Source organism: Medicago truncatula, chromosome 2 (assembly GCF_003473485.1).
Source record: "Medicago truncatula cultivar Jemalong A17 chromosome 2, MtrunA17r5.0-ANR, whole genome shotgun sequence".
Classification (NCBI taxonomy): domain Eukaryota; kingdom Viridiplantae; phylum Streptophyta; class Magnoliopsida; order Fabales; family Fabaceae; genus Medicago; species Medicago truncatula.
In genome coordinates this window covers 40,631,472-40,701,357 of record NC_053043.1, presented here as the reverse complement: position 1 = coordinate 40,701,357, position 69,886 = coordinate 40,631,472, and the positions used below count along the sequence as shown (strand labels likewise).

Here is a 69,886-nt window from a genome sequence, read left to right as displayed (position 1 = left end):
GTAACGATCTTTTCAGGGCCGGCCCATAGCCCGTCGAGGCTGGGCGACGACACCGGGCCTCCAATTTTTTGGGGCCCAATTTTTTTTTATTATATGTAAGCCACGAAAATAATGGTTATATATCTATTAAAAGCAAATTAATTCAATTTGTACAGCTTGTTTTAGTGGTGTGGCCACTTTTTGTTGAGTGTGAGGTTATGTGTTCAAGACCCACCAAAGTGTGATTTTTAATATTTTTTTTTTTAAATGACTTATTTATTTTTTTGGGGCCCATATATTTTTTTTTTTTGCATCCCTTATATAATTAAAACCGGGCCTATGAATTTGTTAAGACGGCCCTGGATCTTTTTTACATTATGTGTCATGAGTTTTATTTTAACTTTTTTATGACTCAGTCGTTCGATTCAATTCGATTTAATACTTATACATCTGTTTATGAAGTTGAGTCATTCAATTCAGTCGTGAGGTTCAATCAATGACCTAGTTATTCAATCAATATCTTGTACTTTGTTTGAGTTGATAATCAGTTCAAATTTTAAAATACTGGTTTGAACTAACAAATAACAAGTCCACAGTCATTCGAACTAACAAATGATAAAATGCACTTATAAGAAAATTAAGCTTCATCATTATTTATGGCCCACCCTAGATTTTTTTTCCTGGCTCCGCCACTGTCCGCAACGTTGACGCCCAAATCTTTGATTGAATAATCGATCTTTCAATATGAATCAAATGAACACCGCACGAAGATGGAAAATCAAACAACGCCGCACAAGACGATGAACAACAAACCACCACACTTAGATGATGAAATCACAAAAAAAAAAACTAGATCTATGTGAAAATCACTTATTTAGATTGAAATAGAGAGAAAAAGATGAAGATGAGTTGATTTGAGGTCAAGAATTGATCCAAAACCACCCCTCAACGAAGAAACGGTAAGAGAAAACCTAGAGAGAGAAAATTAGGGCCGGCTTGTTGGAGAGGGAGAAGAAAACAGGATTGAAAACTTGATGATGTAAGAATTATTAACTAAAAGGATATTATCAATCCGTTTTAAAAACCAAGACATGTAAAATATGAATCAATTCCTTCGAACAAAATTTATTAAAACACTTGATCATACGAAAGTAAAAAAATGTATTTATTCTCATTTAGTCATAAAGACTTTATGTGTAGAAAACACTTGTACCAACACTTCAAGAAGCTACAATTATGCTTCACAACAACACATATTATTTGATTCACATTTACCACCACCAGGAAACCTAATCTTTAAACAATAATCATTACAAGCTTTATCGTTATTTGGACATTTCACTTCTGTAATGCAATATTTTGTAGTAGGTCGTGCATCAATTGATCCTCCTACAATAAATATAATATTGTCAGAAACCGTGAGCAACACTAAATTTTAAATTTTGATGATTATTTAAAAGAAATAAAATTGGGGAGATGAAATCATTACAATTGATAATTATGATTATTTTACAACTGTTTCAGATGAGCTTTAAACGTTCATTGAAGTTAGAAAATCATGCTCCTACCACTGAAGTGACACCTCTCAAACCAAATCATTACGTAAACGATCATAATCATTCTACATATGCCATGTTTCCCATTGCAATAGAAAATTTTCTTAGAAGTTTTGTCCAATAATATTTTATTTACTGATTGACTATAAATGCTTAAAATAATTAAAAAAATATTGAATCCATTGTAGATATTTTTTTGGCAGAAAATTATTATGAGAATTAATATTCCACATTGTAAATATATTTTGAAAACATATTTTGCATAGTTAGAAAATAATTTTTATTTCAATCTCCCTATGGATAAACAATTATATTTTATAAATCATTCAACAAAAATTTAAAAAGTTAGGAATAGAATAAACGAAATTTTTACCTTGAGTAAAAACAAAAGCAATGCATAGAATTGCAATGAGAAAATGCACGCGGTTAATGCCGGTTGCCATTTTATTTTTTGTTTTGTTTTGAAGAAGTTAAAATATTCTCTTGAAAGATATGAAAAAAACAATACCTACAAGAAGCTATTTATTGAGTTTTCTAGTCAAATCCCCATATTGATTTTTATGATTGTAATCAATTTAAAGTAGAAAAGTTGTTCAAATGAAATCCCGTATTAATAGTTTTACTTATCTAATATTTTGAATAGAAACTAATTTAGGAAAAAAAAAGTGTGAAAGTGATCCTAATTGAAAAATAAAATAACATGTTATAAATTAAAGTATTTCTTTTTACGATGAAATAGAAAATGCTAAGATATAATCTCGTTTAAATTAAATTTATGATTTTTAAACTAAAAAACATACATTTTCAATCAAAAATAAAAAATTGCTTTTCTAATACAAACAATATTGATAAATATAATATTTTTAGAATATTTTACACGAATATTGATTTCATAAAAAATGTGTAAAAATCATCATATTGATTTTTACAATTGTAATCAATTTAAAGTAGGATAGTTGTTAAAATGAAATCCTGTATTAATAGTTTTACTTGTCTAATATTTTAAATAGAAACTAATTTAGGAAAAAAAGTGTGTGAAAGTGATCATAATTCAAAAATAAAATAACATGTTATAAATTAAAGTATTTCTTTTTTAGAATACTTTTTTTTGGGAAAAGGAGCTAACAAAAGGAAAAGAAAAAAAAAGAGTTAAAAACTAGTCTCGGTAATGCATCTCTCGCCGAGCATCAGTCTGCTGCAGCGGAAGCAAACCCTCTGGTGGCTCCAAAAACTCACGCCAAATATCAGAACTTGCAGCTCCTAGTTTAGCAATGAAATCCACGGACGGATTCGTCTCCCTAACAGAATGCTTTAACTGAACAATCCAACTCCTTTGCAATAAATCCTGCACATTTCTAATAATTGACGCATAATGATGCCAGGGATTCACCATGGTTGAAATTAACTGAACAGCCAGAGTTGAGTCAGAGTAGAAAATCACATCATATCTTTATATCCTCTTTCTCAAGCTGCTTTCAATCCATAATACAGAGCTAACAACTCTACATGTATGACTCTGGAAATACCAACATTTCCAGCAAACCCATGTAGCCAACTACCATCATTCCTGCGAAGAACGCCACAAAAACTAGATATTTCGGGATTTCCAAAGCTGCTACCATCAACATTCAAGACAACGGCCATACTCTCCTCTGGATGCCAAGTCACATAACGACCTCCTATATCCGTGGATAATGCCGGAGAGAAAACAAAACGAAGAAGGGTTGCCAAATTGTAAATTTTTACCTTTACCTTCAAGGAGAAAATAGAAATTATCTCATTCTCCATACAAAGTGAGTTTCGAGCGCACCAAATCCACCAAAGAGCAGCAGAGAATAAATAATTATTTGCGCTAAATGCGCCTTGTCTGAGCCAAGTGACCAGAGAATTCCCCAAGTAGAAGTTAATATTGTCAAATCCAAGAGCAAACCAAAGATGCTTAACAAACGGACAGTCTCGAAGACAATGCATGATACTTTCACTACTATTGAGACACCTCGGGCAGTTATTAGTGTCTAGCATACCTCTGTTATGCAACAACGACCTCATAGGAGCAGCATCGTGACAAACCATCCAATAGAATATGCTAAGATTAATCTCGTTTAAATCAAATTTAAAATTTTTAAACTTATAAAAAAAATACATTTTCAATAAAAAATAAAAAAGATTGCTTGTTACAAACAATATATATATAATATATTTTTAGAATATTTTATACAAATATTTATTTGATAAGAAATGTATAAGCGCTGTCTTAACCTATATATACGTGGATTCTAGAGTGAGGGTTCAACTAAATCCCTCACCGGTGTACCACTAATTTTGACCTTTAAATTAAAAAGACTCACTAAGTGTATCGCACTGAATATTATGTTCTGCTCTCTCTTCCCCACCAAACTTCATACCTCTCTCACTGATGTTTATGGTTGTATTTTCTGCAAATGAGAATAGGCCATTTTTTTTTTTTCTCTTTAAAAGGTTTTGTGTTTCTCATTGTTTGCAAGTTGAGATTGACTTAACCAATTGAATTAAAGAAAAACAATAAGAAGAACTTACGCAGTTTCATAATAGAGAGAATAAATTAGAATGTTGTGTGACATCTTAAGGGCCATGAAGCCCGCCTCTTATATAATAATTGTTTGATTTATCATTTAGTATGATTCGAATTTTTTTATGTTTGAAACTTTGGCTAGAAAATTAGAATACAGAAAGAAAAAAATAGCTTGGTGGAAAATAATGAAACAATCCTTGAATCTTAGCCATTTAATTTGAATATGAACAACATCCTTCAGCCTTGGTTTTTGACATTTACTGCGGTTGCCAGGATTTTGAATACGCGAATCTGAAAAAATCGAGAGAGACAAGAGGGGAGAGAGAAGCTTGGGAAATGGATTGTGTGAGGAAAGATCTACGTGTTCTCATTTTATTTTCTATTTCATCTAGACCTTTAAATATATCTTGATGGTATACATAAGTAGTCCACTGATGAACCACTTAATTGATGGTTCACCTAGACATCACCTATATATATTAATAAAGAATTTTTCAAAATGAAATACATTATGAAGAAATTAACACTACTTGAAGAATGAAGAAATACTAGAAAAATTTCAAATAGAGATGGGAGATATCTGTCTCTAAATTGCAAAATTTCCATCGCCAATCTTATTAGAGACGGATATGTTCCGTTGTTAATTTCGTCGTCTCTAAGCTTGTTAGCGACGGAAATTATTCGTCTCTGATTAGACACAGAAAATTCCGCCACTAACTATAAAAAACCGTCGCTCAAAGATGAAGCTGATCAATATAAATCCGTCTCTAAGATATATAATTCCGTCTCTAAATATAGAAAGTTATATGGTGAAGCTTGTTTTAAGGTTTGGATGCATAAAGATAAACAAGTTTCAACACTCTTAGTCTAGAGACCTTAGACAACATGACAAACTCTCATTGATGTAGTTGTTTAGTACATATGTAGAAAAGGAAACGATGACAAAAATTTCATATTCGAATATTGGTTGCAACGTCATGTATAGAGTGGTATACAATTGACCTGACTTAGCTTGTGTTTTGAGTTTGGTTAGTAGATTTATGGAGAATCAAAGACTATGTCATAAGACATCATTGAAGTGGATCTCAAGGTATCTTAATGGTTCTTTATCTATTTGTTTAAATTTTATGATAAAGTTTCATTAACGAGAGGCAAACACAGGTTATGTGGACTTTGACTTTGCTCAGAGTTTTTATACTTGGAAATCCTTAACAAGTTACCGTGTTTACACTTGGAGATCTACTTTGTAGTTTGTAGTAGCTTTGTCAACAACTCGAGCTGAGTTTATGTAACTCGATTTTTTTTTGTATATAATATTTATTCGAGCGTTAAAACTAGTATTTGATACATTAAATTACAATACAATTCATGTCTGAATGATAAACAACATACATATGTCTCATACAATACCATAACAGTAAAATCAGAGAACACAAAATACATAATCTGTCTGAATACACATACATGACTAACGGGTACATGACATAATATAACATAGTCTGGTCTAGATAACATGGCATATAGTACATCACAAAATAAGAGACACGTTAGCAATATCATACATGTTGTTAATTCATCTATACAGTACTGTTGGCAAAAAATATTCTAACTGAACTATGTTGTTATTCTGTTTCAGTTAGAGGCTTGTTTCGGAGGTATAAATAAGTCTCATATGATATCTCTATAAGGAAGGGCTAAGGAGAAAAATTTGGAATCACATTGCAGTGTGAAGTTAGAAATCCATGTAACACTCTACTTGTCAAAATGAAATAATAAGATTGAGGCGAAGTGAATTTCTATGACCTGAATTTTATCTTGTAACTGTTCAACAATATAGTGAAATTTATTCCACGCTCTCTCTACAGTGGAGTATGTCATTAAGACTCAACACATATGATTTGTGGTATGTGAAGAACATTATGAGAAGAATGGGTTTCCGTGATAGATGGATGAACTGAATGAGTACGTGTATGGAGATGGTTAACCTTGAGCTAATTGAAGGAGGGTTGGAGGGTGAATGTTGATTTTTAAAGCCTTGAGGATAGTGAACTCTGTCATAGTGATTGTAGAACAAAGGTTGGTAATGTTACCTGTCATAGAGTTTTCTTGTCTTAGAAATCTTGCCAAGTTTCTAGCTAGCCAAATAATATTAAGAATATTAACGACACAGACTTTGATGGCTAACTTACATTGAGGGGAATAAGAGCTTCCAAGCTTCCATAAATCAAAAAACAAATACTACAGATAGATGCAAGGCTACTCCCTCTTTCCCGAAGCTTGTTATCCAAGGGTAATATATGTGTTATTTATATTGAAAATCGAGGGTATTTTTGAAAAAGAAAATTTCAGTCCAAAAGCGCTGAAAAATGGATAATTTTGTGTGTGTGTCTATATATATATATATATATATATATATATATATATATATATATATATATATATATATATATATATATATATTGTTGGAAAGGCGAGGAAAACATTTTTCCTAAAAAAAGAGAAGAGGAAAGTATCTATCCAAATGTAAAAAAGAAAGAAACAAGATCTCTCTAATTAAAAATAAATCAGCCACGTTGTAAATCCTTAACACCACAAAGCAACCAATAGCAAACAATCACTGTTTTTTAAAAGAACTTTTAGTGAATTGTTAATGGATTAATGAATTGTTTTGATCTATCTATATCGTTCAAATTCATCTAATCCATCCATTTTTCACTATTTTTTGTTTAAAAGAAGAGAAAAGTATTTTTAAAAAATAAAAGACTAAATATACTCCCTTCTCCTGAAATATGTTTGAATTACACTCACATTCCCTTTAATCAAAATCTCATTTCCTATTTCCTCTCATTTAAACTCTTCTTATTTAAACACACTCTTTCTTAATCCTCAATTATCCCCCTTCTTTCAATTCCATATCCAGAGACACAACATAATAAAACAAAGGAAGGAAAAAAAACTTCAATCAAGAAAAATATGAAGGATGTTGAGAAGAAATCCAAAACCCAAATCTTCTTCTTTTAAGCGCAATTTTAATTTCGTCAATGTGAACAAGAACACAAGCCCAAAACAAACAAACCTACGACTATGATAAGTGTTTTTTTATGGCTGCAAGAACTTTGCAATGTTTCAAATAAGCATCTTTTGAAAAATCATACCTTTGAAATTTGCTCAAATGAATTTTTAGCCGCTAATTTATTGTGGTATTATGTGTTGTTCGAAAGAAAAAATGTATCTGGTGTGTGGTTTAATGGGTTTTTGTTGTGTGGTTTCATGTGGAATTTTGAACGTTTCTGCCGAATTTAATTCAAGTTATGTGTTTTTGTTGTTTGAAGATTTATGAGTACAATTAGTTTTGGGTGATGATGAATCGATAGAAGGAAATAGAAGAATAACAAACACAATGATACATGAAGTTTTCATTATACTATATGGTATAAGTATATATATTATATAAATAAAAGGGATGCGATTTGGGGGTAGTTATGGAGATTTTAGGGTTTGAGTATGATTTGGATTTGGAATTGGGAATAAATTGAATCGTGTGACGAAGAAGATTTTGACGGAAATAGAAAATGAGATTTTGATTAAAGAGTTTGAATGTTTAATTTATGTTTTCCGGTTATAATGAAGGTGAGGTTGAAGATGATGAAAAAAAGGAAGGAAGAAGATGAAAAAGGAAAACAAGATTTTTAATTTGAAATTTTCTTAAATCGTGTTTTTGAATTTTGTCCCTCTATAAATTTTTGTTTTTGAATTTAGTCCTAATAACCTTGTCACTTACTACACATAACCTCACTTGGCATGTCACACGTCAGCCGCCCTTAAACACATAAACATTTTTGTAATATATGAGGACGACAGGGACCAAAAGCAAAACGTTTATAACTTAAATAGTTTGTTTTAGAACAAAAAAGATACAAGGACGAAAACAAAAAATACACAAACTTACATGGACGATTTACATATTTAAGCCTAAAATATTTATTTATTTTAAATTAGATTAAAGTGTAATGCATATTTAATTATTAAGGGAGAATGTTTTAATTAAAGCATCTCATAAGAGAGGGGAGTGTAAATTTTACTTTTCAAAGAAGGAAGGTGTATATTTCATAAGAAGGAAATGGAGTGTAATTAAGATTCTATTAAAAGAAGGAGTGTAATTTACTCACAAAAGAAACACAAATCACCTCTAAAAAACACAAATCACCTTAGAAAACAAATCCGCCACTTTGGCAATCCTATAAATATTATTCTTCATAATGGCACACCATCTTCTTCATAAAATAGTTTTCCTCACATTATTCATTCGATTAGTTAACTCCTCCTTACTTTCTCATTACCTAACGTCCGAATAAATACGAATAATTAAATTAATACCATCTTAAAAACAAATACTAATAATATCAATAATACTAATATTAATAAACTAATATTAAAAATTGAGGTGTTACGATTTTCTCCTTGTCCACAATAGAAAAAAAAACCATAAAACGCTGTTTTTTCTCGCTCAACACATGCAAAGCTCATAAGGAAGTGGCCAATTGGCCTTTACAGTGTAGCAATATGTGGGGTGTGTAGGTCCTGCATGGGGCATGTGGCCCTGGAGGATTTTTCCAATTTTCTTCATTCTTTAAGTGCTTTTCTTCCTCGACATGCTGTTAGGACTTGGGACATAATTTCCCCAACTTGTCTGGTCTTTCAAACCTTCATTGATTTTCATTATTTAGCATCCATAACTTTCATGAGGTGTTTTGCTTTACCAAATTACATAATGTAATCATAAAAGACTCAAAATACATATGGAGTAGTCTAGAAGGGAAGAAATAAAATTACAATGACGTAAATCAAAACATTACTAAACGTTCCCAAAAACCATGATCATCTCACTCTAAAATTCTCTAAATTGTCTCCAAATACATAGTAACATAGATGGGTGAACTGAATGACGATGTGTATGGAGAGTGTTAATTATCAAGGGTTTATAAATGGAGAGAAAGTGGGACAAATAATACCAAATAGAGGTCTTAGGGAGGTGATCAATTGTCTCCTTACCTCTTCATAATATGTGTGAATTTATCTGCATTACTAAAAAAAGAAAAAGTGAGATGAGACATTCATGGAGTTGAGGTGTGTACCGGAGCCTGACTACTGTTAGCGCAGCTTAGAAACTCTTTACACAAGCAATGTTCTACGGTTTTTTGGATTTGTGAAATTTGTGGATTAGAGAGAATGAGAAGAAAGAATAGATGGTTAGAATTGAGAAAGTGAAATTGTATTATTGATATATGAACAAATGTACAAGAGTTTAGTTTATATACTAGAACTAATTAGGTTGCTTAAAGCACAAGCTATATAACAAACCCTAACTCTATATGCTAATCTCTAACAAACTTGTAACAAATTCATAACAAACTAAAAACAATATAATGTGATTAACCACTAAGTCTGATTATATCACTAAGTAAATTTGAATTAACAACTAAACTAACATCCTCCCTAAACAACTAAACTTGAATTAACACAAATCACACTTGAAAAAAACAAATCAGCCACATTGGCAATCCTCGAAACCACAAAACAACCAATAGGAAACAAGCACGTAGATCAGAATTAATATTTCTAATTAAAAAATCATCACCACCGTTGAAGCCTTAGGCGCATGGTTCATGTCTTACACTACTAGAAAAATTCAATACAGAGACGGGCTAAATCTGTCTCGAAAAAGTTAAAAATCCGTCTCTAACCACTTTGGTGACGGAATTAGAGACGGAAATAGATCCGTGGCTGTTTTACTCGTCTCTAAAGCAATTAGAGACGGATTTAGTGATTCCGTCTCTAATAGAGACAGAAACATTCCGTCACAACATTATTAATTCCGTCTCTAAAGTTGGATTATGAGAAACAAAATTCCGTCTCTGTGGCTTGGATTATTCCGTGACAATAGAGACAGATTATAAATTCCGTCTCTAATTTAATTATTTTAAAAAAAAGACTGAATTTAGTATTTTATGCTATTCACTATTTGAAAAGACACAAATTTTGATCTACATATTAATGTTAGTTAACAGTCATGAGAAAAGTTCTCGAAAAAAAATACACGCAGTTTGCAACTAACCATTACCTAATAATAATATTAATACGATAATAAATCTAAAACTTTCCAAACTCCAAATTTGTGTTATTGTGTCCCCTCCTTCATTGTCATTATCATTATCTCAAGCTCTTGACATATGCTTCAGAATAACACCTAAGCTGAAAAGGTATAACTTCCACCAACCTGCAAAATTTAAAATATATGTTGGTCTCATACCACAATAATAGAGTTAATATCATACACTAAAAAGCATAAATTACAAAATTATATAGTTATACCTAGAAGCATAAATTAGAAAGACAAAGGTACAAAATTATACTTAAACACTAAACCTATACTTGTAACCTCAATTCCTTCTATTTGTATGTTAGCTTTTTATCCTCCTTCAACATTTATAACTTAAAAGATGGTTGAGGGGGACCATTCTTAAAATCTGTGGGTTGAATCAATCCTCCATATTCAAGAGGAATATTCTCTGGCCTTATAAATCTGAACAAAAAAAGCCTGCACCAATTAAGGTAGTTTAGAGGGAACAAATATATAGAGAAAAAAATAAGGAAATTCAAAGAATTGAACAAAGACAACTAGCACACGTATGAATATGGTAAGGCTCTAGAAGTTAGGTTGCTGATGCATGCACCAACATCATCATTATGCATCCATTCACTTTAAAAATTTAAAATTGAACTAGAAAAATAAGACAGAAAAATCTGATAATTGAACTAGAAAAATCTCATTCCCTTACTTGAAACATAAAATGTTCTTCCTTCAGTTTTCTCCTAATATTTGCAATCTCTTTCCTTAGCTATTCAATTATCAAAGAATGTGCTTCTTGATTTTTTATAAGTCTAAACCGTTAAAAAAAAAAATTAATCCTTCAATACACATTGCCAACAGGCCACAGCTACCGGTTGATATAAGCTTGGTGTGTTATTAGAGGGAACATAGACAATAATGTTGAACTTCAAGGGTCTGTACCTCTCTAGCCTATAAACACCAACATGACAAGACAATCTCCCTATTAAACAACATGCCTTATTTCTTCTAACTATGTTGATCCAACTAACCAAATTAACTAACTCTCTCATTAACAATAATTATTTAATGGTAATTCTAGTAGAGACTTAAGAGTAATGGTTTCCCCCTTGCATCATATTCACAAATGGTAAGTAAAGTGTGTCTAAACCACTGTACAAGAAAGGAAGCAAATATATGTAATTTTAACTGATATCTTTCTCAACTATAACATTAAATTTTCTTTGATAAAGACAATATTGGTTTGATGAAGTAAGATCCCCATCAGAGATTCAGTGTAAGTAGACACATAAAAAGTATCAAGCCTATTTAAAGTGGAAAAATAACTATGTTGATCTAAAATAGAGGAGCAAACCATTACATTTATGAGTTTTAGCTTACCCCGTGAACCTTCATAAGGAGGCAGAGTGTGTCTCTATTTATTTTACCACTAATTGCCCTGAATGAAAAAATAAACCAAAACCAGAACATTTTCAGATTAAATTATGATAACATGTAAGATAGAAATGTGGTAAACAAAATATTAGAATCACAAAATTTTTACCCTCCCTAATATTATTTGGTAACCAAGTAAAAACCAAAAAATGAGGAGACTATGAGAAAAAGGTAGAACATATAACTACAGAGAAAGAAGAGTTACACAAATGAGAATCATAAAATATCACAGCCTTAGAAAAGACACATAGTGCAAAGCTATGTCTACTCTGTCGAACTTGTAGGGATGCGAAATAATGTCGTTAATATAGCCATTGCTGAAGCAATAGTCTGCAACATGTAAATATGAAATACCAATTTATAGTAAGTACTAGTACTAAGGAAAAAAACCATAAGAGTAACATAGTGATTTGTACAATGAATATTAATTTGAGTTAAACTTAGAAGTTATATGAAAAATGGGATTATATGAAAACAGTAGATTCCATAGAAAGAACTTAATCTTAGGATAGATATTACCTTCAAAAAAATTTATCTCCTTGCTAGAACAAAGCCATGCCTTTTCTATCTCCTTGGGAGAATGAAGTCAATGTCAATTGCCAACAATTCCATTGAAACATAAAAAGAAATACCTACAAGATGTGAAAGAATCACAAATAAAAATGGAACCATTACTAAAAATTTCAGAGCATATCACAAAGGAGAACTCATATATGGAACATTATAGCAGCCACTTACCTCAAAAAATCAATATGCAAGGAAAGTTTCTCAAATTTACCAAACATGACTAAAAGATTGTAACTTCGCGGCAAATGCAAGAGGCAAAGATGCAATCTTGAAGTCATTCCCTTACCCGCTTCATGTAAAAGGCAAGTAATCAATATATGTAATTTGCAATATAAAAAAGATTGGAATTAAGTATGAAATTAAATTATAACAATGCATAATAATTACAAAAGAATAATGATTAAACTAAATCTTAAGAGGTGGTCTGAATGCCTAGTTCAGCCATGTATCCACTCTTCTCTTGTTCACCAATTTAAGTCACAAGACGCATTTACTCTTTTACAATAAGCAAGTATAGAAAACTTTGAATTAACAATCATTGACCAACTTCCGCAATCAAATATGAATCATTTTCACTGCATAAATGTAGGTTTGTTCAAACTACGAATTATAGTTCTAATCTTGCAATAACAAAGATTCATCCTAAAGGGGTGTATCTATCAATCGATCTGTGTTCAACAAACAACAAATCAAATAATCACTTAGAGAACATTTATCAAACAGTTTGTGTTCAACCAACAACAAATCAAATAAATGTAAACCAGATAACAGAATATGAGAATGGTGAAACCATGTGTCGTGAGACGAAACAGAATATGAGATCTAGTTGATTTAGAGAGATAGACTTTGACAATCAATCAATAACAAACAAGATCCATTTGTTCTTAGTCACCAATCTAGTTAACAATTAGTCAACAATCTAGTTAAGCTTAGGGTTTCTTTTCCTCAAAACCCACAAAAGGGACTCCTCAAGCTTGATTGCTGAAATGATTATCTAGGTTATATGAATGAAAATCATATAAAAATAGGGATAATCGATGAAAAGAAATTGAGTGAAATTTTTAAGAAACTAACCTCAACCACAAGAACTTCAGAACGATATAAAGGGATTGAAATGAGCAGAACTAAGATGAACACGAACCAGGATTTGAACTTAGATGTGCGGATCTATTGCAGGGCGTGTAATTGGAGATGAAGGGATTCGAAATTGCCATTTTAGGGCTTTTGTGAAATTGGTGATGAAGTGATTCTAATTTTTAGTTTGATTATTTTAAGGCTTTGCAGAAATTTGAAGTTGAGGGATGAAAAAATTGGGGGTTTTGGGTTGGAGCCAAGTGAAATTCGATTTTGGAGCCTGTGAAAATGAGATATGGCCCCTGTGAAAATGAGATATGGCCCCAGCGAATGGATAAAAAGTTATTTTTAATTAATTAAAAAAAGAAATTTGACCTGTTTGAGACGGAATTGGAGACAGAATAATTTTGTGACGGTACAATCCGTCTCTAAAGTCCGTCTCTGATGTTAAAAATATAATTCCGTCTCTGTTCATTATATTCGGTCTCAACTTCCGTCTCTATCAGAGACGGAATAAAATCTGTCTCTAAATTCCGTCAGTATATGAAACTTTTCTAGTAGTGGATTAGGCTCATGTGAGTGTGTTCCGAGCCCTAAATCTCTGTTTTTCCGTCCTTTTGGGTGTTTGCTTCCATATAAGATGTTTTGGGATGTGGGACCAAATTTTTTCCCGTTGTAAAGTCTTATGATGCATCTTGAATCTTCATTCTTAATCTTCCCAAGGTCTTCACTAATCTTCGGATGTTCTTGCTTTGCCGATTTGCATGATTTCTTCGTGAATTACATAAAAAACACCCTAAAATTGCTATGTATTGGGACTAATAGAATTACATAATGAAATATAAAAAAAATTATAAATATCCCGAAATCATAGGCAATTGTTCTAATACTCCTTTGCTCTGCTGGTAAATTCTACTGAAATTGATAAAAAAATATGCTAAGAATAACGTACAATCATCAAGGTAATATTTAATTACTAAAGGATGAAGTTTTGTTTCAAGCATCTCATAGAGAGGGGGGTATAAGTTTTACTTTTCAAAATAAGTAGTGTATATTTTAACATAAAAGAGGAGAATAATGTAATTTAAGATATCTTTTAAAGGAAGGAATTGTAATTTACCGAAAATAAAAAGATAAGTCTCCTCACAAAAGAAACACAAATCACCTCTAAGAAAACACAAATCACCTAAAAAAAACAAATGAGCCACGTTGGCAATCCTCAACACCACAAAACAACCAACAAGAGACAAGCACATGGATCACAATTAATATTTCTAATTAAAAAAATAATCATAACCGTTGAAGCAAGCAACGTCCAAGATCTCTCTAATCTCAATTAAACCGACCTAATCCTATTTTCTCCACTCCTATATAAACACTTCCTTTCATACACAATCTTCAATCCTTTCTTCTTTCAAAATAGTCTTCTTCTTTTTTCGATTCAATGGCGCGTACAAAGCAAACTGCTCGCAGATCCACCCTTGGTAAGGCACCAAGGAAGCAACTCGCCACAAAGGCTGCTCGAAAATCTGTGCCAACAACCGGCGGAATCAAGAAGCCTCATCGTTATCGTCCTGGAACAGTTGCTCTTCGTGAGATACGTAAGTATCAGAAGGGTACCGAACTTTTGATTCGTAAACTTCCATTCCAGCGTCTTGTTCGTGAAATTGCTCAGAATTTCAAGACAGATTTGAGATTCCAGAGCCATGCAGTTCTCGCACTTCAGGAAGCAGTGGAAGCTTATTTGGTTGGTTTGTTTGAGGATACCAATTTGTGTGCAATTCATGCTAAGAGGATCACCGTTATGGTGAAGGATATTCAACTTGCTCGTCGTATCCGTGGTGAACGAGCTTAGGGTTATAGACTAGTTACTATTCTGGTATTGGAATGACCTAGGGTTTTGTTTTATCAGTTCGTCTTTCTTTTATGCGTTTTTAGGATTTTAATTTTGGTTTTTTTTTATCAGTTATCTTTCTTTTATGCTGCCGTAACTGTTGTGAACATCATCTGCTAATTTTTCCTCTTCTATTTCTTACTGTGTATTTCCTTTCTCTGCACATTATTTACTTATTTTTCTCTTCTTCTCTTTATGCAACCTTCTTTATGCATCAAAGTAAAGAAGTCATTTGAAAATTAAAAAAAGAAAAAGCTATTACATAGCTATAATAAATATAAAGTTTGAGAAAACTACGATCAAGATGAGATAATAGAATTAAATCCGATTTCCAATACAATCACTAGATGGATAAGCTTCACCCATAAAAACATACCTTTTTCACGAGAGAATAAAATTCCTCATTTTCTTTGTATTCAATATTTTGATGTTATCTTGGCCTTTATTTAAAAAAGTAGCTCAGCATCATACTGCAAATGTCAAAAACATATATGCTAACAAAAAGGAGATCAATGAAAAACGAATATAAGACAATGCCTTTGCAAAATTAATATATGAGAATAAACCTAAATTGATTTCATTTAACATATAAAACGTTGTTGCAATTAAAGAGTCCAGACAATGGCTTTGCAAATAGCAAGACTTAAAATTATTGTTTTTGCATAACTTGACTCAAAGTTACACCATTTTGGACACATGATTGGGATTTTTTATATCTCTGGTCAAGGGGAAAATAGGTATCATCACCATTCATTCATTCTTCAAAGCTATTACTCCTGTCTCCATCTTGAATTTCAGAACTCGGTGCCTTTCAACACGTCAATTTTGAGAATGAGGCAAAAATTTCAAATTTTCATTATCTTGTTTTAGAATATTTACACTAAATTTCTAGATCTGAAACTTCCATCAAGAAAACACAAAAATAAAAATAGAAATCAAGCACCATGAAATCCAACTTTCTAGGCTTTTGGTTCCATTATCTATGGTAGCATCGGTAGGACAGAGGATAAATATGTTCTAAGAAACCTTGGAGAATGTGAATTAATTGATAACGAGGTCAACTGTAGGGATATCCAAACTGCTGCCGGCAATATCAATTGTTCCCCCCTCTTCTCTACTCATCACATGCTCTGTCTTCAAGTTTATCTCGTGCTTGAAGATCTTAGTAAACCTGTCCAATATGAGTTTCACTGTATCTCCAACTTTAACATGAAATTTGGGTAACACTGGAAGGCTGTTTGGTTTACATTCCTTTCGCTCCCAGCTTGCAGAGAAACGAACAAATCCGCAGCAAAAGATTATATTACCTGCAAATGTTCCTGCGGTCATAGAATCCGCAGGAAACTTCTTTAAAGTAAATTCGTTACGAATTATTTCCGTTGGAAATTCCGCAGGAAATACGACGATTTCTACCATTCTTTAGACAATATATTTAAAAGTAGACTTGTATCCAAAAAAAAATGTTTTTTTTATGTTGTTTTACAATATTGAATTTTTGCACTTTAAACTTCTAACACATTTACATTTCATGCACTTTACGTTCAACACTTTATATCTTTTTGCATATTAATTAGGGATGACAATAACTAAATAATCTCGAAAATAATTTCGGACTCGATTCGTTAATTAATAATTTTAAATTGATTTATGAATCAAATCAGTAGAACTTGACCTTAAAATTAAACTCGTTAAATAAATGAATTGGACTTGAGTTATATATAGTTCCACTCATTTAGTTCATAGGTCCAACATTATTAAGAAAAAAGATGAAGTCAAAAAATTATAGATAAGTTGTTTTTAAGTAAATGGTCACGTTAGTCCCTGACTCTGCACCTTGCTGTTACAAAGGTCATTGACTCGGGATTAAATACAAAGTAGTCCCTGAATGTGCACTTCCGTTATCACTTTAGTCCCTGACGTTAAATAATTATATCAACTGATCATGTGGCAAAGGTTTTATGCTGACAAGAGGTATGAGGTGTCACATGAACTAAAGTAAAAGTAGAAAATGTCCACTTTAGTCCCTGAATAAAAAATCAATATCCCCGAAAATCAATATCCTTGAACCATAAATCAATATCCTCAAACTCATTCCAACAAAGTGTTGCTCTTCGTCAATAACTGGGTCATATTCCCCAATGAAGCTGTTTAGTGGTTGCGGCTGACTTGCTGGTAGGTCCATGACTATGCATACTTACTATCAGTTAGGTCCCTGATAGTAAACACTTACTGTCACTTAGGTCCCTGCCAGTAAACACTCGCAAGCACACACCATTTGTCATGCTTCCATGCAAGGCTGCTATTCCACTCATACAACATTTATCATGCTTTCGTGCAATGGTTGCTATTCTATGAAACACACAACATGCCAAAAAAGGGACAACAAATGTTAAAAATAAGCTAACAATTCACATAACAGGTTTGGCTTTATATCATGATTATTATAATAGCTAATATAAAAACAAATAATTAATCAAGTGGCTTAAGTTTCTGTTCTACAATCATACTGCAGAAATGCACATGCTCAGATAAATATACTAGGACAATATAAAATCCTCCTCATTTGGTAAGATCTAACGCCTCATACATCAAAACACCCAAAAAAACACCATCCAACTGATGTCTATCACCAAACACAATAGAAACTAACCACCAAAATCAACTCCAAATAAATCAACGACAAACCTCATTCAACTGTATAACTCAAGTTGAGTCGAAAACTCGACCTCCAATGTGACTACCCACCAAAATTAGTTCCAAACACCTGATGCCCGCTACTTGCATGACAACCTCCAAAAAACTATCAAACATCATTTCTTCCTACAGCTGAGCCGAAATAAACAACCTGAAAAAAAATCCTTCGCTAATACATATTTCACTACCAATCAACCATGATCTGCCAAAGAGGACACCATACACAGTCCAAAAAACAAATTTCTAAAAATTGTCTTCCGATCTCGAAGCAAAAGCAATCGGCCCACCAGAGTCCAAATGACAAATTCCTAAGACAGTCAACAAATGGAATAATAGTGCAAAACATAATCAGGTTGGACAACGCCCAAAATTGGCAAGAGCCAACCGCCACAAAGATGGACCCAAATTAGATAATCACCATGAACATACAGCAGAAAACTCACCACCACCTAAAACTTACCACCATGCAAGAAAACACGATAAATTTCAACTCCAACTCAACACCAACAACCAATGAAATCATCATTAACCCAATAAAACATGGTGTCGCCTAACTTAAAAATCCCAACTCTCCATAAAAAAGACAGATTTTTGCGCCGACACCGACAACCAAAACCAAATCCATGCCCACACATCTCTTCCATCACCACCAAGCCACACTCTTTGCAAAATTATACGAAAACTCTTTTGATTTGGCATCATGTACTTCCTGCTACTTTTCATCAGCAACATAGAATACCCCTACCACACCAATCCCAACTATCACAGATTCACCAAAATATCCTTGTATGTCATGAAAAAGACATAAGGTCACCAATCTTTGAGAAAGGTAACGTGAACAAACCCTTACATCAGCAACATGAACATACCCAAAATAGCTCTTTTGCGTCAGAAGCATGAACAGTCCCATAATAGAGCCCAAACCTGTGATCAAGAACCCAGATCCAACGAGCAATCACATGGAAAACTGATGATTGGTGAAGAGGTAATGTGGTAGATTGAGGAGATGAATAGAAGGATTGTAAATCCAGTGATGGACAACCAAAACAACCCAAAACAACACACAGAACCACCGGAAAAGAGCCCTACTAGCAGATCTGGCATTTAGAGGTGATGCGGAGGACATGTGTAACTCGTCCCACCACCACTTTGAACATCTACATCATGGTTGGGAATATGTTGGACATGGAGGGAAGCGGTTGTGAAGGGAGGTTAGAGAGTGGTCATAGAAAAGAGTCTTTTAGAGAGAGAAAGTGTTTTTAAGTATGGTTAATTAAAAATGAATTTTATACTCTAAATAATAAAATTAACAACAAAATATTTAAATTTAATTATCAATGACGTTTAAATCTAAAAAAATGAAATTAGTTTTCATAATTGGTGGTTCAAAATTAGTATATATCATAAAATAATTATTTATATTATAATAAATTAAAGTGTAGTGCATATTTAATTATTATGGGAGGTGATTTTAATTCAAGCATCCTATAGAAAAAAGGAATATAAATTTTACTTTTCAAAATAGGGGATGTATATTTCAACATGAGGGAAGAAGAGTGAAATTTAGGGGGTGTTTGTTTCAAGGTTAAGAATGACATTCCCGGGAATACATGGTTAGGGAATGATTATACCCATGTTTGTTATGAGATTGAGAAAAAAATATTCCTAGGTATAAAGGTTCCTGGGAATAGAGTAACTTCCCATAACTTCCATTATTCTCATGAGTTTATTCCCATGTAAAGAGATGGGAATGTGCATTCCCATGATATTATGCATAGATTTAAAAAAAAAAAAATTGTAACTTCCAATTTTTCCAGGAATGTCAAGTTATTTGCCAAACACTTTTTTTAACAAATACCCAAGAATCAAATTTTCATATTTTCATTCCCGGGTATGTTATTCCTGAGAATAATTTGTGTTTCCCAAAAACAAACGCCCCCTTAAAATTCTATTAAGCGAAGGAAGTGTAATTTACTCAACATAAAAAGATAAGTCTACTTACAAAAGAAACACAAATCAAACTCTAAAAAAACACAAATCACCTCTAAAAAAACAAATCACCCACGTTGGCAATCCTCAATACCACAAAACAACCAATAAGAAACAAGCACATGGATCACAATTAATATTTCTAATTAAAAAATAATCATAACCGTTGAAGCATGCAACGTCCAAGATCTCTCTAATCCCAATTAAACCGACCTAATCCTCTTTTTTCCACTCCTATATAAACACTTCCTTTCATACACAATCTTCATCAACTTTCTTCCTTCTAAATATTTTCTTCTTTTTTCGATTCAATGGCGCGTACAAAGCAAACTGCTCGCAGATCCACCCTTGGTAAGGCACCAAGGAAGCAACTCGCCACAAAGGCTGCTCGAAAATCTGTGCCAACAACCGGCGGAATCAAGAAGCCTCATCGTTATCGTCCTGGAACAGTTGCTCTTCGTGAGATACGTAAGTATCAGAAGGGTACCGAACTTTTGATTCGTAAACTTCCATTCCAGCGTCTTGTTCGTGAAATTGCTCAGAATTTCAAGACAGATTTGAGATTCCAGAGCCATGCAGTTCTCGCACTTCAGGAAGCAGTGGAAGCTTATTTGGTTGGTTTGTTTGAGGATACCAATTTGTGTGCAATTCATGCTAAGAGGATCACCGTTATGGTGAAGGATATTCAACTTGCTCGTCGTATCCGTGGTGAACGAGCTTAGGGTTATAGACTAGTTACTATTCTGGTATTGGAATGATTTCAGGGTTTTGATTTAGTTTTTTTTTTTTATCAGTTATCTTTTATGCTTCCGTAACCATGGTGATCATGTTTAGGGTTACATATTCTTATCAGTTTTTCCTTTCTCTGCAAATTATTCCACTTAAATAATTTTACTATGTTTTTCCTTTCTCTGCAAATTATTTACTTATTTTTCTCTTCTTCTCTAGCATTTTCAGTTTCTGTTTTTAGGATTTTGTGCTCTCCCCTCAAAGCCATCATATTTCTTTATGTAACCTTCTTAGCATTGAAAACTACAAACAAGAAGAGACAATAGAATTAAATCCGATTTGCAATTCAATCACTAGATGGATAAGCTTCACCCATAAAACTCCTCATTTTCTTTCTATTCAATATTTTCATGTCAAAAACATAATTTCTAACAAAAGAGGTAATCAATGAAAATCAAATATCAGAATCCTAAATCATTTCATTTAATATATGATACATCGTCACCATTAAAGAGTCCAAACTATGCCTTTGCAAAATAGCAAGAATCAAATTATTGTTTTTGCATAACTTGACTCAAAGTTACACAATTTTGGACACATGATTGGGATTTTAGGGAAAATATGTATCATCACCGTTCGTTCATTCTTCAAAGCTATTACTACAAGGGAAAGGGAGTAGCAAAATCGGGACTCATAAAATCGCAATCAAAATTGAAGGATTTTACTCATGGACTTTTGTAGAATCGATGTAGGATAGCAAAATCGGGACTCGTAAAATCGCAATCAAAATCGAGGATTCTACCAAAACAAAAATAATGTTAAATATATGTTATAAATTGCATAGTCATAAATGACTAAAGTTCAAAGTCCACAAAATACATATACATAAATGTGGGGGAAGTGAATGAATGAATTTTTTTGGCCTTTCGGGTATTTATAGAACGGGTCATGGATTCAAATCGGGTCAATTTACGAACCATGTCAAAAATTGACCCATATAAAAAAAATGAACAAAATCCATCAAAATCCTGCGATTTTGAATGAATTCCACGATTTTGTGCGATTTTGATAGGATTTTGCCTGTTTTTGAAACTTTGCTATGGATTTGAGTCGTTGATGCTACACAAAGTCGCAAAAACCAGGATTTTAAGACTTAAGTCGGGTTTTTGATAACAACGATTACTACTGTCTTCATCTTAAATATCAGAACTCGGTGCCTTTCAAGTTTCAACACGTCAATTTTGAGAATAAATTTCAATTTTTCATCATCTTGTTTTAGTATATTTACAATAAATTTCTAGATCCGCAACTTCCGTCAACAGCATACAACAAAAAATAGAAATCAAGCACCATGAAATCCATTTTTTTTGGATTTTGGTTCCATTATCTATGTTAGCATTGGTAGGACAGATAATAAATGTTCAAGAAACCATTGGTAGCAATGGTGTAAAAACCAGTCAAAATGAGAATTAATAGAAAAAATCAATGCATGAAAGCTCAATTTTTAAGCATAGAAAGTGATCAGTAATTGTCCATTTACTTTTAGAAGATGTGATCTATTTTCATTTAAAGTTTTCAATTGTTTTTAGACCCATTTAACAATATTAGGTCTCTTTACTTTTTCCTTCAAAAAAAATATTAGGTCTCTTTACTCTTTTCGATAAAAATAGTGCGTAAGTTTTCGATGATCATTATCATTTCATCTATCTGCAAAAAAGTATTAGGTCTCCTTGTCAAAATATAATAATAATATTAGCTCACAAATTTAAATCTCATGTGCCAAACAATTCTTGTGTTAGGTTTTTCATAGAAGCTACCTTCAATGTTACTGATCTTTCACCATACTTTGGCGATGAAGAATACTTTCGACAAGAGGACGAGTCTTCTCCAACCTGGGGAGAATGATGAAGAATAATGTGGAAGTCTCTAGAACACTAAAGAATAATATGGAAGTCTCTAAAATACTAAAGAATAACGAGGAAGCTACTGGACACTCTACTAAATAAAATAAAATTACGCACTAGAGAAATCTTAACTTTTCTAGATCCTTCTAGTCATATGAACTAGAGTATTCATGTCTCTAGACTTTTCTTTGTAATCAATGTTTCTAGATATTTCTAGTTTGTAATGTAGAGCCTTCCTAAGATTAGTATAAATAAGGCTCACCATCAAGTGTTTAGGCATTGAAGAATTCAAGCATTCAAATAATATCTTTCTTTGAGAATATTAGAGAGTTTCTCTATTTTCTCTACCTTACCTTTTGTCCTTATGCAAACTTTGGTCTGACTTTAATTCATGTCGGCTAGTGAATGGTGCGATTGATCTTTTGAATATGTTGTCATTGGGTAGGATAGTTTTTTTATAATACATTATTAGATTTACATATTTTTGTTGATCAATAATACCATATACTATTCCTAAAAACAACACTACTAGATGCTTTTGTAAAAAAAAAAAAAAATGTTATTATTAGTAAAAATTGTTTTTGGTGTTATTGAAATAGATAGTCATGTTTAATTTGGTTTGTTATAACTAGAAAGCAACAAACATTTATATTTTTAGTTTTAATCAAAATCAAAATTTCATAAAAAAAAAAAAACATAGTTCATAATTTACAAATTTTAGCGCAGTAAAAAGAGCGGAAAGACGAGTACGTGAGTGTCCGTCTTTTCGCTAATAGAAATAATGAAAAAAAAAAAGTAATGGTATGTCTTGGTTAGGTCATGGGGTTTTGCCGTCTTTTTTGTGTTTTTTTTTTTGTGTTCCTTCTATATACGACACCTTTGTCTTGTAGTTTATGGATTATCGGTTTCTGTTCGTCTTGTGCAGGGACCAAGTTTTCTTAATAAAATTTGTTGCTCAAGAAAAAAAAACCTTGGAAAATCATAATTGATAACAAGGTCAGCTGTAGGAATATCAATTGTTTCTAGTAATATCGAAATTTTTCCTGATTTAAGTTCATGAAGTGCTTCAAGCTTATGAGTCTGTAATAACAATGCTGCAGCTTTTTGATCAAGCATTTTCGAAATTACTTCTCACACATTAAATTTAAACGATGATAAATACAGAACCAAATTTTATTTCTATCGATTCCTCACTATAACATGCTCTAAGTCCAAGCATTCCATTCTATAAAGCACAAACAAAAACATGGACAAGAAACAGACATGTCTATTATTGTGTATGACTCAAAATTTGATGGATGAAGAATATTGTTGCTAAAAATATAAAAGATTTGTTCTAAATATATTTTGTGCTGAAAATATATTTTTGTACCATATAAAGGAAAATTTGATGCAAATATATTTTGAAAGGGAATATTTGATGCAAATATTCTTTCACTGAAGGAGAAAAAAAAGTATCTTCAATGTGATATCTGTTCCAAATTAATTATGCATTATATTTCTCTATTAATACAAATCTTGTATCATATGAAATATTGAGAGAGAGTAGAAAAACACGGGTTTATCTACCAAAAAAAAAACAAGGGTTTAGAAGCCAACACTAAAACTTGGGATTGTAGAGTTTTTCTCTTGGCAACAAACATTAGGGTTGAGATTGAATAATCATTGATTCACCTTGGAGAAACACTATTAGGATGGAGTCTCTTGGTCTCGGGAAAGATTCGGGACTTTGGGTAGAATTAGGTTTGAAGACTAATTCTTATAACCTTTTTATAGTGGAACAAAGAGCTGCTCTCTCCCCCAGACTAGGTCAGCATTGGATCGAACTAGGTAAACAAATTTTTGTGTTCTCTCTCTATTTCTCCTTTGTTGTTCTATCTTTTCCTTGTGTTTGTAATTGTCACCCACGTTCTTTTGGTTGCTTGATTAATTTGTTCCACACGTCAAGTATTTTATTGGTGTGATTTTTAACGAATTCACAACAATTGGCGCCCACCGTGGGGCACATATCAAATCAATAATCAGGTACCATAGGTTCAAAGTGGGATATTCATAAGTTCACCGGAAGTAACTATTTTAGTTATGGAAGGTCAAGATGGAAGCGGTTTTGATACAACAAAAGTGTGCACAAGCTTTGACGGGTGAAGGTGCGTTACCAGTCACAAACTGAGAAGACCGAGATGATGGACAAGACCAGAAGCGCCATTGTCTTGTTCCTCGGGGATAAATTTTTTAGAGATGTAGCAAAGGAACCAACCGCGGCATCGATGTGGTCAAAGTTGGAGTCTTTGTATATGACAAAGCCTTTGGCTCATAGGCAATTCCAAATGCAACAACTCTACTCATTTAAGATGTTGGAGTCTGATTACAGGTCATCTTACGTTATTCTTAGCATGTTTTTTTAGTTATTTTCAGTAGGTTTTAATAGAAAATAGGAGGAGTATTAGAACGAATGCCTATGATTTTGGGACTTTTGTAATGTTTTATATATTTGAGTATGTAATTCTAGTTTTCCCGAAACTTAGCAATTTTAGGGGGGTTTTGAAGTAATTCACAAAGAAATCATGCAAATCGACAAATCAAGAACATCCGAAGATTTGTGAAGACTTTAGGAAGACCAAGAATGGAGATTCAATAGGCCTCAGGAAACTTTGCAATGGTTATTTTTGTCAATATTACTAAACACAAATATTCAAACAAAATCAAGCATACAACTTGTATCTTAGAGAAACTACAATATCATCTGATCATTTGTAAATGTTAGCACTACATCAAGGAAGTAAAGAATGTTCTATTATTAAGGATTATGATTTTACACGTACAAGGTTTTCTTAAAGGGATCTCGCACCAAATATTTCTACAAAGTCATCGCCAAGTAAAGTTTTTGAGTAACTATACAAAAGATTAATTGACATTCTTCATCTCGTATATAATTGTCTTTACGAGGGTGATAATGTGTTCTACACTTTTTTTTTCCCTTAACCATAGTTTTATCTCATTGGGTTTTTCTGGTAGGTTTTTAATAAGGTTGATTATCACATAATAGGATGTTGTACCCTTTTTCCTTCAATAGAATTTTTTTTCCACTATATTTTTCTGGTAACGTTTTAATGGGGCATATTCTTCTATGGACATCCAAAGGAGGGTGTTATGAATATTGTAAATAAGTGAATGTTCATTAGTTACTGGATTATTGGGCAAACTATTAACATATATCACATCATTATATTTATCTATAAATAGAACTCACGCGTAACATAAATATGTACATTTAAGATAATAATAGAATAATCTATGTTCTCTCTCTTCTTCTCTATTTCTCTATATTCATGTTCTTATTTAAAGAGTTTTATAACAATTTATATTATGACTAGTATTTTTGTGGACAATTTTTGGATGTCACTGATCGATTACAACTGAAAAAAAAATGGGGACTATGGTTTACCATTAATAATAATTTTAAAAAGAATTATCAAAAAAATGGGGACTATGGTTTACCATTAATAATAATTTTAAAAAGAATTATCAAAGATGCATAGCTATGAGAACGTTATGGGTATGAAATATGACAAATCTAAAATATCGGATGTACAAGTATATTAGCATGAAAATATCAAAAAGTGGGAATCTGCTGAGTTATAATAAAAATATTATAATAATATTTGTATTTTAACTATGTATTTTAACTATGGACTTAACAACATTTCGATCATCACGTTTAATATATTTACATTTTTTGTCTACCATCTTCACTATTTTGATCAAAACTACTCTTATTAATGTTGACTTTGATTTAAGTGTTGACTTTGATTTAAGTGGTTAGATTTCTTATTAGGTTAGGGTCGTTCGCAATGCATATTGGTTCGATTTTCGGACTAAAATTCATCCTAACGGTAAGATAAAAAACATGTCATTTAATTTGGTTTTGCGGGCTTTTACAATAAAAATCAAATCAAACTAAATCAATGCGGCATTGGCTTGGATTAATTCGTTTATTGCAGTTCTGTATAACACAACAATTTTTTTATTTACAAAATTAAAATAAAGTTAAAAACAATTTGTTTCCAGTAACGTTTCAAATTTCATCTAACATGCAATTTCATTATCAACATAGATAAAAATAAAAAATATAGACCAAAAAGTAATCCCGATAAGAAATACAAAAGACTAAGATTTTATCATTTTCGAAAAGTTCTCATTGAAATTATATGATTTAATATATCTCTAACATAAACATATCTCCAAAAGTGCAATTGTAGCATCAAACTAAAGCACATAAGTACATTTTTGAAATAAAAACAAAGAAGAAACTTAACAAGAGAAAAAATATGTCATTCTATACAAGTTCACATTAAGTTTCTACATGTATTGAAATGGATGAAATAAGTTTAATTAATATTTCTCTTTTATGTTGCAGTTTAATGTTTAATTCGATTGTTAAAATAAAAACCACAAAATAACCAAATCGTGTGGTTGAGTCAAAAAGTTATCTAAATACATTCAAACTAAATGCGGTTTCAATTGGTTCGGTTTGCGGTTTTTTTATTAGATTGGTTCAATTTTAAAAACCTCTAGTGTTGGTGATAGCCCTCAATTTAGGTGGTGTTTATATTGGTGTTGTTATGGTTTTCTTTTGGATGTTCCGTCCATATAACGCGTCTTTTTTTCGTAGTTTCTGTTTGTCGTTCTTGTTCATATTATACCCCGGACTTTGGTTATTAATAAAATTTGATGTTAAAAAAAAACATGTCTTCTTATGTTGTTTTACAATATTAAACTAAAGAAGGTGCTGTAACCAAAAAAAAAATTAAAGAAGGTGTAAACTGCCTAAACTGCCAGAGAAGAAAAAAAAAATGCAAAAAAAATTAAAGATGAGTTAATCATCAACACGAGAACACAAATAATTAGAACACCTTAGCAAATCCACGTTGAAACATAAAACCGTTAAAGCATGCAACTTCCACGTACACGATATCTCAAATTCAAATAAAACTGCCTATAACCGTCATCATTCCACTCCTATATAAATCTTTCATTTCATTCACAATTCTTATTACAATTTTTTCCTTTCAAGACACTTTCAAAACCAAAGCAGTTTTCTTCTATTTTCGATTCAATGGCGCGTACAAAGCAAACTGCTCGCAAATCCACCGGTGGCAAGGCACCAAGGAAGGAACTCGCCACAAAGGTTGCTCGTGCTCCAAGAGCAAAAGGAGGCGGAAAATCTATGAGAAAAATGAGGGAAGGCCACGTCAAGAAGCCTCATCGTTTTCGTTGCGGAACAGTTGCTCTTCGTGAGATACGTAAGTATCAGAAGAGTACCGAACTTTTGATCCGTAAACTTCCATTCCAGCGTCTTGTTCGTGAAATTGCTCAGGATTTCAAGACGGATTTACGATTCCAGAGCCATGCGGTTCTCGCACTTCAGGAAGCAGCGGAAGCATATTTGGTTGGTTTGTTTGAGGATACCAATTTGTGTGCAATTCATGCTAAGAGGGTTACCATTATGCCTAAGGATATTCAACTTGCTCGCCGTATCCGTGGTGAACGTGCTTAGGGCTATGGATTAGTTAGTTAGTATTCTAGTATTGGTATGATTTAGGGTTTGTTTTTATCAATTCAAGTTTCTTTTATGTGTTGTATTGTTCTGATTTAGGGTTCTTTTCTTTACCATTAGTAGTTTCTTTTATGCATTGTTCATATTAATTATGACAAAGTTTGGTATGTAATTAATCAATTACAATTGAACAAAAAAAAAAAGCTTGTTGTTTTCGTTTTCTCTCTATCGACTGAAATACTCTGGTTCTGCACTTTCTAAATAGGGAAATAGAAACTTTCAAATCTACATTGGTCAAAAGACTTTCATAAATGTCAAATTGACAACTGCTTTTAATTATATTTTCATGTACTAGTACCATACATATTGTTGCTTCTTTCAAAAAAAAAATGTTAATTATATTTTATGGAAATTGTCGTGGGTTGTGTACAATTTCATCACCACCTTCTTATAAGGAGGAAAACAAATAACTATCAAAATTGTATAAAATACCACCATAAGGGCTTACATATGCATAAGAACCGTAGCCCCAGCCCAGTGAAGAGTTTGAAAGGAAAAAAAAAACGTTGTCTTTAATTTTAAGAACCTCTCCGACGCCGAAATGCACGCTTATTTCTTTCTTTATTGATGGCAAAAGTAATGAAGTGAATTTTCAAACTTTGGGTACGGATTATTAGAGAAAGATACAAGACTGCCTATATTTTGTGTTTGTCGTAATTGTGACTGGCACCGTTAATTGGTTGACATATAATTCTATGAGCGTCCTATTTTTTCTCATGAGTTGGATAAGGAGTCATATCAAAAGCTTTCCCAGCCCTATTTGGAGATTGATTTCAGGACCTTTATGAGTGTTGAAGCATTGCTTGAGCATCTATGCAAGTGGTGATGTGTGTATGGATGTTTGGGTTATGGAGGAATATGGAAATAAAAAGTATTCAACTAAATTGTATAGTGTTTCTAACATGAGAGAACCGGGTTTGTGGAAGGAATTTATATATTTATGAGGTTGACCAATTGTTGATGGGCTTGTATGAGTTCAGAAGTAATATATTCAAGTTAGTTGTTTACGTTTTTAGAAATTGTATTTTGAAGATTCCTGAGATTCAAAACATCCATTGTTGGATGGACCGAGAAGTATACATTGAGAGTTTCATATAACCTTATTTTTAATGTTAGGATGTAGATTCGATACTTCGTCACTTGAGCATGACACTCAATTGCAACATGGTTAATTTAAGTTTGTTATGTATTTTATGCATATTTCTAATTTAATAGATTGTCTTTTCTTCACTTATAAATAAGTTATGGCACAGGCAAAGCTTAATATTTTGGTTAAAAATTACACTTTTTGCATTGTGAGATTATGTATCTATTTTGGTCTAGTATATATAGACTCTTCCCTTTCATCTTCAAGTTTTATCATTCATTTTCTCCCTAGAATCTTTTGAGTGTGGTGTCACCCCCTTCATTTTTTCCTTATCAATCTTGTACCATTTTCTCTGTATTACTATTTATTTATGTTTAGTTATTACAATTATGCACCTTTAAGTTCATTCTCATTTCAGTTCTTGGGAATTCATAATTTTGCCTCTCTTTATTGAAACTTCATATTGTTAAAATTAATTTAAACCAGAAGATAAAGTACCATTAAGATACCTTAAGATGCACTTCAATGATGTCTTATGAGATAGTCTTGGATTTTCCATAAATATTAATCTACTAACCAATGTTCAAAACACAAGCTAAGTCAGGTCAACTGCATACCACTCTATGCATGACGTTGCAACCAATATTTGAATATGGAATTGTTCTCATCTTGTAGTAAACAAATACATAGTTTGTCATGTTGTCTAAGGCCCTTAGACTTAGGATTTTGAAACTTGTTTATCTCCATGCATCTTAAACCTTAAACCAAGCTTTAATCATATAACACTCTTGATTTAGAAACAATTCTCCCTTCAATATGTTAGTGTTAAGACTTAATAAGGCATTCAAATACACTAAATAAGGTGCCTTGAGCACATACATGCCCTCAAAATGATCACGCGGTCTTCCGGCCTTTGCCCCTTAAGGTTGCAACCATAACATAACTCACACTTGTGTAACACGTAGGAATAGATAAATAGAGCAACCAAATGCAAAATAAGATACACATTTTCATTTCGAGATAAACCTCAAAACATCTAGAGACCTTGCTAACTTAAACGTCAAAGTGTCTTTGCAGGTAGACCACCATGTGCAGGTAAAGAACAACCATCGTCAACAACAACACAAAATCTTAGAATCCACTCCATTTGGCTCGTATTATCATGCACAGATCAAATACCATGTGAAATTTGAAGGCATATATTTTTAATATTTTAAAAGAAGTATACTATTGCACCATAAAAGTAATATTATTAGGAGATTTCATGATCTTGGCATGCTTTGTTAATTTTTTTAATAATTTTTTCCATTATTAAGAGAAGTATACTATTGCACCATAAAAGCAATATTATTAAAAAAAACTCTAATAGCAAAATGTAGTCATGAAAGTTGTCTTCCACATAGAGTTAGGAACGTCATTCCAACGCTTGTTGAAGTTACTAAAATCCCAGTTCCTTCAATCAAAAGCAAAGAAGTCAGTTATCCGATCAGAAAGAACAAGTTTGGTCCATACATTAGTTATATAAATGTAGTCTCTGAGCTTATCAAGAGTAGTCTCTTCCTCTATCCTACAACATGGACAAGTAGGGGATATGTCCATGCCCCACCTACTTCGGCGGTAATTTGTTAAAATACGATCATGAGCTACCAACCAGATGAAAGATTGGATACGATGTGTTCCCCTCCAGTTTCACAAAATTCTCTAGTCCCCTTCAAAAATATTATGATTCTCGTATTGTAGATTATACAAACTTTTAACCGAGAACTGGCACGTATTTGTACCTCCCCAACCAAAAGTATCTCGACTATCACCATTAAGAAGGAGCGGGGTGAGCTAAAACCTATTCAACTATGTTGTTTGGCAGATTATCAAAAAGAAAATTTTGATCCCAATTTCCTAAAGGAGTAACCATATCCTTGACATGAAGAGTAGTGTCCAAATATGAAATAGTCGTGAAGGAGTAACCATTTATTCAACCAAAAATTGACGTTTGCATTTCCTATTTGCCAAATAATGTTGCTTTTAAAATCATCCCGCAGTTTACAAAGAGTTTTTCACAAAGGTAAGTCATAAGGTTGAGAGGTTATAGATGTACGCAAATCATTATTTTTCCATACTTGTTATAAAGAACCCTGCACCAGAGGTCATTAGGCTTGTTAATAAGGTTCAAAAGAATCTTCATGAGGTAATCTTCATTCATCAGCAGAGGCCTCTTAAAACCAATCCCAGCCCCAGCCTTCAGTAAACAGCAAGTCTCCCAATTGATTAAATGTGATTTACAACTTTGGTCAGTATCTCCCCACACAAAGCTTTTGTGCAGTTTTTCCATCTCATCACAAAGAATTTTGGAAATTTTAACATGATGCATATGATAGTAAGGGATAGAGATAAGGACGGACTTAGAAAAGGTAATCCTTCCTGCAATACTCAAGCATTTGTTTCTTGCACCCACTTAATCTATTTTGAATTTTGTTGATGATGTGGCAAAAATGAACTCTTGTAGTTCTTCCAGGACATATGTTAGCTCCAAGGTATCTGTCCAAGCTATTGGCCTGAGTGAAACTCGTATGCTGTCAAATGTCTTGATGAAGCTGGTTATCCACATTTTTAGAGAATTTTTTTTTAGATCTTTTGATTGTTAATACGTTGTCCCGAGGATTAATAAAACATACCCAAGTAATGAAATGTGCTTGCTCAATTGAGGCCTCTATAAAAAGAAGAAGATCGTCAACAAAAAGAAGATGAGAAATTTGAGGACCAGAACTAACTGCATGCATTCGCTTCCAATATTGAACTTCCACCTGATCAAGAATTATATGGATAATATCTCTATACGAATAACAAAAATAAGGGGAGAGAGGGTCTCCTTAATGAATTCCTCTAGTGGGGATGAAAGTGTCAGTTTGATCCCCATTCCACATAATTTTGTAGTTAGGAAAAGATATGCAATGATGGATTGTTTGAATGAGATTAGGGGGAATTTACACTCCTCCAAATAGTTCTCCACAAATTTCCAATTGCTGTGATCATAATCTCCACAAGAACATATTGCTTCTTTTCATCTTAGTCATGGAGTGAACCATTTTCTGAGAAACAATAATATATGGTGTTTACTTCTCTCATGGAATAAAATTAGACTGGTATGGAGAAATAATACCATCAAGCAACGGCTCAATTTTAGAAATCATCACTACAAGAGTATTATTAATGTAAGAGATAAGAAAAGGATTAACCAAAACATGGTTCACATACTGGTACAATGACTCAGAAATAGTGTTCCAACATTATTAGAAGAAAAGAGCAGGGTACCCGTCTTCTCCGGGCGTCTTATGAGGATTCATATTAAACAAAGCTTCCTTACACTCACTAAAATGAATATTCACACTTAAATAGTTTGATGGTTCTCAACTATGGTAGGATAAGTAGTCCAAGAAATAATTGGATCTCTATTATAGTTTTCTTCTTTGAACAAGTTGACATCGTAATCCCTCACAAGGGATTTGAGATGGCTTGCCTCCTCACAAGTTGACATAGAATATAATAATTATATTCTAATGTTGCAAAATATGTTTTCAAAAATATATGCACAATGTGGAATATTAATTCTCATAGTAATTTTCAGCCAAAAAAATATGTAACAGTGCATTCAATATGTTTTAATTATTTTAAACATAATTAGTCAATTAGTAAAAAAAAATGGAAAAAACTACTAACAATTTTTTTTTATCGCAATGGTAAACATGGAGAGAAAATCTCTTTGAGAAAAAACTTCGGAAGGAAACATAATTAAAAAATATTTACTAAAAAAATAAAAAATAATTAGATTTTCAAATTGTTCTAGCGCCTGGAAAACAAAAACATAAGGAAATTATCAGAATTTTGGCACAATTGAAAGCGTGTTATTCTATATATTTATTCAAACACTCAGGATCATTTTATAGGAGATCAGAATTAAGTCAATTTTTTAAGAGAGTGTCTGCACATCAAGCTTCCTTGAGAAGTTTTCTTTAGATTTCAAATCTTTTCCTATTAAGGATAATTATGTTAAATAGTACTTCGAAATTCCTTTACTTCTTTGGGAATGATATGTTGTACTCACTTTGTCTTTCAAAGAGGTTTGTCCAATTTGTACATAGTTATCATCAAAATCTTAGAGATATTGTTCTAAAACTCATCTTGGTTCAACACTCTTAAGCTCGTACCATTATAATAAACATTATATATTTTTTCTCTCAAAGAAACATTACATGATTTCTATTTATTTGAAATACAATTTCAAATACATAATACTAACCAACAGAAAGTTGAAAGTGGTAGGCTTAACAAAATACTAATCCAAAGAGATTTATGAATTAACAAAACACATCAAATTATCTATTCAGGAACATTTTGTGCTTCCAAATCTAACTTGTCATCAACCACATTATCATTAGTTTGGTCTTCCTCATTGGCTTGGTCTATAGAATGTTGGATGGGTTGGAAGGATCATGGTTTCCATCATTTGTTTTATCAATTGATATTGGTGTTCAACGACCTTATTCGTTTTTGCCAATTCTTCCTGAAGTTGATCTCTTTCATTTCTCATTTGTTCAAGCTCGTGCCTTTGCACCCACTCGGATGAAGAAGAACCAGAGCCATGATAATTTGGACGTCTTGCTAGTACAGAGGATCCCATTCCAAGACCATATATTATCCTTTCTTTATTTCTGCAACATCAAACCACACCTCTAGCTGATTTGGTGGAGGCATTCCTTGCGAAGATGCTTCTTGTGTCAAAGTATCCCATTTGTGTGTAAATTCATTCTGTTAACAAAAGATAAGATTAATTGATATGTCAAACTAACTAGAAACATAATAAAACCAACATAATAAGCACTACAAAAACTAAAGATGCACTACAAAAGAGCTTTCATAAAAGTTTCTAATCTAACAAAACTGCATTTCAATATATGTATCACTACTTTTATAATTTATAGGAGTATTTATGTATAACACAAAATAAGAATTCTTCTATTTTACAAAAAAAATTCTAATCACTTATGTTAGATTAATACATACACCAGATGCTGGCACAATAAACAAAAAAACTCATCTCAGGATTATAATATTAATAGGCAATAGTAACAATAATAGGCCAAATTAATCCAAAAAATTGATAGGTGTATACAAAACTAATAATATATAAAATCTCAATTGATATTTCACTCTAACCATTTAAGATAATAATTATGCAGATCATTCCAAACTATCAAAGTTAACTTTTCTCTTACCAACTCAAAATTGAATCTATGCATTATGACATACATATCCAAATATTATAAGTTACAGAGGGAGGGGCACAAACAATTTAAAAAGTCACACATTTAAAGATATATATCCCAATGTAAATCTATAGTTAGTAAATGTACCTTGCCATTGTCATCAACAATAGGTTGAGTAATCTCATCGATTTCATTGGTACGCTTACCATCATCAAACTCAATGGAATGCTTTCATTGAAGAGGAACCTGCGAGCCTTTTTCTTACATCAACAAAAATTAACCATCGATCGTATTTTGCCGAATGGACCACCTCACTCCAAGAAACGACAATTATGACCAATCCCTTTCCAGACAACATAATCAATAATCTCACACCATTTAATTTTACGTGCTTTGATCAAAATCTGTCGCGGCACAACCCAAACAGATTTCATTAAAAAATAAAATCCTCAAGATTATAAAAAATATATACATGAGAGTTGTGGTACGTTGTTCCTTATATTAAGGGAAATGAGGCATAACAATAGGGAATGAGTTTTTAGCATTTGACCCAACGGTTATACAAATAAGGCTTTGACTAAGTAAATATCACATGGTTAAATCAACAACAAATAATAAACAACTTTTAATAACTTTTAAAATATAATATCAACTCAAAAATACAACAGTTCTTGTGGTAGGTTCCTTTAAATGACATGGTTGTGGAACTGATGGTGTAATCTACACCTCTAATGGAAGGTGGAGGTGTTACATAAGATGTACTTGGAAGGGATGCAACTTGAGATGTTTCATGTGATGAAGTAGTAGCAGATGTTCTAGGTTAGGTGAGACAAGACTTTTGATCGTGTGTACTAGTCACAAAATAAGTCACTGAATTGGCTGTTTCAACCAAATCGGTGTCCACATTTCGTCTCTGAATCAGTCTCCCAAAGCGTCTCTATATCAGTCTCTAATTCTGTCTCAAAATTCTTTGACAAAATCAATATCTACATGTAGTCGCGAAAAATCAGTCGCTAGGCCAGTCGCAAATAATTAGCGACCAGCGATTTAGCCACTCTTACTTTCTGTCGTTATTTTAGTCACTAAATCGATCAGTGACTAATTTTGCTGATGTAGCGACTGAATATTCGGTCTCTAAAAGGTTGATTTTTTGTAGTGATATATTTATTGTTCTTCTTTCGTATAATATATTTCTTATTACAATTTGTGATTATATTAATGGTTGTATATGTACATAGAATGATTACAAATCTTTTACATGATGATTTGGTTTGAGAGGTGTCACTTCAACCGTAGGAGCATGATTTTCTAACTTCAATGAACGTTTTAACCTGATCTAAAACCGTTGTAAAATGATCATTAGTCTCAATTGTACTAATAATATTCTCATCTAACCCAATTTTATTTTAGTTTAAATAATCATCTAAATTTAAAATTTGATGTTGCTAAAATAAATATATATTCTTTAAAAAAAAAATTATGGATCCTTCTATTAGAGACTTTCATAGAACACATGTGAAAAAAATATCAATCCTATCCAATTCAATGATTATCTATAAAACACATATGAAAGTTGAAATTTAAGATATATGTTCAGAACACGATAATACTTTGGTGACATCGTGGTTGGTGACATTGACCAACTTCAATGTCACAAGTATCTTTCTTCATTTTCTTTCACAATATTTTTTATACTCATTTTCAAATTGCACCGGTCATGCTACAAAATGGTAGATTCAATTTAAATATCTAAAAGACATATCAGCCACCTTCCTTGGCAATCCACGTTGAAGCACAAAACCGTTGAAACATGCAACTTCCACGTACACTGTCTCTCTAATTTAAATAAAACCGCCTATAACCATCATCATACCATTTCTATATAAATGTTTCATTTCATTCACTATTCTCATTACAATTTTTTTCTTTCAAGACACTTTCAAAACCAAAGCAGTTTTCTTCTATTTTTGATTCAATGGCGCGTACAAAGCAAACTGCTCGCAAATCCACCGGTGGCAAGGCACCAACGAAGGTGCTCGCCACAAAGATTGCTCGTAATTATAAACCAAAGGGAGGACTTAAGAGACCTCGTCGTTTTCGTCCTGGAACAGTTGCTCTTCGCGAGATACGTAAATACCAGAAGAGTTCCGATCTTTTGATCCGTAAGCTTCCATTCCAGCGTCTTGTTCGTGAAATTGCTCATGTTGATCTCAAGCCGGATTTCAGATTCCAGAGTCATGCGGTTCTCGCACTTCAGGAAGCAGCGGAAGCATATTTGGTTGGTTTGTTTGAGGATACCAATTTGTGTGCAATTCATGCTAAGAGGGTTACCATTATGCCTAAGGATATTCAACTTGCTTGCCGTATCCGTGGTGAACGTCGTGGTTAGGGTTATTGACTAGTTAGTATTATGTGTTGTATTGTTCTGATTTAGGGTTCTTTTCTTGATCATTAGTAGTTTCTTTTATGCATTGTTCCATTTTAGTTATGACACAAGTTTGGTATGTAATTGATCAATTATAATTGAACAAAAAAATGCTGGTTGTTTTCACGTTCTCTCTATTTTTTGGTACTAGTTCTGCACTTTCTAAATAGGGGGATAGAAATATCTACATTGGTCAAAAGACTTTCATAAATGACAAATTGACAACTGCTTTTAATTTTCATGTACTAGTACCATACATATTGTTGCTAAATATTCTTTCAAAAAATATATATTGTTGCTATAAATATAATTATATGTTAATGTACCAGTTTCCCTCAAAAAATTAATGAAAATGTTAATGTACCAGTACCATACATATATATGTCTACTTTTACAGTAAAAAAAATATATATATGTTTACTTCATGATACTATCTTTTAACTTTTTTTTACGTATATTGAATGATTTTGCGGTTTTGATTTAGTTTTTTTTTTATCCATTCATCTTTCTTTTATACGTTTTAGGGGATTTTGATTTAGTTTTTTTTTCATCACTTCATCTTCTTCTTCTTTTTTATCAATTCATCTTTCTTTTATACGTGGTGAAGGTGCTTAGGGTTATGGACTAGTATTATCTATTCTGAAACTAGAATGATTTAGGGTTTTTAGAGTTCTAAACCATTATTTTTATTTCTAGCAATAGAAATTTTTAATGACGACTAGTTTTTTGTAGACAAGTTTGCTATGTAGAGTGATCGATTACAACTGAAAAAAAAAAAAAAAAAGTGGAATATGATTGACCATTAATAATATTTGGAAAGTTGTTTGCAATGGGTTTCATTCACTTGTATTCAAAGACAGTTCTAGACTCATTTTAAGTGGTAAATCGAAATTGTTAAGCCAAAATAAGTGTTGATGGGAAATCATAGTTTCTAAAATATTGTGTCCTCTTTGTCGAAATATATTGTGCCATCATCTTTTAAGTTTAATGTTGGAAGTGCATGAAAGAAAAACTGTGTTTTCATGCATTGATTGTATTGACTTTTTCTTCTAATCCTTGTATTGATTGGTTGCTAGTGCTAGCACCATATGTTTCTTGATCATTTCTTTAGTGCACCATATATATAATTGAACCAAAAGCCAAGAAAATTGGATTTCATGATGCTTAATTTCTATTTTTTTGTTGGATTTTGTGTTTTTGTTGAGGGCAGTTGGGGATAATGGTACTGTATGTATGCAGTATGGTGTTTGAGGGGGTGAGATAGGTATTTTATTGATAATGGAAGTGGGATTGGGGGTTGGGGTATGATCATTTCATTCATAATCATAAGTATGAAGCTAATCTTCATACCTTGGATACAGATTATTGGAAAAAGATACAAAACTGCTCATATTCTTGCGTTAATCGTAGTTTAGGAGTATTTACGAGTGGCGCCGTTAATTGGTTGACATATGATGTTTCGAGTAGTTCTCTTTGCATGCTATTGCTTCCCTTGATTTGGATAAAGAGTCGTATCAAAACATTTGCCGGCCATATTTGGAGATTGATTTCAAGACCTTATGGATGTTGAAGCATTGCTTGCGCATCTATGCAAGCAAGTGGTCGTATGTCTATGGATGTTTCAATTATGAAAGAATATGGAAATAAAAAATCTTGGACTAAATTGTATAGTGTTCCTAACATGAGAGAACCGCGTTTGTGCAAGGTTTTATATATTTTTTAGATTGACCAATTGTTGATGGATTTGTATGAGTTCAGAAGTAATATATTGAAGTTTATTGTTTACGATTCCAACAATGGTGCTTTGAAGATTCCCGATATTCAAAACATCCATTGTCGGATGGACCGAGAAGTCTACAACTGAGAGTTGATATCAACCAGTTCTTAATGTTAGGATGTAGTGTCAATAACATTTTCTCTTAAAAAAGACCAAAACCAAAGGACAAAAAACAAATCCAATTACTCAAGTTGTGTATGGAGATCAACATAGGTACCAGAATAATAACACAACATAATATACACTTAACAATAAAATGGGAAAAAAAATAATACAACTACATTGAGTTACATAACTGCTGAATGCATGAATTAATATAGTAAAACTAGGCAGCAACAAGTTCTTCAGTTTTTTTAGTAGCTTCCTTCAGTTTCTTCCAATTCTCTACACTATCAATTACCTCTCCAGTTTTTATTAGATAACGAACTTTTTTGCCATTGTCAATAACTTTATGACCAACACGGCTTACGACATTCTTTTCTTTAGAGTAGAGCATCACATTTGAACTGTGGATAGGACCTTCAATCTGAAATTCAAGGCAATGGTTTCTAAAAGTATTAGAGTCCATGACAAGAAATGCACCAAAAAAAAACAAAAATCATAAACATCAACGCATGTTTCTAAACTTCTTTTTTTTGTCTTAACCCTCAAGTTTCTAGAGAAAAGAGGCATGGTAATCCAAACTTCGGTCGGGAGGTAAATAAAATTGACCAAAATTTGTTCCAGCCAGGATTTGAACTCGAGTTCCCTCAAACAAAGGAGAATGTTATATAATAGGAGATTCTCTAACTCTTAAGAGTGAAGAATTCATAATAATGTTTTCTCTGGTAAAGGGAAATGATAATAACCTTATTTATTTGCCCTGGTTCTCCCTCTTGTCTACTCTTCACATGCTTTGTCTTCAAGTTTATGTCTTTGACAATGATAGTGCTGTTGTGCTTGAAGATCTTAGTAACCTCCCCAATTTGACCCTTTTCATGTCCTGATATGACTTTCACAGTATCTCCAACTTTAACATGCAATTTGTGTAACACTGGAAGGCTGTTTGGTTTACATTCCTTTCGCTCCCATCGTTTAAGCTGCCAGAAAAGAAAAGAAACAAAACAAATATTACACAAGACATTTTATAAGGTTAGTTGTTAGACAATATATTTAGACTCATGACCTATAAACCAATGTCTTTTTATGTTTTTTTACAATATAAAATTAAAGAAATCATAAGGTTTGTATCGTTTTCATTTTTGCAAGAGTATGAAAATGCCATTGACGGAAAAAAAAACATTTCTTTGCTCTCGGATCACTATAGTTAACATTTGCTTGATTTTGATTTTAGTTTAACAAAAACTAAAGAGAATAATCATATTAGGCATGGATGTGGGAAGTATTTGATACTTACCTTCATTACAATACGACATTGCTTATCTGTCGGCTTACCCTGCATATCACCAATAAGAACAATATAGATTTAGCATACTAAACTATTGAGAAATGCATCTGTAAGAAGAAGAACAATATAGATTCATTTTATCCTTATAAACAGTCAAATTTCAGCCTGGCAAAATGTAGTAGTTACATTACATTGAATGAAACATTAAGCATTATTGCATTTTCGTAGTGTTGTCAATCGCAGATTACAGAAAATAGTGGAATGCCAAAAATCTGTTATGCGAAATAGCAGACTCTATATTGGTTGAATTAAGTAAATTATATATAACGAAAGGCTTGAATTAAGTCAATTATATATAACGAAAGACATGTTCCGTACAAATAAAAAAGGGTATGGAGGCAAAGCATAGCTTACAAACATAAAGGCTTACGTATTACAGTGAATATGAGAGTATTACTCTCTGGCGATTCGACTCTTCTATTTTGAAAATAGTTCTTGTTTGCTACACGTGCAGACTCTTCAATTTTGTAATTTAAAAAAAAAAAAAAAAAAACAAATATTCTACTTTTCTTCTATTGCACAGTTGCACTACATCTGCTAGCAGAAACTAGAATAGTGGCCGCTATTTCTCTAATAGCGAAACTAGGATAGCTTTGTGTTTTTTTTTAATAGAGGATTCATCAAAATCTTCTATTTCCTCTCCATCCAATCACTCTCCATCTCCTTCCTCCCAAAATATGTGTCTCTCTCTCTCTCTCTCTCTCTCTCTCTCGATCTTCTTACCTTTTCTCTCTCTCTCTTGATCTTCTCTCTAAAATTTGGATCCAGATCCTCCACTTCCACTCACTCTCTCCTTCTCCTTCCATAATTGGTGTCTATCTCTAAATTTTAGAGAAGATCATGAGAGAGAAAAGATAAGTTAGAACACATATATTCTTACAAGGGCTTAGTTAGAAATGAACAAATAACATTTAAATTTATTCTTACAAGGGCTTAGTTAGAAATGATAATTTTAGGCAAGCACTAAGCAAATGAACACACATCAAAGAACACATATATTCTTACAAGGGATTAGTTAGAAATGGATCCTTTAATCAATATTTTCACATTGATATGAAAATTGTGTTATATCTCCTTCTTCATATGCACTATATTTGTCAAATTCAATCCTATCTTAATTTGTGATTGTCTAAAGAACACATTCAGACACACAATTGTCATGTGAAAAATCTAAATCTCTTATGAGCTTATTCACATTCAATTCCAATAGCACTGGTCATGCTACAAAATGGCAGATTCAATTTATTCTAATAAGAAAATGAATAAGACACCGAGACACACCTTCAATCAGAAGCATTGACGTTGAATAGGACATGCCATATAAACATGAACAGAATTATGAATTATAAACTGATTAGTGCATCCACTAATTCTATGAAGATGATAATTATTAACTATAAATTCAAACAATATCACCACAATTCTAATTAGAAAAATAAACACGAAATGCTATTACCCATGAACTTGGACTCTTAAAACTCACTAAAATCAAAAACCCCATGTGGATAAAATTAGAAAATAAGTACCTAGAATAATAAAAATTGAAACTTTAATTCAAAAAGAAGAAGCAAATTTGCAAAATTAATGGAGAGAGTGTAAGAGAATGAAGTACCGGAAGAAGAGGAGAGAGAGTGATGGGAGAGAGAGGCTGGCCGAAGAAAGAGTTGGAAGAGAGTGAGAGTGAGGTCATGGAACTCTGAAGAGAAGCCATAGCCATAGCTACCATTTTTGTTGCTGTAACTTCTTCTTTTTGCTTCTGCTTCTGATAATGATTTTGGATAATACAAAATTTCAAAATAAAAGAAAAAATTGAAGAATTTGGTGTGAAAATGGATCATGGGCTTTATGTGGGTTAGTTTTGTAAGCCCAAATTGTAACGAAAATTGATCTTCTTCCTTTCAAAATTACTCATTCCCTCAACTCGGCAGGAATTAATTCCCGGCATTTTTCATGGATAACTCACGCCGACATTTTTAAGATCTGTTCAATCATTTTTTAAATCGGTTCAATCGATCTTAAAAGTGCTGGTGTGAGTTAACTCACGCTGAAAAATGTCGAGCGAGAGTTTCCCACTAAATTAAGGGAATAAGTAATTTTGAAATGGAGAAGCAATTTTCAATTGTAACTCTCTTCGGAATGAACCAATTATTATTATTTTTTTCTCTTTAATTTTTTGTTCAATAATAAATACTAGAGTAAATTACACTATTGTGCTATGTTTGGATTGGTGATGTGAGATGAAATAGAGTGGTAAGTAATTGCCTTACACTATTGAGAAGTAAAAACTTAAAGTAAATTATATGTCTCTCCTCTTAATAGATACTTGAATTATACTTCTCTCGTTTAGATGTATTTTCTTATGTGCTTTTGTACAATTCTAAATTAAAAATACACTTTTTCTTATAACAAACTTTAAAAAAAAATTATCGATTTAAGTAAAACATGGATAGTTTAGTTAAGAAACATACGAAAAATACCTAAGAAAATGAATGTACCAAGTTTTATCCTTAAAAATATAGAATGCATCTTATTAAATATTTTGATATATCCTATACTTTATTTTTTATTTTGTATCCAGTAATCTAAAAGGACTTATTAACAACATTTAGCATTATTAATTTTTAAAAAAATATATATGTTATGAGGTTTCTTCTACACTGTTGCATACATATTTGCAATTGATAAATTTATATTTTAAAAAGAAAAAAAATTGAAGCAAGCAAACTTAAGTAATTTCTTTTATCATTATCAAGCAAGATATAGTATGGGATAAAATCAAAGTTTTGAGACTTGACTGTATGTAGCTACTCTAGCTAGCTTATAAGTCACTACATTAGTTTGTCTCCTAACATACTCCACCACCAGAGTTTTGACAAAAAAGGGACTTAAATAAAACATATACAATCATGAATCATCAATAATATAACCTAGTTCGGACATATCCCGATTTGGTTTATTAAAATTGTCAACCGTCAATTTAGAATCCGACTCAAAAAATATATGATCAATCTCCAGCTTATAACCCACTTGATTGCTTCAATCAAACCAAGTGCTCTTCATGAACAAGGAGGCGAGGAGAATAGTGATCTGTTCGATCTTGCAGGAAATTGCCTACTTCATCGCTTAGACACATTCCTACACCAACATAGTTGTCCGTGAACGATGAATCAATGTTACATTTTATCATCCGTACCGGTGGTCTTTGTCATCACCATTCTGGCTGCTTCTCTGCTATATGGTTATTGACTTGCTGCCGGTGTTCTAAAAAGGACGTAGCTCTCTGATGCAATTCCTGCAGACCTTCAACAACTGCTTCCATAAGTGTAAATTCTGCAGCGCCACAAACTTCGCATATCTGTACACCATTTGACTAGCTGGTTTGGATCTATTGTATTTGCAACTTTGAATAATAAATATTTGCAATAATCTTCATATCAATAAATCTGTCAAGGACAGTCCACATACCTGTCTCCTGCCATGGCCAGCTACAACTGGACACGTTACCATGATGTGTCAAGCGGATTCTGTGTTGCTGGTGCAGCGCAAATGGACGCACTACCATGATATGCCAAGCAGATTCTGTGTCAGCTGCAAATGAACATGCTACCATGATGTGCTAAGCGGATTCTCGTTACTGGTGCAGCGCAGGCAGTAGGGTTGACAGGGAGCTCCTCTTGTACAGAGATTAAAATTTATGAAGTTAGATTAATTTTGCAATTGAAATCCTAGTTAACTCTTCAGAAATTAAAACTATGATCCCTCAAATAATTTGCAAATCCATTTAAGTGAGATTAAAATTATTTTCGACATTAAGATTGTTAGTTGAGTCGGAAAATAGATTGCGTGCATGAAAGTAACCCTTTTTTCACATCAATTTCATTCATGAAAGTAATAATATACAAATTTAGGAGTTTCTGTTCTGCGAGACAACAGAACTAAGGCAAGAGAATGAAACAATAAAGTAAAAAATAATGTAAAAAAAAAAAAGAATGTTACACAAAACTACAGAAGATGATGCCAAACATCATTAACTCACTCAAAGCCTAATGTCTAATAAAGATCATTATCCAAAGCCAAAAAATAAATAAAAATAAAACAATAGAAAATAAAAGAACTAAATATAAAGCTATTTTTGTTACAAATCATACATGTCAGTTGCACTATCTATAGATTCATCTCTTCTGTGGCGACTATCTATAGATTCATCTCTTCTGTGGTCAGTAACATGACCCTTATTTTCTGGCTCATCAACATCAATTGCAACTTCATCTGTTGTGGCCGAAAGAGACTTCTTGTGATGATTCCTCTGATGCCTTGCTTTAAGGATCCGAGTCAATACTTGAACTATGTCCCTCATCGAAGGACGCTTCCTTGGGGAACGGTTGATGCATCTGTATGCAAGTGCTGCCACTTCATTCACCTCTTGGAAATCACATTTTCCTTCGAGCTTTGAATCAACAATCTCCTCCCAACCAACTTTTCCCTCGGAGTTCATTGCTGCCTAATCATCCATCAATAGCATTCATAAGAACAGAAAAAATTAATTAGATATCATGGTGTGCTGCATCAAAAAAAATTCAATTTGGTTCGATTTTTTTAATTTTTTTTCCAACTAATATAAATTCAGTTCAAGAAAGAACAATTAGATTTTTTGTAAAGGTAGTTTTATTTCGGTTCAGAATCATCGAACTGGTGCACCTCTTGGGACGGACCCCATTAACAGTTCGCTTCAGTTTTTATGAACTGTGGTAACGCCGTAACGGTTTAGTTTGGTACGGTTTTCTTTCTGAATTGAACCACAATAAGCCCTATTATTTACAAGGATTTGTGAGTATTGTCTCCGCAACTTAAATTTCTAGATCTGTCACCACTTGTTTCGATATGTACTATGTATCAAGCAAAGAAGAAAGAACAACAAGATACATTTTATTTTCAACAGGGCTTGAAAGAGGGAGAGAGGTCTTACAAGTTCAACATGTTCCATAAGACCCTGCTGAGGATTTCGGCCAGCTATAAGTTCAAAGAGCAACACTCCAAAACTGTATACATCGCTTTTTTTGGTGAATGTCCCGGATGATATATATTCAGGATCCAGATAGCCAAAGGTGCCACGAATAGCAGCATGTTTATCCACCATCTCTTCTCTTGAAAGTCCAAAATCAGCAACCTATTTGATTCAGAATCAATAAGAGCATAAGAATTCTAACCCACAATAAATTATTAGAGGAAATATATATTTTGTCATTCAGCATTATCTCAGATCATACAGATTGAATAAAAGATCATGGTTATCAAATCAAATTTCAAGTAAAAAATATAACATTTTTAAGTAAAAACATGTGACATACATAACAAACCTCAAAATAATTCAAAATTCTAGTCATAAATCAAATGGCAAAAGAAAAGTGGTAGGCTGTACAAAGTTGACAAAATAGGTTGCAGCGTAAACTAAGTGTAATGATTCAGTAGAATGAAACGAGATTCATTAAAGTGAACCGAGATTCATCATAGTGAATCGAGTTTCTTCATAATAATTTGGGGTTCAAGATGAGATTCAAGTCCAAATAGATACACACTACAGGTTTGTGTCAATTGAGTTTATAATCTTGTGCTGAATCGAGATACGACTAGCATGTATCGTAAAATACTGATAATGATATACAAGGTCATGCTTAGAAAAAGTGATGATTAACAGGACATACCCGGGCTCGCATGGACTGATCCAAGAGAATATTGTTAGATTTGATGTCGCGATGAATGACAGGAGGAACTGCCTGGAGTGACAACAATACATACAATTGTTACTAAATATATAAATCAAGATTATCTCAGTGCAGATCATATGGTAACTTACCCCATCATGAAGATACTCCAAGCCTCTTGCTACATCTAAAGCTATATGAACCCTCAAATCCCAGCCCAGATTCCCATTCTCTTCACCTAAATATAGAGACAAGTTTATATGCTTCATTTATTATTGCATATATATGCAAATTGAATTTAAAAGAAACCATCAAAAAAGAAACAGAAAAAATCATAGCACCGTATTGAAAGGCACATTATTGAAAAAATCATAATTTCAATATGGTGATGGAAATCATTATTGAACATCACCATGGCTCTACTTCAATGCACATAGAGATCACTAAATCAATCAACTTGTATATTGCATTTCATATTCATTATTTATCCTTGTAATCTTTACATGCATAAATTAAACATTTTCTCGCTAAATGTAAACCAAATCTCTTTCATTCATTGAAGACTAGCCAAATGGCATTCAAGTTCCAAAATAAGACGAAAATGGCACCGGAATTCCAAAGTAACGACATAATGACAAATTACATTTCAAAAGAAAACCAAGTAATGCCATTTTTTTCAGCAGTTTCGATGGAAAATCACTAAAGGTCTAAGATTGTTGTCGTTTAGAAAGATACATGACCTTTTTGATCTAAAAAACGATAAAGGGTGTGTTTGAAACTTTAAATTAAGTTGAAGGACCGTTCGTGTAGTTTTGAATAATCTTTTATGTGCATAAATTAAACATTTCTCTAGTCGCTAATTCACCTAAGCACATTTATATTTTTCTAAGGTTCTATATCAGGTATTGAGGCACCTGTATCATCCATGCACCAGACTCGAGCGTGATTGGGTCAATTGGAAAAAAAATCCAAATCCCACATTAGCTAGAGACATGACCTAAATAGAACTTATAACGCTTAGGCAATGTTCATCTTACAAGCCAGTTATGTCGACTTAGGTTAGGTTACAAAAACCGATATCTACATGAAGCGTATTCATCTACAAAATTTGCATACAACAGTCCCAACTGTACACTTTTCTCTCAATTTTTCCATCAAAATTAAAAAGTTGAAGGGAAGGGTTCGTGGATCATTCTAAGGGAAGAATTTATGGCTTGTAGTTTTCGAACCAAAAAAAATAGATAGCTGACTTACTGTACAAGTGGGAAGCCAAGTTGCCTTTACTCATGTAAACATAAACAAGCATATGTTGACCCTTTTCTGCACAATATCCAACCAAATTGACCAAGTTTCTATGGTGTAACCTTCCCAACAACATAACCTAACCAAAATTAAAATAACAGAAAAGGTTAAAATTGATAAACCACTCAAGTCTAGAAAAATCATCATAAAGAAATATTAACTACTACCTCCATTTAAAAATAATTTCCATATAAGGTTTTGCATAAGAACTAAATAAGACATTAAATACCCTTATTTTTAGGAAATTTAATGTTTGACCATCAAGACATTAGTGGACTCACCAAAACTATTGGAAAAATTATTAACACTTTCATGGTTTTCTAAATTAACAACAGAATCTAGCTATTTTAAGAAAAGTATTCTGCTAAATGATTATTGGTAAAAATCTTCACCTCTGTGTGAAATTCTTTCTCCCCTTGTTTAGAATTGGTTGCAAGAACTTTAACTGCAACAGTCTCACCAGTAGACATTTGAGCTTTATATACAGGACCAAATGCACCTTGTCCTATTAGTGTTGTAAAATTATATGTTGCCTTTTGCAAGTCCCTGAAGTGTAAACAAGAGAATTAAAACAGAAAGAGAAGAAATAGATAATTAGATGAAAAAAAAGTCATTATTAATTATTACATTGAGTTCAAACAATTGTGATCTTCACTCCACTTTTGAAGACAATTAGTTGTCACCATAATTTGCAAATTATCATAACTATATAGTATTTGGTGCAATATAAAAGGACAACATTATACATGAGTCAAAAGTTAAGAGACAATCTAATACTTATTTCAACAAGTATAATGGTGTTATGGTGGACCATTTCATAAAAGACGGCTTAATGCACGAATCTCCTATCGACAGGATAGATGAAGCAGTCTTACCCTAGTAAAGGGGAGGCTGTTTCGAAGGTTTGAACTCATGACCTTGTCCAGGTCATGAGTTCAAACCTTCGGGAAAAAATTGATATTTTAAACTTTCAATCAATCATAATCATCAAATCATTAAAAAAAAAATTGAATTCAACTATAACTACTTCTACAGTCATCAGTTATGATTTGTTGACAATGTAAAAGAGAGTGTATCAAAATTAAACTCTAAAAATAGATAGCTGCTCATAATTCAGTCTCAAAACATGTAAATGTACAAGAATTTAGAGCAGTTTCATTTAAAAAACAAGAAGAATGACACATTAAAGCAAACTCAACACAAAAAAGAAAAAGAAAAACATACTTGTATGAATATTCAAGTATTCCAGATGCAGAAATCATGTTACTTTTCTTGAAACCATCAATCCAAAAGTTCATGCCATTTCTACCAGACCTTACAGGTGATTCAGGACCTAAGGTTGAATCTGATAAAATAGTACAAGAATCAGCACCATTTGTGCGAATCGGTATTGCAGCGGCCCTCCGAGAACTACTATTCCCTATCTGTGATCTCTTCCTATGATATCTAAAGCAGATCAATGCAGAAATTGCTAAAACAACTCCAATTACAACACCTATAGAAATTCCAATGATTAATCCTGTAGATTCTTCTTTCATCTCTTTTTCTTTTTCTCTTCTTCTATTCCTTATTGATTATATAATCCATTTACACACCTGCCAAATATGCAGAACCAAATTAAAGGGCAGATTCAAGACAAAGTAAAAGACAAAAAAATGGAACAAGTCAATTTCAAAGTCATTCATACACAAATAAAAAAAATTGTCAAAGAGTTTACAACACTTGAAGTTGAAAAAATCAAACTTGTTACAAATTACAATGACATCACTGTGATGAAAATTGAAATAAACAAAACAACAAAACATGTTGGATCAGAATAATTTACCAAAAAGTCAAATTCAACAAAATAACAAATCCAAATCCAAAGATGAAATGTATAAAGCTTGAAACTTGATTTTTTTTCTATTCATTCAAGATCAAAATGATGCAAAAATAAAGCAAGTTCAACCCATCAATGAAATCTCAACTAAGAATAAAAAAAAAACATTTTTTTTCACTTTTCTTTAATTCTACTCAGCTTTTATTCTCAGCAACCAAAAAGGGTATAAGAGAATTTATATATTTTTGTAAAAAAAATGAATTAATAAAAAAAAGCATTTATGAAGCAGATACAGACACAAAAACAGAGTTTGAAGGAACATAGGAAGACAGATCAAAACATAGACAGCAAATATGGTTGACTAAAAGGGAAACACGTTGTGAGAAAATTATGTAACGTGCGTGCACGAGGTAATTGAGAACAGAAACTTACACAACAAACAATTAAGAAACATGAACCAAAAAAGTGAAGTGAAAACAGTTACGTGTGTTTTGTGAAAACGTTGCTAAAAACATGGAATGGAACTTGGAGAAGTGAAGTAGTGGTGGAGTGGAATTAAAAGAGGAAAGTATTTGGAGTTGGATTTCAAGTAAGAACAAAGATGAGAGAGAGAGAGTTGCAGTTACATAACACCAAAAAACAAAAGTGCATCATGTTTTACTGTACTACAGACAAGAGAATATTAAAAAACATGACAAAGTGGCTGCTAAAAAACACCATTTCTTATTTGTTTCGAAATTCTAAAATAATTCTTGATTTTGAACATTTTTATCAAAATCGTTAAAATAGTTTTTTAATGTTGACAATAATAATTTTTGTATAAAGATTAATATGATAACAAGTAGTAGTATTTAAAAGGATTGATATGATAGTGTCCTCGTGAGCTTAGCTCAATTGGTAAGGACGATGCATATAATATATGTAAGGTTCGGGATTCGAATCCCGAACATCACAAAAAAAAAATATTATTGATATGATAGTAATTCAGTTACTAAGTATAATGAGGGACTAGTATGATGGTATTAATGGAATATTTTAATGCGAAAGACTATTTTGACTAACGAAGTGCTAGAATTTTGATACAATTAGAAACTATTGTGACTACTCATTACACATTTAAAAACGAAAATGAGTATTACCCCTATATCAAATTTTAAAATAGTGTTTGATCGTGAATTATGTTAGTTAAAATATAATAGACTATTTTGACTAACGAAGTACACAGTCATAGACTATTTTAGAATTTTGATACATGGACTATTGTTGCTACTTGTTACACATTTAGTGATCAAAATGACTATTTACCCTTGTATAATGCTTACGAGTTGATTCACGAGTTAATCTCATTCTGATATCGACTATGAATAAATAAAATATTAGATATTTAAAATATAAGACATGTATATCTAGTATTTTATGGCTCTCCATAGAGATGTTGTGTCTCAGCTCTTGTGGAGCCATATTGACCCGTTATTCTCAATGTTCTCTTCGTACTTTTTAATAAATGGTATCAGAGTCTAGTTCAGTTTTATGAGGGAACGGAAGTTGTGCCACATCAGATGGTGATATTAAATCGAAATACTTAAGCGCCCAAATTTTAGTCAAATTCTAAATTCTAAACTTTATTACATTAATAAATCCTCAATTTTGAGGGTCTCCAAAGTGTTTAAGGACTCAAATTTCTACATCTACCAAAATTTTAAAGGCCTTAAGTAAAAAAAAAAAAAACAAGAAGGATTAATACCTCTTTTTGCATCTGTAATAGTAGCGAATTCTGATTTTAGTCCATATAAAAAAAAGATTTAGATTTTGTCCTTGTAATTACAGATTCTACTGACGTGATGAAAGGAGTGACCAAAGGTGGAACAATATGAAATTACATGGACAAAATCTAAATCTTTTTTTTACAGGGACTAAAACCAAAATTCACTAATATTACAGGGACGAAAAGAAGTATTTACCCAAAAAAGAAAAATAATTAAAGGCTCAAATTTCAGTTTAAACTTATTTCGGCGTCCAAAATTTTGAAAATTTCTACAAATATCAGTTTTGAAGATTAAAGAAAGACATTCAAAGTGTTTAAGATGACCCAAATTTATATAAGAAAGGAAAAAACATTAGATATACAAGAGAGGTGAGATTTTATTTTAACAAGAAGAGAGGTGAGTTGTTAGGTTTTATGTTGTAAGAGTATAACACCGTCAACAATATCCAAGTTTGGTGAATCTGAACTTTTACTGATGCTAAGAGTTTCACATTTAATGAGATAAAGCATATAGATAACTTTATAAATGGGACCGTGCAAGTCATCGCCATATTAATCAGATTTATAAGGATGTGCTAAACTAAATATAAAAAGTCTAATATGGTATTAGAACTATCTCTTAAGGGTCGTCCACAATTTATATTCACGTACCAAATCTAAGTCATGAGCACAACAAGAGATTTGTGTTAAAAGCCGCTCATTGGGTGAAATGTGACATGAATATGTGTTTTATGTGGGAGAAATCATCACCTTACTAGCCATTTTGTAAAGATTGAATTAGATCCAAAATCAGACGACGTAGTTAAAATCCATCTAAAACTCATTGAATCGCCTGCTATTAGATTACTATTATCGGCTCACTCATATCACACTTTAAACATTTTGTCTTTAGCTGATCGAGTAAGAATGTAATATTGAATAAGATAATGTTTGAAGTTAGCTTTGTAAGTGGGAACATTTCTCATCTTACAATCTCATTGAGTAAGGTTTGAACCAATCTCAATCCGAAATTCTAATAACTAGTAATAAGTTTTTTTTTTTTTATCCAATAATAACTAGTAATAAGTAAGACAAGTAAAAATAAATTAAACAACCATGTTGAAACATAAAATAAAATAAAGATAGGACCACACTCTTACAGCTATAGCACCGAAAAAATAACTCTTGCAACTTACATACCATACTGTAAAACTAACAAAAAAAATAATAAGTTATTTTAGCAACACAGAAGAAATGGTGTACGTTTTATTTTCTTTCTCTTTTGTACAAAATGGTGTACGCTTTTATTTAATGAAATTGATCTTCAAAATAATACAACTCACATGAAAATCGTTAGTAAAATGTGTTGAATTTCGTCGGGAAAAAAAGTGCAATAGATTTTTTTTATTTTTTAGGGAAAAGTGCAATAGATATTTATAATCATCTTGTTTCTCTGCGTGGCAATTATTCTCGTTTAATAGATGTTTTTTTTTTTTTTTTAACAAATAATAGATGTTTGTTTGAGACTGAATTTTGAAGTGTAGTTGGAGGGATCAAATTAATTAAGCTGGAAAAACGTGGTCCCCTAATGGCCTTGCAGTCATACTTTATGATATTTAAATGTGCACTTGATCTTGATTCTTGACCAAAAACTATAAAGGAGGCCTTTGTTACTTTTATTTGTTTTCTATATATATAGAAGAATATAGATACTTTTATTTGATTTTTTTATGTTGAACAACCTATCATCGACTTGCAATATTAATCTCTCGAATCGAACTGATCTTAATATATGGAAAAGTTTGTTTTTTACAATTATATTACGAAGCTTTTTGTCAAGATATTTCACACTTTTATTTGATTTTGAATATAGTCCTTGGTTATTGTTGAGAAGAAAGAAATAAATAGTGTAACTTCAAACCAAATACATATGTTGAGTAAAAAAACTGAATATGAATGCATATTTTTCTTTGAAAAAATTATGATGAAAGCATGATGCCTCAGGATAGAGAAAACCTTAGACTCAAGAGCAATTCTTACCTAAACACAAATCTAAATAAAAATATTTGGACACATAAACATAAATGGAGAGAATTGAAAGAAAAATAAATTAATCACATCATTTTTACTTTTATCTTTAAATTTTTCTTATTTATGTATGTGTGTCTAAGTCATTTTTATTTATATTTGTGACTATGTCAGACTTTCTCTATACTCAAAATCACTTATAATTATATTTACACTATGCTCCCTCCAAATATGCTACTCCCTCCGTTTCAAAATGAGTGTCGTTTTAACCAAAAAAATTGTTTCAAAATGAATGTCACTTTCAATTTCCAATGCAATAATAATTTTTTCTTTTAAATTGTACCCTTCAATTAATGATGGGACTTGTTAACGAGTGCCCCTGGAGCACTCTTTGAGGATTCCAAATGAAGAAATTAATTTATAAAAAAGTCAAATACTTCGATTTCTGATGCATTGATTACACACATTTTCATGATAAGTTATCATTTAATGGTCTTAACCAATGCCCTCGAGGCACTAGTTAACATTTCCCTTAATAATATGTTACACTACTTCCAAAGGATTATTTTTTTCTTTAATGAAAAACAAATCAATAGTTGATTAGGATAATTTGATAAAATTATTATGACATTTGACTACTTTATTCCATTCCTTAGTATATTATTATTTTTTTCTTCTAATAATAGTTTTCATATTGCTATTACGAAATAATAGTTTTCATATTGCTCTTACAAAAGAATGAAAAACAAACCAAGAGTAAAATCATTTAAGTAAATATCTATGTTTATCTTTCTTTTTATATTATTTATAGAGGAGAGTTAAGGACATTCTTTTGTTAGGTGAAATTTATGTTTTTTCACATTTAATTACTATCATTTTACAATATTACTAAAATATTAATTATTTTTTCTAGGGTTGATGGTACTTTACCGCCTGTAATATAGGTCATTTTTGGTTTTCTCCCTGTAAAATATTTTTTTTTAAAAAAAATTATAAGGGGATAAATCAAAAAAAATATTTTACAGGGGAAAACCAAAAATGACTTATATTACAGAGGGGTAAAGCACCATTAACCCTTTTTTCTATTATGTCACTTGTTTTAAATTTATTGTGCTCTTAATAAAAAAGATTTTAAATTTATTGTTAATTCCCCCGCTTTCTTTTCCATTATCTACGTACGGTTCACCTACCAAAAATACTTGTTAAATTAAAGTAATAAATTGATGTTTCCTTTGCTTTCTTTTCCATTGTGTTGAAGTGTGTGTGAAGGCAACTCGACATGTAGAAACATTAACAGGCACATGGCCTAAAGTTTTGATTGTAGTCCCTCGTATTTATTTGGATTAAATATTCATCCTCAAATACATCACTCTCTCTCCAACCATAATATTTAAACTTTTTTGATGTGATTGATATTCTAAAAATTGAGGAGGAGGCACTTCCTAGTATTTCTGTTGGAGAAATTCTTGCACAACCAGTGCAGATTGTTGCTTTTGTTCTAGTTGAGAAACAAGTGGGGGATCGACAGAGGAACAAACTTTCTAATATGTTTATGATTGGTCTCTGAAATGATGCATTCATAAATTTAGATTATATTCAAGATTCTCCATCTTAGAGTGGTATGATTTCTCCTTATGTCATTGTTTCTGATCTGCTCTTAAATCTCAACGCTGCTTATAATTTGGAGATTTTGAAGAAGTGTGCTTGGAAGGGAAATAATGTTTCCAAGCATAGGGTTTACATTGACGAGGAAGAGAGCGGCAACTATTAAATAATTGAATAATTGTTCTATTGCTAGAGAAAGGCCTTTTATAGAGGTGGTAGTAAGGCTAAGAAAATGTTTATGCAGAAGGGAGTTAAGCTACCATAATAACCGCTATAGGGGATAGGTCGACAGATGCCCAAATTATTTGTAGAACGTCTACTTTAGGCATGGCAATGGGACGGGGGTGGGGACGAGTTTTACCTCCCCCGTCCACATACCATACTCCCATATACTTATCTGTTGCCTTACCATACCTAACGGGGATGAGGAATCGAATCTCATCACCATCCCCGTCGGGTTTGGTACCTCCATCCCCATCCTCCGCAATGGATATTTTATTTAATAAAAATAAAAGTATTTTTCAGCCCCGAGCGCAATGTTGTAATGCATTATCCAACAAAGAGATGACGACGATCAATGACTATGGCGATGGAGAAAAAGAGAGACTGAGAGTGTGAGATATGGAAGGAGTAAAGAGAGAACTATGAGAAGTGATTGTCATCTAAAAGAACGAGAGTCTCGTTGTGTGAATGAAATTATTTAGGGTTTGAGTTTTTATTTATATAAAATGGGTAATAAATAGATTTTCTACATTCGGGACGGGTTTGAGTATGAGTTTTGTGTGGGTATCTATATCTCTGTTACACATCTCGTATCCGTGTTTTTGAAATCGGGGAAAATCCAAAATCGTAAACCCGGTCAAAACAGAGTCAAACTGAGTTTGGTTCTGGCAGGTACCCGCTGGTATGAGTTTTGTTGTCATGCCTGATCTACTTTGTTTTGCTTAGTTTCTTGCTCATTTTATCTTGTTTTGTTTATTTTATTATAGTGGAACTCATTAGCCACTTGAGTTCAATCAATTGGTTAAGGATGGATATGCTAAAATATAAGATATTATATTATATATATATATATATATATATATATATATATATATATATATATATATATATATAAGGGATCAGATTACATCTACAAAGTTACACCACCGGTTATACTCATTTGATAACATTCTACTAGATTGTCATACCCTAAATTTTGACCAAGGATCCCACGGACGCGCGTCATTTGACTCTAACCGATCTCATGATCCAGTGAAAATTTCGGCAGGGAGGTATTTTAAAATACCTCATTTTTATTCTGAATCGGACCCTTTTCTCTCCCATTATTTTCTTTTTTATTTCATTGTCTAATTTCCATTTTTTAATTTTAATTTTAAAGCCAGTTATTTCTTTTTAATATTTCATGAATGTTTATTTTCCAATTTTTGTCCAATAAAATTAATAAGTCCGAAAATTTCAAGGGTCCATTTTTTGCTTTTTCTTTTTTTTTTTTTTTCCGTACGCCTCATGTTCAGCCAATTTCATAGGGTCAATTTTTTTGTTGCCAAATCCGGGAACGCGGTAGTAACTTCTGCCAGTTATTTCCTTGTTCAATCCAACCCTAATACTATAAAAGCAGACCTGCAAAACACAGAAAGGGGGGGAAAAAAAACTTCACGGCCGCAAGCAAAAAAAACCCAGCCGCAATTCACAACACAAAACACAGTTTCAACAACCAATAATATCATCAAACCCAGCCGCAATTCACCACACAAAAACAGCAACAAATCCGCATCAAACCATCACCAAAACCACACCGTTTTCGAGCAAGAAACAGAACCGGTCCGTGAAAGGATAGGGAGGAATCACGAACGTGAAACCAGATCGAAGAGAAGAAGAAGAAGTTGAAGCCATAGCCGATTCAAATCAGATCTTCAGGTAAAGTGAGGTAGTGTTTTGTTTTCGTTGTTTGTTTGCAGATCTAGACTTGTATGATGTTGTTTTTGAAAATCTGAGTTCGGATTTGAAACAAGAATTAAAAAGGAGGTTTAAAAACGTAAACAATTTTTGAATCGGCGGAGTTTCACACTCCGGCGCGGTGGTGCCACCACCGGCCACCGCGCCGGAAAACTCATGAAAAAGAAGAAGAAAAGAGAGAGGACGGAGAGGAAAAGAATGAAGAGAGAGAAGGGTTTGAAAAAATGGAAAAAAATGGGTTCTACACCCTATTTATATCAACTCGAACCGGGCGGGTCTAACCGACCCGCCCACGACCCGTTTTGGTTAAGCCCAATTATTCTTTTTAATTTCACTACAATTTTATTAATTACACCTCTGTTTTCACTTTCTGCACCTATTTGCTAAAAAAAATTATCTAAAAAACTTACAAAAATATTGTGTTTGTTTTAATTTTTATTTATTGTTTTTATTTTATAATTGCCATTTTTTATTTAGAGTCATCTCATGCATATTTTAATTTCTTGTCATTTTATTGTCATTAATTTTCTTTAGTGTGTATAATTAGGAAATTGATGTAATTTATTTTGCGCATTTTTTTATTTTTTTTATTCCTTATTATATTTTTCTTGAGACCATAGAATGTATCTAGGAGGGTATGTAATAGTGTAGTAACACACGCACCGACACTATGCCGCTTTATTTACCGCTTATTTTATTTTTGCTCCGTTACGTTAGTTTTTAAGGTTAGTTTAAACAAAAATTATTTTCCCAAAAAAATCAAATATGCAAAACTCCAAAAATATTTTCTTAATAAACCTTGGTTTGTAACCCAAGTGTTTTTTTCCTTTTATTTTCTTAATCAAATGCTTAATTGAATTAACATTCATAATAGACTTGATTTCTTGTAATTAAAATTTGACCAACCTCACCTTATTTTCTCTCATGCCTTGAGGCCTCTTATCCCTTCTTAAAACCTTTTTTTTCAAAATTGTTAAAATCAACCTAACCCACCAAAAAGAAACTTTTTAGGTGAACTACATTGGTTTTGATCCCTTTTCTTTAAGGGTATGTAGGCATAGGATTTTTATCCTTCCAAATCAAATAAAAATAACCAAAAACATACTTCTTCTTCCTCCATTCTTTCACTTAGATTTTTAGGTATTAATTTTCAAATAAGCAAATCAATTTAGCACAAGATAAATTAGGTAAGAGGTTCCTACGGAATACCGTAGATGCTTAGGGTGCTAGCACCTTCCCTTCGCATAACCAACCCCCGAATCCAAAGTCTCGATGAGGGTTTTTACTCATTTTTTCCCTTCCCACGAATAAAAATCGAGAGTTCAAAGATCGACGATTCAAATCAATTAATGGTTTGATATCCGAAAATCACGAGCACAGAAATGGCGACTCCACTGGGGACTTAAATTCTACGCGGGTTAAACCCACCTTATTTTTATTTTATTTTGTGTTGTACTATTTGTTTATGCTTTGTGCATATTTGCTTGCATACCTTGTTACGTGAGTGGTGAGATAAGTCCTACACCCGGGCTTGAGTGAAGCATAAGATAGGACGGAGTACGATCATAGTGCCATACCAGGAGCGGTCCTGCGATATGTGTACACGTGATGTAACTCCACTCAACATAGGTCTTTCAAAAGTAATAATATGTCGTCATGGGCAGTCGTGATTGGCGTTATTATTGAAGTCCGCTAAACGTTGAGGACCTTTAGATCACCCTTAACCCATCTTGGCTTTTTTTTTAGGACGTAGTGCGGTGGCTAAACCAAGAGCAGTCTTGACTTTGGTCGACACGCGATACTACACTCAAACTAGACTTACTTATGGATGTTATTGGACTAGGAGCGGTCCTATACACCGATATGTTCATAAGGGAAGTTGTAATTTGGGAACTTGGTAGAACCCGTGATACAGGTACAATTTGAAACCATAGTCCTTACCAAATGGCGTTGTCACCTTTTGACTCCAACATTGTGGACTTAACCTCATTATGTATTCTATGTACTTCAGCATAAGCATGCATCCATGCATTCATTCATAAATGTATTTTTTTTTTTCATCCATTAAATTGTCGAAGGACTTAGACAAGCATTTTTTGTAAATATTGTAGATGGATTCTAAGACGAGGAGTATTAAGAAGTACACTTTCAAGAAACCGGATTTGACAAGGCTAAGGGAGTTAGCATCTCATGTGACTAATCCAAGAGATTTTCGAGAACGTCATGGGAGATTACTTGACCTCCTCAAAGTGAAGGTCGAAGATGGAATTTTAGAGACTTTGGTGCAGTTTTACGACCCAATTTGTCACTGCTTCACGTTTCCCGACTACCAGTTGGTCCCCACTCTTGAAGAATATTCCTTTTGGGTCGGCTTACCGGTATCCGAGGGAGGACCTTTCAACGGCCTTGAACCCAGCCCCAAAAATGCAACTATTGCAGAAGCCCTTCACCTCAAACCTTCTGACTTGGTTCATCCTCACTTCACCATTAAAAACAACCTCCAAGGCTTAACCGCCAAATTCCTCTACCAAAAAGCCTCCAACTTTGTGAAAGCCAAAAAGACCAATGCCTTTGAATCTATTTTCACCTTACTCATATATGGCCTTTTCTTGTTTCCCAACATGGACAATTTTGTCGACCTCAACGCAATTAAGATTTTTCTAGCCAAGAATCCAGTTCCCACTTTACTTGCAAACACTTACCATTCTATTCACTACAGAAATATCCAAGAGGGTGGACTGGTCGTTTGTTGTGCACCCTTGTTATACAGATGGTATGCTTCACATTTACCTAAGTCTGTCTTCTCCAAAGAGAACACCGGGAAAGCTTCTTGGTCTGAGAGGATCATGCCTCTCACTCCAGCTGACATTGTGTGGGTTCATGCGGGTACTAACACCGAAGGAATTATTGGTAGTTGTGGAGAGTTTGAAAATGTGCCCCTTATCGGTACGTGTGGAGGAATTACTTACAACCCCACTCTTGCTATGCGTCAGTACGGATACCCTATGAAGGGGAGACCTGACAGTCTTTCTCTGTCCAACGAGTTTTATCTTAACAAAAATGATCATGCAAGTTTGAGGATGCGGTTTGTGCAAGCTTGGCACTCTATTCGTAAGTTTGATGGAATCCAATTGGGAAGGAAACAGAGCTTCGCACATGAATCGTATACACAGTGGGTGATCGATAGAGCTACAACTTTTGGTATGCCTTATACCTTGCCAAGATTCTTATCTTCGACTGTTCCAGAAATACCTTTACCTCTACTCCCACAAACCAAGGAAGAGTACCAGGAGCGTTTAGCCGAAGCGGAACGTGAGATACATAGGTGGAAAAGAGAGTATCAGAAGAAGGATCATGATTATGAGACTGTAATGGGCCTGCTGGAGCAAGAAGCCTATGATAGCCGACAGAAAGACGAGATAATCGCCAAGCTGAATGAAAGAATCAAGGAGAAAGATGCCGCCCTTGATCGAATTCCCGGGCGAAAGAAGAAGCGTATGGATCTCTTTGATGGTCCACATTCTGATTTTGAGGATTAGTCCGCTTCAGAAGCTTGAGAGTCTCTCAGTTTGTGTTTCACGTCATTTTCTTAGTTTTCATTTATGTATTTTGGAGTCTATCCCTTGACTCAGTTTGTTAAAAGGGAATTATTTTTGTTTTACTTTAAAAGTTTATCCCTTGGCTTTGTTGTTAGAAAGGGAATTATCTTGTAATCAACTTTGTTTTTTTAATTTTAATGAATTGTTTAGGTTGATATGTTTACAAAATTGCTTCTATAGGTCCTTCGATAAAAATTGCATATTCTGGCATATAGCATATCATGCATCATATTGCATTCATAAAAAGTGTCAAAGCCAAGTCTCATATTTTCCTCATTTCTGCCTCAGGAGAAAAGCAAAGGTGGCCCGACGTATTCAGTACAAACCTACCCGTGTTCATCATACTCGAGCATACCTCAAGAGGAAAATGGCAGATGCTGAACAAACGAACAGTGACCTTAGGGAAGAGGTTAGTAGCCTCAAGGAAGGTATGGAAAAAATAACTGCAATGATGATGGACATGATGGCCGCACAGGCACGAGCCTCTCAAGCAAAAGTCGTTCAGACTGTTCAGGGAGATGTTGAAGTCTCTCAGCCTGCTGGTTCTACTGCAACTATTGGTACTACACAGCCCTTGGTGAATCAGTTTTCCTCTGGTGATATGACAAATATGTATAGTTCAGGGTTTCGTCTTGCTGGCTCTCTTGGTTCTTCTATTCCTCCTCAGTATCATATGCCGCCAGGCTATCCGTGGGGCATGCCACTCGCAAATAATGAAGGTGTTCGTCATAATGCACCAGAAATGCAGTTTCCTTTTGGACATCAACAAACACCGTTTTATCAGTCCGGCCAGCCTTTTCCTCAGGCCACTATGACCTATGCTGGACCCTTTGTTCATGCTGCTCATCAAGAAGAAGAACAGGTTTATCACTCCAATAGTGTGGCTGGTGATGATAGGGTGGGAAACTTGGAAGAAAGGTTTGAGGCGGTGCACAAAGAGTTAAAGACTATCCGCGGTAAAGAAATGTTCAGTCAGAATGTGAATGATCTCTGCTTGGTTCCAGATGTGGTGATACCTCATAAGTTTAAAATGCCGATCTTTGAAAAATACACAGGGGATACTTGCCCTGAGATGCACTTAGTCACATATGTCAGGAAGATGGTTGCTCACAAGAATAATGAGCCTCTGCTTATTCACTGTTTCCAGGACAGTTTGACTGGTCCCGCACACACATGGTATATGAATTTGAAGGGCATCACAACCTTTGAGGAATTGGCCAATGCTTTCATCCAACAGTACAAGTATAACTCTTATCTGGCACCTAACCGGAAAGAACTGCAATCTATGACTCAGGGTGATAAGGAATCTTTCAAGGAATACGCTCAACGCTTCATTCAAAAGTCTGCTCAAATCCGTCCGCCTCTGGATGAAAGAGAAGTGTCCGATCTATTCTATGAGACTCTGAGCCCTTTCTACTCAGAGAAGATGCTTGGTTGTGCTTCACAGAAGTTTACCGATATGGTAGATATGGGTGTGCGCATTGAAGATTGGGTCCGTAAGGGACGTGTAAGTAGAGATGGTGCTTCTTCAGCTGGTTCATCTAATGGTAATAGGAAGTTCGGAAATGGGTACTCAAAGAAGAACGCTCAAGAGGTTGGCATGGTGGCCCATGGCGGATCCCAGCCTATATACCCTAGCTACCCCTTTGTTGCTAACATTCCACCACCTACCCCAGCTCCACAAAATCCAAACTATCAACTACAAAGGCCTCAAACACCCCATCCATATTATCCACCACTATATCAACCACAACCTTATCAACCCCAACCGTTTTATCAACAACCATACTATCCCCCACCACCTCAACAGCAACAGCCTCGCCCTCGAGCTCAACAACAACATACTCGCCCTCAAAGAAACCAATTTCCCCCTATCCCCATGACATATGAAGCCTTGTTACCTTCCTTGCTTGCCCGAGGTCTTGTTCAGACCCTACCACCTCCTCGTGTGCAGAACCCTTTACCCCCTTGGTACCGTGCTGATCGAAATTGTGCCTTCCATCAAGGGGCACCAGGACACGACATTGAACACTGTTACCCCCTTAAAGAGGCAGTTCAAAAGTTGATTCACAGCAAAGATTTATCCTTCACTGACCCGAACCCTGCTGCTCCAGACCATCCTCTGCCACCCCATGGGCCTACTGTTAACATGGTTGAAGATTATCAAGAAGGGGGTCTTGTCACTCGCTCTCAGGATATCAAAACTCCGTTGGTTCCGTTACATATGAAGATGTGTGAGGCAGCTATGTTTAGCCACAATCATAATATTTGTGAGGTATGTTCTGTGGATCCCCGCGGTTGCGCGCAGGTTCAAGATGATGTGCAAGGGCTAATGGATCGGGGAGAGCTGGTAGTCACAAGGGAGGACAAGAGTGTCTGTGTTGTAATCCCTGTGTTCAAAGATAGTGCGAAACCAATTGATGGTGTTACTCCAGTGTTCAAGGACAATTCCAAGCCAGCTGTCACTCCTCTTGTGATTTGTGTGCCGAGACCCAAGCCGTTTTTCTCTCCAAACGCCATGCCGTATAACTATGAACCTACAAGCATAGAGAATGGTAGAGAGATATCCTGGAGTCCCTCAACTTCTGTGAGTAACATTGCAGAGAATAGTCAAATTCTGAGAAGTGGACGCATCCTTCCGGCTGTTGTGCAAGCAAAGAAGAAAGCTCCGGTGTTAGAGTCAGTGCCAATACCAGATCCTAGCAAGGGTAAGAGTGTGGTTCAACCCGGTGAAACTGATAATGATGAGATTTTGAAGCTGATCAAGAAAAGTGATTATAAGATAGTGGATCAGTTATTGCAGACTCCATCAAAGATTTCTATCATGTCACTATTGACAAGCTCTGATGCTCATAGGGATGCATTGATGAAGGTGTTGAATCAAGCCTACGTAGACCATGATGTGACTTTGGGTCAATTTGGGAGCATTGTTGGAAATGTGACGGCATGCAACAATCTGAGTTTCAGCGATGAAGACCTCCCAGTGGAGGGGAAGAACCATAATATGGCCTTGCATATCTCTGTTATGTGCAAAACAGATTCTTTGTCCAATGTCTTGATAGACACCGGTTCTTCTCTCAATGTGATGGCGAAGACTACCTTTGATAAATTGACATTTTCAGATGGATTTATTAGACCTAGTTGTGTATCAGTAAGGGCATTTGATGGATCCAGGAAGTCGGTATGGGGAGAAGTAGATTTACCTATCACTGTTGGGCCCCAAGAGTTTAAAGTTACATTCCAGATAATGGATATTCAAGCTTCCTACAGCTGTTTACTTGGTAGACCATGGATTCACGAAGCCGGGGCAGTAACATCCACCCTTCATCAAAAGTTAAAGTTTGTGAGTCGTGGAAAACTTGTTACAGTAAGTGGGGAATCAGCTCTTTTGGTTAGCCATTTGTCGTCTTTTTCCTTCATTGGTGGTGAAAGTTCGGATGGAACGTCATTCCAAGGGCTTTCGGTCGAAAGCGGTACTACAAGAGGTGAAACATGCATGGCATCTCTAAAGGATGCTCAGAGAGTAATTCAAGAAGGAAAAGCGGAAGGTTGGGGGAAGCTAGTACAGTTGCCCGAGAACAAGCGCAAAGAAGGTCTGGGTTTCTCTGGCAATAAGCAAGTGATGTTCGACCCAACTAGGGGTACTTTTCACAGTGCTGGATTCATTAATGCGCCGCCTGAGACTAATGCAATCTTGGAAGATCAATCAGGAGAAGTGGCACCTGACTTTGTGACTCCGGGTGGAAACTGCTGCAATTGGATTGCTGTTGACATCCCTTCTGTGATACCTCTTTCTAAGTAATGTGTTTGTCTTTTTGTTGCTTTTCTTTAAGAAAACTCCTTTCGTCCTACCCCAGACGAAAGTGAAATCTTGTAGGGTTTGTTTTTACTTTGAGTTTGTTTTCAGTATTGATGAAAATTGTCGTTTCTGTCACGACTGTTATTTTATTTTAGTACTTTTTCTGGAAAAATGGTAATACAAAAAAAAACCAAAAAACATGTTCTCTTTTTCTTTTAAAAAAAAAAAAAAAAATATATATATATACATCAATTTCAAAGGTCTGCATTCACTCTTTACTAAAAATCAATCATGAATCATATGCAGACTGAACATACATGAGCCCGTTGAACATGATGACATTATGCTACCTCCCAACTTTGAGTTCCCAGTTTACGAAGCTTGGATAGAAGAGGATGAAGAGATTCCCGATGAGCTCCGATGGATGTTAGAGCAAGAAAGAAAAGCCATTCAGCCTCACAAGGAAGAAATAGAGTTAATCAACCTGGGCACTGAGGATGATAAAAAAGAAATTAAGATTGGAGCGTCGTTAGAGGCGTCTGTCAAGAAAAAGATAATTGAGCTTCTCAGAGAGTATGATGATATATTTGCATGGTCCTACAAAGACATGCCGGGGTTAGACCATGATGTTGTGGAACACCGTTTGCCTTTGAAGCCCGAGTGTCCTCCAGTCAAGCAGAAGTTAAGAAGATCTCATCCAGATATGGCTCTCAAGATCAAAGAGGAAGTGCGAAAGCAAATTGATGCAGGTTTCTTGATTACCTCCGAATATCCTCAATGGTTGGCCAACATAGTGCCCGTTCCAAAGAAAGATGGTAAGGTCAGAATGTGTGTTGACTATCGGGATTTGAACAAAGCTAGTCCGAAGGATGATTTCCCTTTACCTCACATTGATGTATTGGTTGATAGTACTGCTAGATGCAAGGTATTCTCCTTCATGGATGGGTTCTCCGGGTATAACCAGATCAAGATGGCTCCAGAGGATAGAGAAAAGACATCGTTCATCACGCCTTGGGGCGCTTTCTGCTACTTAGTAATGCCGTTTGGGTTGATAAATGCTGGTGCCACTTACCAGAGAGGCATGACTAAAATATTCCACGATATGATACATAAAGAGATCGAAGTGTATGTGGATGATATGATTGTCAAATCGGGTACTGAAGAAGAACATGTTGAGTATTTGTTGAAGATGTTCCAACGGTTGAGAAAGTACAAACTCCGTTTGAATCCTAATAAGTGTACCTTCGGTGTTAGATCCGGCAAGCTCTTGGGTTTTATTGTCAGCCAGAAGGGTATCGAAGTGGATCCCGACAAAGTCAAAGCTATCAGGGAAATGCCTGCTCCAAAGACAGAGAAACAAGTTAGAGGGTTTCTAGGAAGACTGAACTACATCTCCAGATTCATCTCTCATATGACGGCCACATGTGGGCCGATATTCAAGTTACTCCGTAAAGATCAAGGGATTGTTTGGACGGAAGAGTGCCAGAAAGCTTTTGACAGCATCAAAGGGTATTTGTTAGAACCTCCGATTCTTGTTCCTCCGGTCGAAGGGAGGCCTTTGATCATGTATTTGACTGTGTTAGAAGATTCTATGGGTTGTGTGTTGGGTCAACAAGACGAGACTGGAAAGAAAGAGCACGCCATTTACTACTTGAGTAAGAAGTTTACCGATTGTGAGTCCCGATATTCTATGCTTGAGAAAACCTGTTGCGCTTTGGCATGGGCTGCTAAGCGTCTTCGTCATTATATGGTTAATCACACTACTTGGTTGATATCCAAAATGGATCCGATCAAGTACATTTTTGAGAAGCCGGCTTTAACAGGAAGAATTGCTCGTTGGCAGATGTTATTGTCCGAGTATGATATTGTCTACCGCACTCAGAAAGCCATCAAGGGTAGTATTCTTGCTGACCATTTAGCTCATCAACCAATTGAAGATTATCAGCCTATCAAGTTTGATTTTCCAGATGAAGAGATCATGTATTTAAAGATGAAAGATTGTGACGAACCATTGTTTGGTGAAGGTCCTGATCCAGACTCCAAGTGGGGTTTGATATTTGATGGGGCTGTTAATGTGTATGGTAATGGAATAGGGGCAGTTATCCTTACTCCAAAGGGTACTCATATTCCTTTCACTGCAAGACTCCGGTTTGATTGTACGAACAACATTGCAGAATATGAAGCTTGCATCATGGGTATTGAAGAAGCCATTGACTTGAGGATTAAAAATATTGACATATATGGAGATTCTGCTCTTGTGATTAACCAGATCAAAGGAAAATGGGAGACTCACCATGATGGTTTGGTACCTTACAGAGACTATGCAAGACGTCTGTTGACTTTCTTCAACAAGGTGGAACTGCACCACATTCCTCGGGATGAGAATCAAATGGCAGATGCCCTAGCTACTTTATCTTCAATGATCAAAGTGAATCATGGCAACGATGTGCCGCTGATCAGTGTCAAATTCCTTGATAGGCCTGCTTATGTGTTTGCAGCCGAAGCAGTTTTCGATGATAAGCCGTGGTTTCATGATATTAAAGTGTTTCTTCAAACTCAAGAGTACCCTCCTGGGGCATCCCGTAAAGATAAGAGAACTTTAAGAAGATTGTCTGGTAACTTCTTTCTAAGTGGAGATGTTTTGTACAAAAGGAACTTTGATTCAGTTTTGCTCAGATGTGTGGACCGACGAGAAGCCGATTTGTTAATGCATGAGATACATGAAGGATCATTTGGGACCCATTCTAGTGGATATTCAATGGCTAAGAAAGCATTGAGAGCAGGCTACTACTGGATAACGATGCATGCTGACTGCCATCACTATGCTAAGAAATGTCACAAGTGCCAGATTTATGCGGACAAGATTCATGTGCCGCCGTCTATGCTCAATGTTATCTCATCTCCGTGGCCGTTCTCTATGTGGGGCATTGATATGATTGGTCGGATCGAACCAAGAGCTTCCAATGGACATCGTTTCATACTAGTGGCCATTGACTACTTCACCAAGTGGGTTGAAGCGGCGTCTTACGCCAATGTGACCAAGCAAGTGGTGGTCCGGTTTATCAAGAACAATATCATATGTCGCTATGGCGTCCCTAACAAGATTATCACGGATAATGGTACGAATCTGAACAATAAAATGATGAAAGAATTGTGCGATGATTTCAAGATTGAGCATCATAACTCTTCTCCTTATAGACCCCAGATGAATGGTGCGGTCGAAGCTGCAAACAAGAATATCAAGAAGATTGTGCAGAAGATGGTGGTCACCTATAAGGACTGGCACGAAATGTTACCCTATGCTCTATATGGTTACCGTACTTCAGTGCGTACTTCAACAGGGGCAACCCCTTTTTCCTTGGTGTATGGTACAGAAGCGATACTTCCCGTAGAAGTTGAAATCCCGTCTTTGAGAGTCTTGATGGAAGCTGAGTTGTCAGAGGCTGAATGGTGTCAGAATAGGTACGATCAGTTGAATCTGATTGAGGAGAAGCGCATGGCTGCTTTGTGTCATGGACAACTATATCAGACCAAGATGAAACAAGCATTTGATAAGAAGGTTCGTCCCCGTGAATTTAAAGAAGGAGACTTAGTGGTCAAGAGTATCAAGTCTTTTCAACCAGACCCCAGGGGCAAGTGGACACCTAATTATGAAGGTCCCTATGTAGTGAAGAGAGCTTTCTCTGGTGGTGCTTTAATTCTTACAACCATGGATGGAGAGGATTTACCTCGCCCTGTGAATTCTGATGCAGTCAAGAAATACTTTGTCTAAAAAAGAACAGCTCGGTAGGTCGAAAACCCGAAAGGGCGGCCTAAACCAAAAATGAGCGTCTCGGTGGACTGAAAACCCGAAAGGGCGGTCCAGGCAAAAATTAGAGACAAAAAAAAAAAAACAAAAAAAAACAAAAAAAATTATCCTGATAGATTGAAAACCCGCAAGGGCGATCTATGCAAAAATTAAGGATTATGACAAGTAACTACATCAGATGAAGCATCACTCACTTGGGGCACCTCAGCCGTCAAAAGATCCTCGATATTGAAGCAATCGTAATAGTGGAATTCAAAGTTGGTAGGAAGTATGATGGTTATTATGTTCAGTGTACCTTCCCCATATTAATTACCATTTTCCAAACTTTTGTGATCTGTGGTGCCATACCTTTGGTTGGTTACCATTTCTTTTAAATCAATTTGAGCCTGTGCCTTTTATTTGAAGTTCCTATTTATTCTATGTGCAAGTTCTCTTCCATTTTTACTGTTAATACTTGAGGTAAAAACTTTGAAAATTCCTTTTAAAAATCTTTATGTTTTCTTTTGGAAAAAACAAAATTGACAAACATTTTATTTTTAATTCATGTATCGTAGAAGCATGTGTCAATGTTCGATTCAAAAGCACGGGCGTGGTCATTGCAAAAAAAAAAAAAAAAAAAAAAAAAAAAAAAAAAAAAAAAAAAAAAAAAGAAGGAAAAACTCGCTAAGTTGAAAACCCGAAAGGGCAGCTTAGGTAAAAGAGAGCGTCCCGGTGGATTGAAAACCCGAAAGGGCGATCCAGGCAAAAGTTAGGGATTTCAAAGTATACCAAAGAAAACGCAATGACCATTTGAAGCATGAATTTGCGAAAGTACTCCAGTCCAATCCAAAAATGGCGACTTTGGCTAATGGTCTGACCATTGGTTCATTTCCCCATCAGTGTTTTGCTTAAAGGGTTGTGCCCTGATGAAGATTACCGAGCTGTTTGTACCATGATACCGGGCCATTGCCGTTCTGGACCTGCCCAATCATCTCTCAATAATCTTGTCGTTGTATTGTCATATGTGTCTCATACATATTCATTCATTCATGCATAGATAGCACGCATACAAATATCATTCATGCATGGTTGCATTATTATCAGGTATCTTATTTCAGTGTATCCCGTAAAAAGTGTCATCCCCAATGTGTTTGATTCAAGGTTGTCGCCAATTAAAGGGGCAGGTCCCTTCCAATAGTCTTTGTCTCGATATATATTTCAGTTCCCTAGTACCTTATGTAAGCTATCCTCGTACTGGTAGCAGTTGTCTTTTATCATGTTGGTCGTTATCCGAGTTGAGGTAACTGACGGTATTTCCTTTTCGTAAGTTAGTCGTTATCCGAGTAGAGGTAACTGACGGTATTTCCTTTTCGTAAGTTGGTCGTTATCCGAGTCGAGGTAACTGACGGTATTTCTTTTTTGTATGTTGGTCGTTATCCGAGTTGAGGTAACTGACGGTACTTCTTTTTCGTAAGTTGGTCGTTACCCGAGTTGAGGTAACTGACGGTATTTCTTTTTCGTAAGTTGGTCGTTACCCGTGTTGAGGTAACTGACGGTATTTCTTTTTCGTAAGTTGGTCGTTACCCGTGTTGAGGTAACTGACGGTATTTCTTTTTCGTAAGTTGGTCGTTACCCGTGTTGAGGTAACTGACGGTATTTCTTTTTCGTAAGTTGGTCGTTATCCGAGTTGAGGTAACTGACGGTATTTCCTTTTCGTAAGTTGGTCGTTATCCGAGTTGAGATAATAGACAGTATCTCTTTCCGCATGTTGGTCTTTACCGCAGTAATGGTAGTAGACAGTATTTAATTTCATACGTTCGGCTAAGCAGTGTTTCCTCCCCAGTAATACCTATCGGTATGTCCCCCGGTCAGTATCGGTTCAGTACCCTTGCATTCGTAAGTGCATCGTAAGCATTCATATTATTAGTCATGAGCATGACGTTCTTAGTATTTCAATTGGTCAAAATTAGCGTATCTAATATTTAAGTCTCTTCGACCCATGGATTTCAAAGTTGATATCTGTAAATCCCTCTGACGAAGAAACTAAAATAGGGGCATCTGTCATACCCTAAATTTTGACCAAGGATCCCACGGACGCGCGTCATTTGACTCTAACCGATCTCATGATCCAGTGAAAATTTCGGCAGGGAGGTATTTTAAAATACCTCATTTTTATTCTGAATCGGACCCTTTTCTCTCCCATTATTTTCTTTTTTATTTCATTGTCTAATTTCCATTTTTTAATTTTAATTTTAAAGCCAGTTATTTCTTTTTAATATTTCATGAATGTTTATTTTCCAATTTTTGTCCAATAAAATTAATAAGTCCGAAAATTTCAAGGGTCCATTTTTTGCTTTTTCTTTTTTTTTTTTTTTCCGTACGCCTCATGTTCAGCCAATTTCATAGGGTCAATTTTTTTGTTGCCAA

At 33.9% G+C, this 69,886-nt stretch overlaps 7 protein-coding genes and 1 long non-coding RNA gene across 11 annotated transcripts; 5 read left to right on the top strand and 3 right to left on the bottom strand.

Annotated features, from left to right (window-relative positions):
- Window positions 1-10,136: 10,136 nt before the first annotated feature.
- On the bottom strand, window positions 10,137-13,246 carry LOC25487415 (uncharacterized). 2 transcript variants are annotated; one of them, XR_005644189.1, is made up of 5 exons: window positions 12,389-13,246; window positions 12,170-12,282; window positions 11,856-11,980; window positions 11,597-11,654; window positions 10,137-10,684 (listed from the first exon to the last, which is right to left on the bottom strand). It is a non-coding gene; the product is annotated as an uncharacterized lncRNA (long non-coding RNA). The 2 variants fall into 2 exon arrangements; XR_005644188.1 differs by having other exon boundaries at window positions 11,597-11,980.
- A 1,451-nt stretch (window positions 13,247-14,697) lies between these two features.
- On the top strand, window positions 14,698-15,323 carry LOC11413536 (histone H3.3). The gene has a single exon (XM_003596538.4). The coding sequence runs from the start codon at window positions 14,736-14,738 to the stop codon at window positions 15,144-15,146; it is 411 nt and encodes a 136-aa protein (XP_003596586.1). The 5' UTR covers window positions 14,698-14,735; the 3' UTR covers window positions 15,147-15,323.
- Window positions 15,324-20,148: 4,825 nt separating this feature from the next.
- On the top strand, window positions 20,149-20,760 carry LOC11405531 (histone H3.3). Its single transcript, XM_003596541.4, has one exon. It carries the CDS (start codon window positions 20,180-20,182, stop codon window positions 20,588-20,590), a length of 411 nt encoding a protein of 136 aa, XP_003596589.1. The 5' UTR covers window positions 20,149-20,179; the 3' UTR covers window positions 20,591-20,760.
- Window positions 20,761-27,327: 6,567 nt separating this feature from the next.
- LOC11405867 (histone H3.3) lies at window positions 27,328-28,058 on the top strand. 2 transcript variants are annotated; one of them, XM_024776243.1, is made up of 2 exons: window positions 27,328-27,350; window positions 27,617-28,058. In XM_024776243.1, exon 2 carries the CDS (start codon window positions 27,618-27,620, stop codon window positions 28,056-28,058), a length of 441 nt encoding a protein of 146 aa, XP_024632011.1. In that variant the 5' UTR covers window positions 27,328-27,350; window position 27,617. The 2 variants fall into 2 exon arrangements, with proteins under 2 accessions (XP_024632011.1, XP_024632010.1); XM_024776242.1 differs by lacking the exon at window positions 27,328-27,350 and having other exon boundaries at window positions 27,618-27,696; window positions 27,748-28,058.
- An 8,347-nt stretch (window positions 28,059-36,405) lies between these two features.
- On the top strand, window positions 36,406-36,855 carry LOC11408671 (histone H3.3). Its single transcript, XM_003596545.3, has one exon. The coding sequence runs from the start codon at window positions 36,442-36,444 to the stop codon at window positions 36,853-36,855; it is 414 nt and encodes a 137-aa protein (XP_003596593.2). The 5' UTR covers window positions 36,406-36,441.
- A 1,974-nt stretch (window positions 36,856-38,829) lies between these two features.
- On the bottom strand, window positions 38,830-41,891 carry LOC11407117 (50S ribosomal protein L24, chloroplastic). The gene is made up of 4 exons (XM_003596546.4): window positions 41,728-41,891; window positions 40,065-40,103; window positions 39,517-39,747; window positions 38,830-39,194 (listed from the first exon to the last, which is right to left on the bottom strand). The coding sequence occupies exons 1-4, from the start codon at window positions 41,839-41,841 to the stop codon at window positions 38,994-38,996; spliced, it is 585 nt and encodes a 194-aa protein (XP_003596594.1). The 5' UTR covers window positions 41,842-41,891; the 3' UTR covers window positions 38,830-38,993.
- A 2,072-nt stretch (window positions 41,892-43,963) lies between these two features.
- LOC11407910 (calcium/calmodulin-regulated receptor-like kinase 1) lies at window positions 43,964-49,607 on the bottom strand. Of its 2 annotated transcripts, none has more exons than XM_024776632.2 (8): window positions 49,371-49,607; window positions 48,344-48,714; window positions 47,512-47,665; window positions 47,072-47,198; window positions 45,970-46,055; window positions 45,818-45,889; window positions 45,082-45,282; window positions 43,964-44,616 (listed from the first exon to the last, which is right to left on the bottom strand). In XM_024776632.2, the coding sequence occupies exons 2-8, from the start codon at window positions 48,655-48,657 to the stop codon at window positions 44,251-44,253; spliced, it is 1,320 nt and encodes a 439-aa protein (XP_024632400.1). In that variant the 5' UTR covers window positions 48,658-48,714; window positions 49,371-49,607; the 3' UTR covers window positions 43,964-44,250. The 2 variants fall into 2 exon arrangements, with proteins under 2 accessions (XP_024632400.1, XP_003596596.2); XM_003596548.4 differs by having other exon boundaries at window positions 49,423-49,607.
- A 10,633-nt stretch (window positions 49,608-60,240) lies between these two features.
- Window positions 60,241-67,429, top strand: LOC120578409 (uncharacterized; the record flags this gene model as incomplete). The annotated part of the gene is made up of 4 exons (XM_039831107.1): window positions 60,241-63,671; window positions 63,979-64,848; window positions 64,927-65,854; window positions 65,942-67,429. Coding segments are annotated over exons 1-4 (6,717 nt in total), but the record flags the coding sequence as incomplete, so codon positions are not given.
- Window positions 67,430-69,886: the final 2,457 nt, after the last annotated feature.

Excerpts from the sequence above, each read along its gene's own strand:
- LOC11408671 (XM_003596545.3), top strand. The coding sequence starts at position 36,442 with ATGGCGCGTACAAAGCAAACTGCTCGCAAATCCACCGGTGGCAAGGCA.
- LOC11405531 (XM_003596541.4), top strand. The coding sequence starts at position 20,180 with ATGGCGCGTACAAAGCAAACTGCTCGCAGATCCACCCTTGGTAAGGCA.
- LOC11407910 (XM_024776632.2), bottom strand. The coding sequence starts at position 48,657 with ATGAAAGAAGAATCTACAGGATTAATCATTGGAATTTCTATAGGTGTT. Across the intron at positions 47,666-48,343 it reads ATACTTGAATATTCATACAA|GGACTTGCAAAAGGCAACAT; the intron begins GTATGTTTTTCT and ends TTTACACTTCAG. Across the intron at positions 47,199-47,511 it reads AGAAAGAATTTCACACAGAG|GTTATGTTGTTGGGAAGGTT; the intron begins GTGAAGATTTTT and ends AATTTTGGTTAG.
- LOC11413536 (XM_003596538.4), top strand. The coding sequence starts at position 14,736 with ATGGCGCGTACAAAGCAAACTGCTCGCAGATCCACCCTTGGTAAGGCA.
- LOC11407117 (XM_003596546.4), bottom strand. The coding sequence starts at position 41,841 with ATGGTAGCTATGGCTATGGCTTCTCTTCAGAGTTCCATGACCTCACTC. Across the intron at positions 40,104-41,727 it reads CTCTCTCTCCTCTTCTTCCG|GGTAAGCCGACAGATAAGCA; the intron begins GTACTTCATTCT and ends GGTGATATGCAG. Across the intron at positions 39,195-39,516 it reads AACCAGGGCAAATAAATAAG|ATTGAAGGTCCTATCCACAG; the intron begins GTTATTATCATT and ends CTTGAATTTCAG.
- LOC11405867 (XM_024776243.1), top strand. The coding sequence starts at position 27,618 with ATGGCGCGTACAAAGCAAACTGCTCGCAAATCCACCGGTGGCAAGGCA.